The 72,089-nt window shown below is 44.8% G+C and overlaps 1 long non-coding RNA gene across 1 annotated transcript; it reads right to left on the reverse strand.

The window, feature by feature from the left end:
• Positions 1-37,984: 37,984 nt before the first annotated feature.
• LOC135016865 (uncharacterized) lies at positions 37,985-42,328 on the reverse strand. The gene is made up of 4 exons (XR_010215202.1): positions 41,852-42,328; positions 41,521-41,542; positions 39,600-40,229; positions 37,985-38,167 (listed from the first exon to the last, which is right to left on the reverse strand). It is a non-coding gene; the product is annotated as an uncharacterized LOC135016865 (long non-coding RNA).
• Between the last annotated feature and the right edge of the window lie 29,761 nt (positions 42,329-72,089).

The following is a 72,089-nucleotide window of genomic DNA, read 5'->3' on the forward strand; positions in this document are numbered from 1 at the left end:
CTTCCAGAATTCTGGCTTTTCTCCAGAGAGGTTTGGACTTAGGCCTTCAGGTTGCCTCTCTTAAGATACACATCTCTGCCTTGTCGGTATAGTTCCAACGCAAGATTGCCTCCATACCTGATGTACGCAAGTTCTCTCAGGGTGTGGTACGTATTCAGCCTCCCTATGTCCCTCCAGTGGCTCCATGGGACCTGTCTATTGTACTGAAAGCTCTTCAAGAGACTCTGTTCGAGCCCCTTGAAATCAGTAGACCTAAAATGGCTTACTACCAAGGTCATTTTCCTGCTGGCTATTGCCTCTGCATGGAGGGTTTGGACTTAAACGCATTGTCCTGTCATCCTCCCTTTTTAATTTTTCACTGTAACAGGGCAGTTCTCCGAACTAGGCCTGGTTACCTACCTAAGCTGGTTTCATCATTTCACCTTAATCTAGAGATTGTGGTTCTGGCCTTTATCCCTTCAGACTTGTCGGCTGAAGATCAGTCTTTGGATGTGGTTAGGGCCCTATTTATATACGTGGACCATACAACCCCCATTAGATGGTCTGATGCCCTCTTTGTGCTGTTTGGTTTCCACAAATGGGCCTGGCCTGCTAATAAGCAAACACTGGCCAGAGGGATTAGAATGGTGATTGCACATGCTAATACGCAAGCTGGTCTTCTAATTCCAGCTTCGATTAAGGCCCCATTCTACTCAGTCTGTTGGACCTTCTTGGGTGGCCTGCTGTGGCGTGTCTGCAGAACAATTGTGCAAGGCGGCTATGTGGTCATCAGTGAACATGTTTCTTAGGTTCTATGCCTTTGATACCTTCGCCTCCCAGGATGCTTCCTTTGGACACCGGATTCTCACATCTGCTCAGGCGCGTTCCCCTCCCTTGAGTACTGCATTAGGACATCTCTGATGTTTCCCTGTGGAAACCCTATGTACCCAACTGCAGAAATTAAGAGTTATGGTATACTTACCATGGTTAACGCTTTTTTCTGCACAGTACATAGGTTCCACAGGGCACCCACTCTGACGCTCCAAAGATTCTTTGGGTTTGTATGGCATTAGCCACTGGTACCTTCTCCTGTCAGTGAGAATGTGCTCTTATGTGACTAACATTTACCTTCTCTCTTGCCTGATTCCTGCATTGGACTGGTTAACAAAATTGAGCTCACAGTGCCTGGAGGTGGGGTTATAGAGGAGGGCACCAATGCATTCTGGGACAGTAAAGCTTTAACCTGTTGGTGCCTGGATCCAGATCCATCTCTACACCCTGATGTTTCCCTGTAGAACCTATGTACTTCGCAGAAAGAGAGTTAACCATGGTAAGTCTACCATAACTTATTTTTTGGCTTACATTCCGCGGTGAATCCATGGTGGGTTCCATCAGTTTGCAAGGCCCTGCAAAAACAATGTTTCATGAATTTACCCATAGAATTTAAGGGGGTCATTTAACAAAAGTTGAGATGTAAAAATTAGGGATGAGCTGGTTCGGTTTCCTGAGAACCGAACCCCCCCTCCCCCGAACTTCAGGTCCCGAGCCAGGTTTAGGACTCCCCGCTAGACTAAGAAACCAGAACGAGGCAGAACATCATCATCCCGCTGTCGGATTCTCGCAGGTTTTGGATTCAATATAAGTCGCCGCCATTTTCACTCCAGTCCTGGAGAGAGTAGCAATAGGACGTGTCTCCTTAGTGTCTATGCGGGAAAGTGGTGTGGCACGTAGGGTGGCGACCTGCTCTTATGTGTCATTCCAGTGCTGTCTTGTGCTGTATCAGTCCAGTGGTGGTGTCTTGTGCTGCATCAGTCCTATCACAGTGGTGGGGTCCTGTGCTGCCATAAGTCCAGTGCTGCTATATAAGTCCAGTGCAGTGGTGCTGTGTTGTGCTGCATCAGTCCAGTGGTGGTGTCCTGTGCTGCCATAAGTCCAGTGCTGCTGCTGTATAAGTCCAGTGCAGTGGTGCTGTGTTGTGCTGCCATAAGTCTAGTGGTGGTGTCCTGTACTGCCATAAGTCATGGGGTACTGCCATATAAGTCAAGGGGTACTGCCGTATAGGTCATGGGGTGCAGCCATGTAAGTCCAGGGTTACTGCCATATAAGTCCACCAATATTGTGCATGCACTACATCTGGGCATATTCCAGCATGTCCCATGTTTTGCACATAAAATTAATTTGGGGGTGCAGAATTTTTTGAAAAATGACAGGGGCATGCAGGAGATGCCCACTTTCGAAATTTAGCCACTGTGTGCCACTCCTAGATGGGCCAGGTGTTTGTGCCGCACACTTGTGTTGCTTAGCAAAGTCATCCAGCTACCTCGGTGCCACCTTTTGGCCTAAAAACAATATTGTGAGTTGTGAGGTATTCAGAATAGACTGGAAATGAATGTTATTGAGGTTAATAATACCGTAGGATCAAAATTACCCCCAAATTCTGTGATTTTAGCTGTTTTTGTGTCTTGTTTTTTTAATTATCCAGATCCAAAACCCGAAAGGGTGGTTTTGGCAAAACCAATCCAGATCCAAAACATGAGTGAAGATCCAGATCAGAGGTTCTCAAACTCGGTCCTCGGGAGCCCACACAGTGCATGTTTTGCAGGTAACCCAGCAGGTGCACAGGTGTGTTAATTACTCACTGACACATTTTAAAAGGTCCACAGGTGGAGCTAATTATTTCACTTGCGATTCTGTGAGGAGACCTGCAAAACATGCACTGTGTGGGGTCCTGAGGACCGAGTTTGAGAACCTCTGATCCATGTGAGAGAGATACTGTCCTTTTAAATGAAATATTACACATGCCCACTCTGTATGTGACTATCCCCTGTATGTTGCAGAAGAGGGGGAACAATATTATTCTATTGGGGTTTTTCTTTCTGTAGCCCTTGACTTCAGATTTTTTAATCATTTGTAACGTCTTATTGAGTGTACAATAAAGCAATTTGTATAAAGTTCATATGTTATTCAAACCAATCCATTGTTTTTGTTTTTTGTTTTAGCTCATATGTTAAAGGACCTCCTGTTGCAATTCATTTTATCTAAAGAACTATTAAATAACAAAACTACGTATATATACACCATGCTATATATCCCTGAATGGCAGCTCTTCATCAGAGCCGGCCATAGGCATAGGCAAACTAGGCAATTGCCTAGGGCATTTGATATGCCTAAGGGCATCAGCAGCTTCTGCTGATTAAAATGATATGCAGCATGCCTATATTCTGTGTGTAGCATTTCATATGCAGATACAGCCACAGTATCACACAGTATATAGGCATGCTGCATATCAGTTTAATCAGCAGAAGCTGCTTGTGCATCCTAGCCACATAGCAATGCAAATAAGATGCATTTTCATAGAAAAAAAGGTGCCCGACGTTAGCACTGAGGCAAGATTTATGAGGACACATCTGTATCCAAGCAGAGGTCACAGTGCTAGTGGCAGTGTGAGTGCTGTGTGCATGTGAGTGGGTTGGTTGTGCAGTAGTGTTCGGAATATGTGTAAGGAGCATTATGTGTGTCATGTAAAAATGCATTAATAATGTGCAGCAAATGTGTAAGGGGCACTATGTGTGTCATTATGTGTATAAGGGCATTAATTATGTGCGGCATATGTGTAACAGGGTACTACTGTATGTGTGTCATTATGTGTATAAGGGCAATAATAATGTGCAGCAAATGTGTAGGGGGCACTATGTGTGTCATGTGTATAAGGGCAATAATAATATGCGGCATATGTGTAAGGGACATTACGTGTAAAAGGGCATTAATAAAGGTTGTCATAATGTGTAAGGCGCATTATGGTTATAAGGACATTAATAATGTGTCTCATATGTGTAAGGGGCATTACTGTGTGGCATTATGTGTATAAGGTGCTCTACTATGTGGCGTTGCATATAGAAAGGGCACTACTGTGTTGTCTAATGTGAATAAAGAGCAATAGGGTGTGGTGTAATGTGAATAAGGAGCAATTCAGTGTGATGTAATGTGAATAAGAGGCTCTACTGTGAGGAGTAACGTTTATAAGGTAAAGTGATACTACTGTGGGCTGTAATATGAATTATGGAAACTATCGCATGATCAAATGTTAATAAGGTTGCAGTACTGTGTAGCGTAATTGGAATTGGGGTTACTATTGTGTGGCCATGCCCCTTACCAGCAAAAACACACCCCTTTTTGGGCTGTGAGCCAAATGTGCGAACTGTTCCTATTTAAAGTATAGGCGGTACAAACCCCAAAATAAGGACTGCTATGGATGAGGGGTGATGGTGCTGGGAAAGAGGTGCAAGGTCAGAGGCGGAACCAGCAGTGGTGCTAGGGGGCACCAGCCAAAATCTTGCCTAGGGCATCATATTGGCTAGGGCCGGCTCTGCTCTTCATACACTGGTTTACGGGAATCAATATCAAGTACTTATAATATTTTTAATGTCCTTGACAAAACTGCATCAACCTACACCTCTTCAATTTTCTCAAGTATCTTCCAACTTGCCCCCTCCTCTCTGTACAAGGTCTGTCTCTCTCATCTACACCTGCTCCCATTTGTTTTTTGGGTGGGCTGCAACCATTCTGTGGAATGCCCTCCCCACACAGCAGGACTTTCTTCCAGACTATAATGTTCCCTGACCACTAACCTCTTGCACACTCACATCTTGTTGGTACATTTACTGTATATCTGCTGTATTTACACAGATTCCATTATATTCCTAAATCTTATCCCTAATCCCACTTCCGTCTCTTCACTCAGCTCCCCTTCATGCTCACAGAGCTGGGTTTATCCAAAATGATCTGCTAGAGGGTCTAGACAGCTCTCAAAACAACCACAGCAGCTCTCCACATATAGGAAGAATTATATCCTAAGGAAGAATGGCCTTTGTGCATGTTCCCCAGAGAGGGGGAAAAGGATATCAGGGAATAACAAAGAAAACAGGAGGGGGAGATAGATAACAGCAGTTTGATGCAATGCCCAACTCACTTAACCCTAAACACGACCAACACACCTACAAAATGCGCATGTGCATCTACCTGCGCCACCAGGCTTCTATCCTGTGATTTTATTTCCAGTGTGGAAGTGGTCTCTATTGTGTGTTATATTAGGTCTCCTCTTATTTTCTCACTTACCCTGTATCTAATTCACACTTTTCTGTTCAACCAGTTACACTGGGGCAGATGGTTTAGTCCTGGAGAAGTGATACAGTGGAAGATAAGGCACCAGCCAGCCAGCTCCTAACTGTCATTTTTCAAACCCAGCCTGTAGCTTGACAGGTAGGAGCTGATTGGCTGGTGCATTATACTTCCACTTTATTACTTCTCCAGGCTTAATACATCTACCATGGACCCTCTTTGACTCTACCCCCCTCCCCCCCCCCCCTTTTAGCAAGTTAATTGTGGGGAATGTAATATTATGGTAAATATTTAAGTTTATTAAACAAGTGATTTCAGTATATTTCTGATTACTCTTATGTGACAATATGTAATAAAATGACAGTAGTGTAAAAATCATCAGACTAGCGCCTGTCAAAGTCAGAAAAATATCACGCTACACATTGCCATATTTGCACCTCATGCGTGTCCCCGCTGCGAGTGCATGGGCTCTCCCGTGCGTGCGCATACTTGCTGTTGCGTGCACCCGCAGGCGCACGGTATGCGCATTTACGGTAGAGTTTATGTGCGTCTAGCGGGCGACTCAACCGTTACATATTTTAACCATATAATGTATTTTGTAGATTATGGTCCCTTTGATAGAATCTGAAAGTTTAGTTAATGTAGCATGTTCATAGACAAAGAGATCCCTCTTTGTTTGATACGAAGGGTCAGACAGGGGTTACACAGTGGTGTTTAGTACCCATCGGAAGAGTATTTAATTAGCAATATTCCGGTGTTGGTTTGAAGCAGATTAATCGCTCGTGCGAATAGTTATGGACATAAGAAGTTTATGGACATTTGCTATTATTTGCACTTTATTATCCATGCGGCGGGAAACCTAGTTTCCCACCCACCTGAGCAGTTGGAAATAGTCACAGCCCACCTGTATGAATCAACCTATGACCTTTTGTTATAATGCGAAGACGAATTCCTGTGTCCAATGAACAATAAGAATATAGGGACCATTGTACTGTATTATGTGTAGTGTATAAAAGGACAAGCCGACCTGGGCCAGCTCTCTATTCTCTTCAACGGTTCTCACCACTGATAATCGGGAGCTGGATATCCAGAGGCGCATGCGATTGTTTCCCTTGAGCGTAAGTTTCTCCGCAACCATATTGCCTTTATTGTTATTGTGAGCCATATCTCTCTCTCTCTTTCTTCTCCTCTTTCTCTCTCTTTCTCTTAAGTGTTATTGTACTGCTATTGTATTTCATGTGTAGTTTTCTGGTTAGGTAGTCAATGTTATTTTGGTAGTGTATGACTTGTATTGTATTATTCTTTTGCAAATAGAACATTCATATAAGGTGTTAGAACCTAATACCGGCATCTGTGTATTTATTATATTTCTAAGTATTCTCAGAGCTTCGGAGACGCTCGTACAGCTTTCAAGTTAATAAGGTTACACTGTGTTACATTTACACCCTATCACTGCACCAAGGTTTATTGCATAAATACATTGTTTATGGTATAAGTATAAAGGTTTAACATTGTGAGCATCAGCGCCGCTTGTGATCTCCTCGTGGTCCCAAGCGTCCGCTACGCTAGTAGCATATCATTACGTTAGTCGGCAGCCTATAGCGTGCCTGCCTGTGATCTCTTGGCCGTGAGCGAACGTGATGCTCGAGCGTCTCGACTACGGCTAAGCGATTGTTACGCAACGTGCGTACCCTTACGGTATACCATATGCCAATAGCGTACTGTGTTCTTTCACCTTTTAGAGGGTTTTAAGTAAGATAAATATTAGGCTTTATCAATTGGCGGCTCGTCCGTCCTTCACATATCTGCACTAGGTAATTTCAGCAGACATTATCCATCAGCAAAGGGCGGGAGGTAATATTCCTCGTCGTGCTGACCGGATAAGCGCCTGCTTCGCTTAGTAAAGGGTGCTGAAGGAATCCGGAACCGGAGGTAAGAACAACACGCTAGTGTCTTTTAAAACTGTTTATTTCTGTCTTGCATACGCACGCACGCATATATCTGCATTTCTTTTCATTCGTATATTTTCACATATCACTCTCCTGTTTGCCATTTCACAATTGATAACGTGCTAAGAAAGATTTGTTGCTATTAGTAGTTAAAGAGTAAAAGTAATACATTAAGGGGTAATTTATAAAGCACGCACACAGCTTTGCATAAGATACAAGGAAAGACCTGGGTGGTGCTCGGTAGATGATTGAAGACCATCTACATTGATAAACGTGTTAATTGTATTTCTGTGGACATATCTGGCTGGCATACACGTGTTTCTAACAAAAGGGTTAGACTAGTGTACGCAACGTAAAGGCCGACGCACGCAGCGTATATTACGCAACGGAGCGTCTGGGTACGCCCACGTAACTCAAATCACACTATAGTATTATTTTAACAGGCGAAAAGGTGGCAACGCGATAAATAGCGCAAGTCAATTTTAGTGTCCGAAATTTAAACTAATAGATCCTTCTCTAAATTTGCGACTCATCTGGTCTAAAGGAAAGAAATTTCTGCGCAGAAATAGAAACAAAAGTAAAGTGTACATGTGGTGAGTGAGTGTTTGTATATATATGTTTTTACAATTTTTTTTTGGATTGAACCACAAGAAATCGAGTTCTCGTGAGGAACATACATGTAAGTGACGTGCATGGTGGCTGGGGAGGCATCCCTTGTTAAACATAAATTTGAGCATTAGAGTATAGCAGACCAGGAGGTCTACTGTAGCACAGACCAGGAGGTCCGGAACAGACCAGGAGGTCCAGGTACAGCAGACTAAGAAGTCCGCTATAGAGAAAGGAGCACAACCCAGGGGGTTGGTGCAGAACCCATATAGGCCATTAAAGCTCTGGCTGAAGGAATTCGCAGCCGCAATTTTCGATTCCACTGGTCGCTCCGCACATAAGATTAGTTGCTTATGTGCCGAACGATTGTACCGCACGTAATTGTGTGCATTAGTTAGTAATTTGACCCAGTACCATTTGCGTACGCTAGAGGGGTCATAAACGCTATTTGTACATTTTAACGTGATTTGTGAAATTTTTTTATTTTAAGGGAGGTTCGCTGGTCACTCGGGAACTATCCAACAACCGATACTTGCTGGGGACTGGTAGGTCCAACACGCCCCAGTAAGTAAAGGTTCATAGGGGCCCTAGGTTGGGTACAACAGCTCTGGATACAGTGATTGCAGTACTGGCCAACGTGGGCGAGGAGTGAGTGGAGTACTCGGTAAACTTCGCCGCCGGCCTGCCCCGGACATCTTGGTTTTTTGTAAGGGTTCGCTGAAAACCCTGATTTGAAGGTCAGAGGTAGTAAAAGCAACACCTGCAAGTTATGGGGGCCAGTTGTTCAGGTAGGGGGCGATCAACCTCGGTTCGGGTTGACTCAGTAAACCGACCAATCGGGTCGGCAAGGTATGTAATGTGTGAAAAATACGGTTCACACACAGAGGTTTTATGTGATGAATGGGAAAGAATGACTGTACATGACGGGGAGAAGTTCCCAAGAGTAGGCAGCTTTAGCCCAGATGTGTTACTAAATCTAAGGAGAAGGATATGTCTCATTAAATCAGCAAAGAGACGGATCAAACATTATGATTATTTACAGTTATGGCAACAGGAGGGTGAAATACAGAGAGGATTGGCTCAGGCGGCGGGATCTAACCCTATCAGGAAACTGATAGCTACGGCACCACCGCCACCTTACATAACGGGAGAGAAGTTGGTTGCGGAGAATGACGCACTAATGTGTAATAAACAGGCACTTAGTAACTGTATAAATGTTAAGGATAATATGAATAAGATGAGTAATGCAAGTATTAACCCGTGCAAGTTGTACCCTGTTTTAAACTTTCCCCAGGAGTGTGATCAAGAGGACGAATCGGCAACAATATCGGCGCTCTCTCTAGCAGCCACCATATCAGAAACAGCAGTAGGCACGTCCCAACCCCTGAGATTAGTATCAAAGGCCCCTAGCGGAGGGACAGGTGAGGTCGTATCAACGGGTAAGTACGGCACCATACACTATGCTGAAACCATATCACCACAGGCTGTAGAATCTACTCAGAATGATGTTATTAAACTTAATCCCGTTAGGGTAATAGCAGTGCCAAATGGGAAAACGGACACTTCAGGAGTCACTCCTGTCAGAAACATTGCCATGCACTGCCCATTTTCCCGAATGGAATTAAGAGCAATAGTGTCTGAATTCCCTGACCCTAGAAAAGATCTAGTTGCTAGACAGAAATACATTAGAGACCTAGGGAATACGGTAGAGCCCAATAACAAAGACTGGCAGATATTGCTGAGGGCATGTTTACCCTCCAATGTCGACTCAGCACAATTCTTAGCTGACTGTAAATTAGATGAGGATGTACCCCTTACGGATGTGTACAACCAAGACAATGTAAAGAGGATAAATTTACAGTTAAAAGAGTATTTTCCAGCTGTAGTTAAATGGAACAAAATTTTCTCCATTAAGCAAAAAGAGTCAGAAACAGCTGCTGAGTATTTTCATAGGGCACTACTGGAAATGGCTAAATACACAGGCATAGAAGACATTAAAACAAATGCCAATCATAGAGAGGTAGCAGTATCCGTGTTAATGGATGGTTTAAAGGAGGTATTGAAGACAAGGGTACAGACCACGCAACCATGTTGGCGAGGTCTGTCTGTGGCTACTTTGAGAGAGGCCGCTGTTGATCATGATCGCAATATCACCAGACACAGAGAGTCACAAAGTGATAAGTTAATGGCAGTAAGTATACAGGCCCTGACCACAAGGCAACCTTTGTATAAATCTCCAAACCCTGTGGGTAAGTCAAATGTGGTAACTTGTTATTCCTGTCATAGAGAGGGACATTTTGCACGAGACTGTAGTGAAAAACACACAAAAATCATATCAACCCCCTAGACAACGACATGACACACGAAATTGGGATCAGGGACCGCAGAGACGGAGTCATGAGCCACATGCAGGGGAAACAAAAAGGTATCCCCCAAAAAGAGACTGGCAAGTCTCTGGTAGTTCCCATTTACCCCCTTCTCAAGTAGTTGCTGCCAGCACGATTCAGGGAGGTCACCATACCCAATAGGGGTGTGGCCACACCTGTAATCTGCAGCCAGTAAAATTGATTGCAAGTCTTGGAAGTGAACCCGAGATTGCAATTGATGTAGCTGGTAAATCATTAAATTTCCTTGTAGATACGGGGGCGGCCAAATCAGTGATAAATTCGTCAGTGGGCATGAGAACCACTGGTAAGACAATTCCAGCCATGGGAGTAACGGGAGTAGTCCAGCACTACCCTGTTAGCAAACCAGCAGAGATTACAATAGGGCCTTTGCATACCAAGCATTCCTTTTTGCTGGCAGCATCGGCACCGACTAATCTCCTGGGAAGAGATTTATTGTGTAAAATGGGGTGCGTCATTTATTGTACTCCTGAAGGTGTATTCTTAGACATATCTGAGAATCACGCTCAGGAAGTGCGAGACATGTTAGACTCCCCATCAAAATTAATGTCCCACACTGTTATATTAAATAGGAATCCATCCCAGGTAGAAGAAATGACATCCCAAATACCAGAGTCACTGTGGACTAAAGATGGACAAGACACTGGATTAATGGCAAACGTAGCTCCAGTAGTTGTGCAAGTAAAAGATGGTAGGATAGCTCCAAAAATCCCACAATACCCTCTGAAGCCAGAGGTGGAATTAGGAGTATATCCCGTAATAGAGCGCTTGCTACAACAGGGCATTCTAGTAAGAACATCCAGCACTGCCAATAGTCCCATCTTCCCTGTGAAAAAGAGTGGGGGGAGGGGTTACAGGCTAGTGCAGGATCTAAGGGGGATTAACAAAATAGTTGAGAGTCAGTTCCCTGTAGTGCCAAATCCAGCTGTCATCCTTATGCAGATCCCTCCCACTGCGAAATTTTTCACTGTTATTGACCTCTGCTCCGCCTTCTTTTCGGTACCCCTGCATCCTGACAGCCAATATTTGTTTGCATTTACATACAGAGGAGTCCAATACACATGGACTCGATTACCGCAAGGTTTCATAGACAGTCCAAGTATATTTTCACAAGCTTTGCATGATTGTTTACAATCTTTCCAACCAGAGAGTGGATCAATATTGATACAGTATGTGGACGATTTACTACTGTGTTCAGATTCACTGGAAGCGTCCCTGAAGGATACGAAACAGCTCCTGTTTCATCTTTCAGACACAGGACACAAGGTTTCCAAAGACAAGTTGCAATTATGCCAGCCTAAAGTAAAATATCTGGGACACTGTCTAACACAAGGACTGAGACACCTGACCGCTGATAGAATTCAAGCAATTAGAGACATGACTCTGCCACAAACCCAGCAACAAATCAGAAAGTTTTTAGGAATGTGTGGGTATTGCCGTAACTGGATCCCAGGGTTTTCCATTCTAGCATTACCTTTGCAGGAGATGGTTTCATTAAACAAACCTGATCGGATTTCGCATACAGACGAATCCGAGATGGCATTTGAGAGACTCAAACAGTGCCTAACGCAGGCGCCAGCATTAGGTATGCCAGACTATGGGAAACCCTTTGAGCTGTACGGAACAGAAAGTGCTGGTTGCGCGGCAGGCGTCCTAACCCAAAAGCACGGTGATACCAGCAGGCCGGTAGCATACTACAGCGCTCAGCTAGATACGGTAGCGCGATCCCTCCCTACATGCTTGCGAAGTGTCGCTGCGATAGCATTGCTAGTCACAAAAAGCGAAGATGTAGTGTTAGGACACAACCTCACAATTCATACGCCACATGCAGTGTCAGCCTTGCTGAATTCTGCCCAAACCAGGCACGTCTCATCAGCGCGGTTTACAAGATGGGAATTGGCATTAATGGCCCCCGTAAACATCACCATAAGGAGATGCAGTGCATTAAATCCTGCAACATATCTCCCAGGTGTGCCTGGACAGGCACAAAGGGTGGAGGATGAGAGTGATGGGGAAGGAGGATTTAATACAAGGGATGACACACATGATTGTATGGAATATTTGACCCAAAATTTCACAGCAAGGCCTGACATCAGTGACAACCCACTGGAAGATGTAGATTTCACTTTCTACACTGACGGTAGTTGTCACAGACAGACGGACTCGGGAGACTTGTGTACTGGATACGCAGTCGTTGATGACCAAGGCACCATAGAAGCAGAACCGCTAGGCCCACCTCACTCAGCCCAGGTTGCTGAACTGGTTGCCCTAACCAGAGCATGTGAATTGGCTAAAGGAAAGTCAGCCAATATCTACACCGATTCTAGATACGCCTTCGGGGTAGTCCATGATTTCGGAGCCCTATGGCGCCTCAGAAATTTCATGACGGCAGCTGGTACACAGGTAGCGCATGCAGCCCACACCAAAAGACTTCTAACAGCGATACAGGAACCTGACAGAGTGGCTGTTATCAAGTGTAAAGCACATACATATAGCCAAGACCCAGTATCACTTGGTAACAGCCGAGCAGACGAAGCTGCTAAGTTAGCAGCTGGTACCCCCAGACAGACGGACACCACACAATTGATGATATTCAATACCATCAACACACAGAAGTTGTGTGAAATGCAAAATTTGTGTTCCACACAGGAAAAGGCAGTTTGGAGGTCAAAAGGATATGGCCAGGAGTCCTCAGGACTCTGGACAGATGGACAGGGTAAACCAGTGGCACCCAGAGCATACCTTCCATGTTTAGCTGAAGCAGCACATGGGCTGACTCATCTGGGCAAGGAGGGAATGTGCAAGTTGGTAAGAGCATATTGGTGCGCCCCAGGATTCTCATCCCATGCAGGTAAGAGAGCAATGTCATGCCTTACCTGCTTGAGGAAGAACATCGGAAAGGCAATACCAACAGAACCATCCCATATCCCACCTACAGGCGGCCCTTTTCAGGTAATACAGATTGATTTTATACAATTACCCCCTTGTCGAAATTTGAAATATGTACTTGTTTGTATAGATGTGTTTTCAAATTGGGTCGAAGCATTTCCGGCGGCCACAAATACCGCTATGTTTACTGCTAAGAAAATTGTGCAGGAATTTGTGTGTAGATATGGTATCCCTAGAATAATTGAAAGTGATAGGGGTACCCATTTTACAGGTGATGTCTTTCAAGGAATGTGTAAGTTGATGGGAATTGATAGTAAGCTGCACACTCCATATCGCCCCCAGGCGAGTGCGAAGGTGGAAAGAGTGAACAGCACTATTAAAAATAAATTGAGCAAAGTTATGGCAGAAACAGGATTAACATGGCCAGAAGCTTTACCCATTGTACTATACAGCATCAGAACCACTCCCAGGTCCCCTCTTAATCTGTCCCCCTTTGAAATTCTGTTTGGTCGACAACCGCATGTTATGATTAACCCTCAGGATGATTTGAAGTGTAACAATGAAGTGACTGTAAAATACCTGGTTAACATGAGTAAACAGCTAAGGAATCAAAATGACAATCTGAAGTTAGTGATTCCTGATTTGCCAGATAGTAATTGTCATGACATTGAACCTGGGGATTATGTAATGATACGGAATTTTCTACGCTCAGGTTGCCTTATTGACAGATGGGAAGGACCATACCAAGTCTTATTGATTAGCACGACAGCATTGAAGGTTGCCGAGAGAGAGACTTGGGTTCATTCGTCCCATTGTAAGAAGGTTGCTGATCCAGAGAGGTCCCGTGATAAAGAACAGACGGTGGAGGAAGTTGTATCACTGGAGTGTCTGTTTCAGGAGGACTGAGACGGCACCTGAGCATTGAGAATAATAAGATCGGAAGCAGTTGTCGATTCCCTGTTCCCTATTATTGTTTTTCTCCACTTCCCATCCCATCTTCCTCAATTATTTCTTTCCCCCTTCTCATTCTTCTCCATTTCCTCCTATAAGATGGACTTGCCCCAAGAGACTGTGATCCGGATTTTTCTGTTGACCATGATGTTGACCAGAACAGTCTGTTCCGGCGAGAGTACCATGGAGGTCGAGAGAGGTTCTGGAATGGGTTCTGATGACAGAGATGGAGGCGTAGATTTCCAAGAACAACATAATCACCAAGTAAAGGCGAGTATCAGAAAACGATCTGGTAGCATTGACAATAGAAGAAATTGTGAAGGATTGTTAGCTGAAGAGAACTGTATCTGTAGACTCTGTGACAGTGTAGTTGAGGATGGGTGTATCAAGAAATGCCAATCCAGTTTTAATATCCACATGGACCGGCATCCATTGAGTGACTATCACTCCTTAGTGGGTAAAGTGTTAAATCAGACAGATTGTTGGGTATGCTCTCAAGTACCTCAAGGCCATAGCAAATCAGGATTAGTGCCCTTCCCTTTAACTATAGGGGAGGTACTTGAGCTAAGTGGTGGGAGGCCGGTGGACAGGAGGTTTAATATCTCCAGTCCTCCTAGTTTGAAGCTCCACCAATATCATGTGGATAGATCCCTAGTATGTTTTAACATTTCCAATCCCCGAAAGCCGGGAAATTGGGAATTGTCATGGAATAACCAAACCATGACCTTTTCATACAGAGCCGATAGAATGCCAACAGATACAGAACTTATACGCCACATAGCCGGTAGTGGAAAATATTTCCGATATAGGTATACCCTAGGAAGTAGGACCATGAGAGTTGGAGAGGTATCACCAGGATACTGTGCACACATCGTACAAACCGATACGTGTACTAAACAGATGGGAGAATTAGGGTTAGGAAATTTCATATGGAAAATGTGTAATATGGTTATGTCCTACTCCGTCCCATATGTTCTCCCCGATGATGCATATTTCATATGCGGGAGGAAGGCGTATAAGTGGCTTGCCCCAAACTCAGAAGGGTTATGTTATATTGGAAAAGTACTGCCTGAGGTAATGACCGTATCCCACACTAAAATGAAGGATATTCACCGCAGTGCCCAAGCTCCTTATACTCATACTCATTACGAGCACATCGTTAAACGTCATCTAATAGAGAGAACAGAGCATCCGGCCTCTGACCTGATCAGTGAATCCACCGGGATTCAATTCCTAATCGCGTTAGATATCACTCGTACCGCCAGAGGAGTGATAAATTATAAATATATATCTGCGCTTGCAAATTTATTAGACAATATCACTGAAATGTATGATGACACATTCAGGTATACTGGAAGGGAGCTCCAAGCTTATAAAACAGAACTGGTTCAGCATAGGATGATTCTCAATTATCTCACAGCTGTGACGGGTGGGTATTGTGTCACCCTAGCAACTCAGTATGGAATAAAGTGCTGCACGTATATCACAAACAGCACCGAGGACCCGGTCGAGGTCATAGACAAAAAGATGGACGACATTCTCCAATTAAAATGGGAGTTCCGAAGGAAACACAATCTCACCCTTGCCGCTGTGGGTAATGAGCTGACCAGTTGGGTGTCATGGTTGAACCCGCGAAATTGGTTCTCTGGTTTAGGAGAATGGACCCAAGGTATTATCATGAATGTAGGAAAATTCCTTTTGTGTGTTCTGGGTGTCGTCATATTGGTCGGTCTGATATTTAGATGCGTTCGGGTTTGAACAAAGTGTAAACATAGCGCCCGAGTGATGAGTTTAAGGAGTGAAGATACTGTAATAACAACGACTAATGTGATTTATGACCCAACGATAGAGACAATGTTGTGATGAAAATGTGATTCCACGGTCCGTTTCTTTCACCCGTTTCTCCTTTGTTTTTCTCCAAGGTAAAAAGACCCGCTTGGAAGAGGAATTTGACGACCTTGTATGCAGACAACAGATGGACTAAAGAAGAAGTTTGACAACCTCTTACACAGACAACTGATGGACTATGCCATAGACCCCCCATGTCCCTAGTACTTTTAATTTTACGCTAGCCCACCACTTTTTGTAAGTCTATGGACATTGATAAAGCTTTGCTTGCGTTTATTGGCAAAAGCACAAAGAGACTACAGTCAACATGTACATCAAGACAAGACAAGACCTCAATCGGCAAATGTATATTAAACTCACATAGTTTATCAATGCATTTACCATAAGTGTTCTTTATCTTCATCTCTACAACCTTCAGGTAATGACACACATAGTCGATAGGGAATACAGGCACAGATATCAGCACTCACATATTCCCCCCCATTCATGTATCATCAACTAAAATGTGCTCCCCCATTTTGTTGCAACTAAAAGCCGAAAAGAGCTCGGTAAAGTTTGACAGCCCATCCACAGACCCGTACCACGGGATAAGAAGGAATTCAAATGTATACTTCGCAATACCTCGAAGCTTGATTTAAGACACGTACGGCACGATGATACATGACCCCCCAAACATGGATTAATACACACATGCTTCTGCTATCTCACTAGGTCATACCCGTTTCCTACCTTCTCCTCTCCTCCCCTACCCAATCATAGAAATGTATTTACACATGACATATATTTTTCTCTTTTTGAAATGTTTTAGAAAGTGGCAGTTATTGGTGACTGCCAAAGGGTGGACTGTCAAAGTCAGAAAAATATCACGCTACACATTGCCATATTTGCACCTCATGCGTGTCCCCGCTGCGAGTGCATGGGCTCTCCCGTGCGTGCGCATACTCGCTGTTGCGTGCACCCGCAGGCGCACGGTATGCGCATTTACGGTAGAGTTTATGTGCGTCTAGCGGGCGACTCAACCGTTACATATTTTAACCATATAATGTATTTTGTAGATTATGGTCCCTTTGATAGAATCTGAAAGTTTAGTTAATGTAGCATGTTCATAGACAAAGAGATCCCTCTTTGTTTGATACGAAGGGTCAGACAGGGGTTACACAGTGGTGTTTAGTACCCATCGGAAGAGTATTTAATTAGCAATATTCCGGTGTTGGTTTGAAGCAGATTAATCGCTCGTGCGAATAGTTATGGACATAAGAAGTTTATGGACATTTGCTATTATTTGCACTTTATTATCCATGCGGCGGGAAACCTAGTTTCCCACCCACCTGAGCAGTTGGAAATAGTCACAGCCCACCTGTATGAATCAACCTATGACCTTTTGTTATAATGCGAAGACGAATTCCTGTGTCCAATGAACAATAAGAATATAGGGACCATTGTACTGTATTATGTGTAGTGTATAAAAGGACAAGCCGACCTGGGCCAGCTCTCTATTCTCTTCAACGGTTCTCACCACTGATAATCGGGAGCTGGATATCCAGAGGCGCATGCGATTGTTTCCCTTGAGCGTAAGTTTCTCCGCAACCATATTGCCTTTATTGTTATTGTGAGCCATATCTCTCTCTCTCTTTCTTCTCCTCTTTCTCTTAAGTGTCATTGTACTGCTATTGTATTTCATGTGTAGTTTTCTGGTTAGGTAGTCAATGTTATTTTGGTAGTGTATGACTTGTATTGTATTATTCTTTTGCAAATAGAACGTTCATATAAGGTGTTAGAACCTAATACCGGCATCTGTGTATTTATTATATTTCTAAGTATTCTCAGAGCTTCGGAGACGCTCGTACAGCTTTCAAGTTAATAAGGTTACACTGTTACATTTACACCCTATCACTGCACCAAGGTTTATTGCATAAATACATTGTTTATGGTATAATTATAAAGGTTTAACATTGTGAGCATCAGCGCCGCTTGTGATCTCCTCGTGGTCCCAAGCGTCCGCTACGCTAGTAGCATATCATTACGTTAGTCGGCAGCCTATAGCGTGCCTGCCTGTGATCTCTTGGCCGTGAGCGAACGTGACGCTCGAGCGTCTCGACTACGGCTAAGCGATTGTTACGCAACGTGCGTACCCTTACGGTATACCATATGCCAATAGCGTACTGTGTTCTTTCACCTTTTAGAGGGTTTTAAGTAAGATAAATATTAGGCTTTATCACGCCTCAATCCATCTCCCCGTGACACTATTCACCCTCCTGATTCACCCTCCATGTATAACAAAACATATATAGTAGATTGCAAGTTTACAACTCACGAGAACCGAACAACAGACTAGCCTGAAGGCCAGCGAGATAGTTGAACGCTACCATATGAGCCGTATTAGCATACATGTGGCATATTGCAATACAAATTAATACTGTATTACAAATATATATTGCAATATGTAGTTGTAGAAACATGAGGTATTTACATGCAATATTATTTTTAATTAATAAATCTATACATAATAATACTGTAAGGGTTGTGTCTGTACATAGCAATTTTTGTAGAAAAATCGACTTCTAGGGACTGTTTACTAACTATGGAGAAGAAGTTCCAGAATCACGCAAAAACTACTAGATGAACTTGGATCATGTTTTCACTATTGTATAGCTAAGTGACCTAGAAAGAAACTGAGGTATGCAATAAAGTGAAAACCAGACGCTTGACATTCGGCGCACTGAAAGTTGAAGTTTTTATCATGCTTCTGCAGGCCTTGACCACCCAAGTTATGCAACAGAACCCAACTTAGCGACTGCTCTGCAGGGCAACCTTACTGAGGCAGAGATTCTAACGGGATGTGGTGCAGGAGGGACTATGTTTATACCACATAGAATTCAAGCGCCTGCAGTTTCCCGTAAGTATCTGCTTCACTATGATAATCAACCAGTAGCGGGGGCAAATGCTCATGAGTTAGTAGCCCCAAGCAGGCTCGGACTGGCACACAGGGGAACAGGGGAAACCACCGGTAGGCCCCATTGCCTGTGGGCCCACCTCCTCTTGGGATTAGGTTCCAAACTCTATCCTAGTGTACTTTAATTATACATTATACATATGTTACATTATACTGCACAGGACTATGGTGTATTTTCTACAGTGCATTACTGTTATTAATCTGGTACATTGTCATAAAGGTTAGCCAAGCCTCTGTGGTGGTTGGCCACACCTCAACTGTTGCCTGGCCGCACCCTTAAGCATAGGCCCCTACCACTGCATTTCCCCGGTGGGCCCTTTATGCCCCAGTCTGACAATGACCCAAAGCATCTTTTTGTGTTAATCCCTGAAGGAAAAACTGCAAATATTACAATTAAATTTTGTGATCAATGTGGACAATATAAATATACATCACAGTCTTAGATGGCACTACTATCTTTGTAAAATTAGTTCCGCTGAGCAATAACAGACACCACGCAAGTGGAACCACAGGCAAATGTTAGTGTTAGAATATCACTGTGCGCAGGGCTTAAAGTGGTCATGGAGAGGTGGTGGAGCTCATCAACACGCCACTCCCCCCCCCCCCCCCCCCCGCCTCACTTTAAGCTTAGCTAGGGCCAGTGCTAGTGTTCTTGGCACCACCCTGCAAACTATAAATGAGTGCCCCACTTCCCATACTTTTGAAAGGGACATTGATCTCACAAAGCAGCATGGTCATACAATAATACCAATTCAAATTATAACACACAGTAGCACAATCTTATTCACATTACACCGCCTGTAGTGCCCCTTATTCATATTACACCACATAGTAATGCCCCTTATTATGGTTTTGTCACTTAGTAGTGTCCTTTATTCACATTGCTCTACACAGTGGTACTTTTTATATTCATTATGCCACACAGTAGTGCCCCTTATACACAATTCCCACAGTTGTAGTGCCCCTTAAACATAATGCCCACAGTAGTGCCGCTTATACACATAATGCCCACAGTAGTGCCCCTATACACATCTCTTCCTTCAAGATGCACAGAGCCAGATCCTCTTCATGGCTCTTCTTCACATCAGCAGCGGTGACAGCATGATATCCCATACGCTGTGCTGGTAAAAGAAGCCACTGGGACCTGATGAGGGGGATGAATGCTGTCCAACAGACACTGTGTGTGTGTGAGTATCAGGAGGGGTGGGCTGTAGATGGAGGAGGACCATGGAGCCACCAGGACCTGAAGAAAGGGGAGGTGGCTGCAGCCCATCAGTAACATTAGCACCCCCTGCATCATCGATTGATGTAGATGATGGGGCGGGCTTTTCTGTTGGAATTACTGTGCAGGGCAATGGAGTAGTTCCCCGTACCATTACAGGTGGTGGAACTCTGTTCCACCTCGTTCCCCCCACTTTAACCCCTGCATATTGGGCATTTGTCTGAAAGGTACCGACCTGGGATGACCGCCCCCGCTCTGTGCCATTCTAATTGACCAGGGTTTTTCAGAAGACTTGTGACCTGGGTCAAAGACCTGGCTCATATCTGAATGGTGTGACCAGGGTTTTCTATACCTGGGCGGCACCAAAAATCAGCAGATTGGCTGTTAGGGGCTGCCCGAGGTGGATTCTGATGACCTCATCAGTGGAAAACGGGAGCGGACAGACACCAGAACAAAATTCTCAAAAGATTTTTTAACTTAATGCTAAGTTAGAGCAGCTTGAGTGTTCTCATAAATCAACTCACTCATCTTCCATATACTCTCTGATCCAGGGAGTTAGAGGGTAGCTCCAGTACTTCCTGGTAGGGTTGCCACCTCATGTATCATCGATTCCTGGAGATCCACCCCACCAATTCAAACCCCACCAACACCAAGCAATGTTCATGTAAATAAATTATGTGATTCCTGTGATAAATGAATGGCTCCCACTGAAAATCAGATATTGGATTTTAACCTCAATAAACCATCCGCAGAGCTGTACATCATGCCCACCTGAGACACTTCAGGTGACCTGTCATAGGCGTGCGCAGACGCCGACATACGGGTGCCGCTCCGGACTTCTCCCCCTCCGCAGCATTATAGTCTACTCTCACCTCCCCTGTCCTGGATATAGACTGCTTACCTGGGCGGCCCAGGTGATCAGTCTTATGTCCCAGTGGAAGGGGTGGAGGACGTAGTCAGTTACCTGAGGAGGGGGGGAAGTCCGGAGCGGCACCCATATGTCTGCGCACGCCTATGTGACCTGTACCTGATATGGTACTGGAAACATACAATGCCATGCATCATGCCACAAATAACCGTAATATGGCTATAGATACAGCTCAATGCCCTAGAAAAGCCCTATGCAACCACTGACATACACTGATAACTGCAATAAAAAGAACTAGATATAATGCATTGAAGTTTTACTGGGCAATAGACTTTGTCTCTCCAACAGCTTATTGATGCAGACCAGGTACGCTCTAGATAATACTCAGTGTACGGTTAATTTGGTATCCGATATTAATAGACTTTTTTTAAAAAAACTATAGTATTGTAATTGTTGAATGCAGAGAAAAAACTTCAGTTGGCCATCCTGGCCCTTTATGTTTCAGACGTTACAGGTGTATGGATTTTGTGGTGTGGTGTCTTTTTTTTTTTGCAGGCAGCCCAAGCGTTGTATTTTATCCTGAATGTGACTGTATTAACTAATGGGCTTTCATCACTGACATTTAAAATAAGTAATGGAAACCAGCAGGGCTGTCCCCTTTACTCCTTATTCTATGCCTTAAGCCAGAGGTTCTCAAACACGGTTCTCAAGGCTCCCCAATGGTCTAGATTTAGATACTATATATCTGTAACACCACACGGGTTGGCAGGGTATGTCTAAGTGGTTGAGATTAGTATCACAGGTGTTGGGTGGCTATGTGATGGACCTATCCCCCAAAATGTTCCCCGTACCTTGTCCCAATGTACCATGTTCAGAGAGGTAGGATAGATTGATACGAATAAGAAGTGAGTCAGCAATTCCAACAGTAGGTCTTTTTATTGAGCAGCAATGAACTCTGGATTGAAGATGATTGGTTGATTAAATGACACTTCACACCACAAAGGATCATTCAGTATACAAAAGACAATTGGTTTGAATCACAGATGTAGAAGAACATTATTGGAATCACAAATCAACATAAAACAATTGGAATCACAAATCATAGTATCAGACCTTAGCATTCCCTTCTATAATGTGGTGATGAGAAGAATAATGGAAAACATGCTCATTAATCATAAACAATAACTTTCTAGCTTTCCCTAGCCAAGGTACAAATATCTACACAGGCAAATATCGTTGGAGATCTGGTTTACGTCTGCTGTCCCACAATGTGTCAATGGGGCATTGGGCACGCAGATGTATAGGGGGAATCTCCTGGGTTGGGATAATGTCACTTGACAATGGCAACTCACTTAACAATGAGGCGCTTTGTATAGAACAGACTCTGACAGTTGCAGGACTTTATTATATTTTCATAAATCACTCAGTCCTTGTAGAAATAATTGTCCTTCTTGCCCTGCATGGAACTCAGTCTTTCAAAACAAATGCCTCCCTTATTCTTGTAATAAACTCTTTCCAGGACAAATATTTGTTTGGTACTTGCATCAAACTTAGGTTTTGTTGATACCCTTCAATGGGTTTAGCTTGTAAACTATGGAGCTGCTGGCTGCGTCATTTTAACAATTCGCAGCCAATTACAAGGGTTGCGGAGTTTAGAGGGTACACTTGCCTGTGGCTTGGGCTGTCAATTTCTCAAAGTACTCACTCAGACCCTTGGAGTGGAGGTATATATTTGCTGGTCCTGCTTTAGTTGGTTCCTCGCTGACACAAGATGGACTCGGGTTCCGCGCCTCTCACCAGGCCTGCCGGTGTCTGGCTGTGGCATCTCAACACCCACTCTCTGGAACTTGGCTCCCTGGCTGCACCCCACTGCTCACACATCTGCAGCACTGATCTCACCGCCCAGTGTCCTGTGGCTGGCCTTATCCTCAGCTCCTGCTCTGCTACGCGTTGCCTGCATCTCCAGCATCTCCTTTCTCTACACTCTGCTCCTCCTTCTTCTTCCCCCAGCTCTTTCTGCTAAGCTGCCTCTGTCCAATCAGCTCTCCTCTTTCGACCCATATGACCGAACCATGGGCTCAGCTTAACTCCTGCTGTGCCAGTGCCTTCCCCTGCTGTTGCTGCAGAACGCTAAGTGCTCTTAAAGGGGCATGCACACCAATTTTCCGGGGTACCACATATCCATGGCTCAGCACAAATGGTAAACTCAAATTGACTGAGGTGCTAGTTATTAATTGACCGTGTTTGAGAACCTCTGCCTTAAGCATTAAACCCCTGCTGGACAAGAAAGATGGAGCAAAAGACAGTGAAAGATACAGACTGGAGATGTGGGGTAGGCAGTGTGGATAGCAGTAGAGCACAGGTTCTCAAACTCAGTCCTCAGGACCCCACACGGTGCATGTTTTGCAGGTCTCCTCACAAAATCACAAGTGAAATAATTAGCTCCAACTGTGGACCTTTTAAAATGTGTCAGTGAGTAATTAATACACCTGTGCACTTGCTGGGTTACATGCAAAACATGCACTGTGTGGGGCCCTGAGGACTGAGTTTGAGAACCACTGGAGTAGAGGATCGAGCCATCGAGGGGAGGATAAGAGAGTAAGGAGAGATGGAGCAACAATGAAGCTGGAAGTGTGGGAAGAAGCGGAGGTGGGGGGGGGGGGGAGGCAGGCCATTGTGGGGAGGATGAGAGAGCAAGGAGAGATGGAGCAACAATAGGGAGTGATAGAGAAATACAGACCGGAGCTGTAATAGCAGTAAAGCATGCAGGGTGGGAAGGAGAAGGAGGGGACGAGAACCCAGAGAAAGAGCAGGGATCTTAAAGAGGGTCCCCAGGAGGGAGGAAGGTGAAAGGGAATATGAGGAGGAAGCAGCGGTGAAAGGATGTGACTCAAACAGTATAGTGGATAGATATGGGTACGACCGGAGAGTAGCTGCTGCACCAGGAACGCCTGCCGCATTTTGTGCCCTATGCTGACAGAACTGCTCCTTAGAGAAGGGCACTGTGGCACAGTACAAGATCAGAATCCGTTTATTGCCAAGTATATCAGTACATAATACACAGGGAATTTGTTTCCGATAATCACAGCTCCCAGACAGTATATGACATACGACAGGGAACATAAAGGAAGGAAGAACACATGATGGATAGCTTGAGTACATGAGTTGAGAGATGACTGCAGAGAGACTGCGGCCAGTTCCACCGCACCACCCTAGTTACGGCCCTGCTTTTGTGCATCTTTGCACTTATAACCCCGGTCATAAGGGAGTTATTTCTATCCTATACTCCGTATTGGTAGGGTCCCCCACTGAGTTCAAAGAGCTATCATTGGAAACAGACCTGGGGAGGAATCCAAATGATGAAGAGTGGTCAGATATTCATTAGCATGGGCAGAGATGTGTGCTGAGCGATCTATAACAGACCGCTCAGCACACATCTCTTCCCCGCTCAGCACAGCATGTTGTGTGCTGAGTGAGGGGGCGGACGGGGGGTCGCTCATTTCACCAAGCAGGTAAAATGAGCAATGTGCTAGATTGTGCCTGCATGCAGGCCAGTCTAGCACTGGCGATAGTGACGCGCAGGACCGAGCATCGCTATCACTGTGAGGCATACACACAAAGAGATCCGTGCTTAACTTCTAAGCAATCTAGTCAGATTGCTGAGATTTTAAGCACGGACCTCTCCGTGTGTACCCCCCTTAAGACATTCATTAATACCAATCTTAAGCAAAACTCTTTCAAACTATATACTAGATGGTATATGGTCTCTGGGGGTCATTCCGAGTTGCTCGCTCTGTATTTTTTTCTCGCAACGGAGCGATTAGTCGCTAATGCGCATGCGCAATGCCCGCAGTGCGACTGCGCCAAGTAAATTTGCTATGCAGTTAGGTATTTTACTCACGGCATTACGAGGTTTTTTCTTCGTTCTGGTGATCGTAATGTGATTGACAGGAAGTGGGTGTTTCTGGGCGGAAACTGGCCGTTTTATGGGTGTGTGCGGAAAAACGCTACCGTTTCTGGGAAAAACGCGGGAGTGGCTGGAGAAACGGAGGAGTGTCTGGCCGAACGCTGGGTGTGTTTGTGACGTCAAACCAGGAACGCAACTGACTGAACTGATCGCAGTTGCCGAGTAAGTGTGGAGCTACTCAGAAACTGCTAAGAAGTGTCTATTCGCAATTCTGCTAATCTTTCGTTCGCAATTTTGATAAGCTAAGATTCACTCCCAGTAGGCGGCGGCTTAGCGTGTGCAGCGAACAACTCGGAGCTTGCGAGCGACTCAGCTTGCGAGCGAACAACTCGGAATGACCCCCTCTGTGACGACACAGCCTGCACGTCTTGTCGCACAGTGGTAGAAGACATGCAATTACTTTCCTAGCCCTAGTCCTACCCATGGACTCCACTAGTTGCCGATATGTTATTAGTTATATGTTAGGCAATATTGTATTGTATTGTGTTATTATTACATTGTACAGTTATATTGTATCTGTTATATTTGGAATATGTTGTTTATTTGGTTCTACTGTGTTCAGTGTGTGTAATTGTTAGCAGCAGTGGCCGAAGTGGGGCGGTATACGGTGGTATGGTATACCGACACTTCTTACACTGTCCCGGAAGTTTGTTTAAATGAAAAAGTGAAGTGGCCATCCTGCTGCACATAGTGCTCCCCGTCCCTGCTTGGTGGCTGTGTAGAGCGCTGGAGATGCTCATAGCCGCTCACCACCACCAGCCGCCCGCCGCTCACCGCCGCCAGCCGCTCACAGCTCCTGCAACAAATGGAGGTCAGAGGCCAAAGGCCTCCCTATCACCGCCGCTGCCCATGGGTGCCTCCGCAGACGACAGTCAGGTAATGTTCCCCTGCTGTCACCCTCTCTCCCTGTCTTTACTGTCCCTGTCCCTACTGTCACTCTCTCTCTCCCTGCTGTCACTCTCTCTCTCCCTGCTGTCACTGTCGTCACTCTCTCTCCCTGCTGTCACTCTCTCTCCCTGCTGTCACTCTCTCTCCCTGTCATTACTCTCTCTCCCTGCTGTCACTTTCTCTCCCTGTCGTTACTCTATCTCCCTGTCGTTACTCTCCCTGTCCCTGCTGTCACTCTGGCTGTCACTCTGTCTGTCCCTGTTCCTGAATTGTGGATCATACCATGTGCTATAATGTGAATTTCAGCTCATTCAGTGTGCTACAATGTGAATTTCGGCTCATTCAGTGTGCTACAATGTGAATTTCGGCTCATTCAGTGTGCTACAATGTGAATTTCGGCTCATTCAGTGTGCTATAATGTGAATTTCGGCTCATTCAGTGTGCTACAATTGAATTTCGGCTCATTCAGTGTGCTATAATGTGAATTTCGGCTCATTCAGTTTGCTATAATGTGAATTTCGGCTCATTCAGTGTGCTATAATGTGAATTTCGGCTCATTCAGTGTGCTATAATGTGAATCTCGGCTCATTCAGTGTGCTGTAATGTGAATTTTGGCTCATTCAGTGTGCTACAATGTGAATTTCAGATCATTCAGTGTGCTACAATGTGAATTTCGGCTCATTCAGTGTGCTACAATGTGAATTTCGGCTCATTCAGTGTGCTACAATGTGAATTTTGGCTCATTCAGTGTGCTACAATGTGAATTTCGGCTCATTCAGTGTGCTACAATTGAATTTCGGCTCATTCAGTGTGCTATGTGAATTTCGGCTCATTCAGTTTGCTATAATGTGAATTTCGGCTCATTCAGTGTGCTATAATGTGAATTTCGGCTCATTCAGTGTGCTATAATGTGAATCTCGGCTCATTCAGTGTGCTACAATGTGAATTTCGGCTCATTCAGTGTGCTATAATGTGAATTTCGGCTCATTCAGTGTGCTATAATGTGACTTTCGGCTCATTCAGTGTGCTATAATGTGAATCTCGGCTCATTCAGTGTGCTATAATGTGAATTTTGGCTCATTCAGTGTGCTACAATGTGAATTTCAGATCATTCAGTGTGCTACAATGTGAATTTCGGCTCATTCAGTGTGCTACAATGTGAATTTTGGCTCATTCAGTGTGCTACAATGTGAATTTCGGCTCATTCAGTGTGCTACAATTGAATTTCGGCTCATTCAGTGTGCTATGTGAATTTCGGCTCATTCAGTGTGCTATGTGAATTTCGGCTCATTCAGTTTGCTATAATGTGAATTTCGGCTCATTCAGTGTGCTATAATGTGAATTTCGGCTCATTCAGTGTGCTATAATGTGAATCTCGGCTCATTCAGTGTGCTACAATGTGAATTTCGGCTCATTCAGTGTGCTATAATGTGAATTTTGGCTCATTCAGTGTGCTATAATGTGAATTTCTCCTTCGTCCTAGAGGATGCTGGGGACTCCAAAAGGACCATGGGGTACAGACGGGATCCGCAGGAGACATGGGCACTTTAAGACTTTAATGGGCGTGAACTGGCTCCTCCCTCTATGCCCCTCCTCCAGACCTCAGTTAGATTCTGTGCCCAGAGGAGACTGGTTGCATACTAGGGGAGCTCTACAGAGTTTCTCTAGAAAATACTTTTGTTAGGTTTCTTATTTTCAGGGAGTACTGCTGGCAACAGGCTCCCTGCTTCGTGGGACTGAGGGGAGAGAAGCAGACCTACTTCTGTGAGTTCAAAGGCTCTGCTTCTTAGGCTACTGGACACCATTAGCTCCAGAGGGTCTGATCACTTGGTGCGCCTAGCTGTTCGTTCCCGGAGCCGCACCGCCGTCCCCCTCACAGAGCCTGAAGAGAGAAGCCGGGTGAGTAAAGAAGCAAGAAGACTTCAGATCTTCCGGAGGTACCGCGCAGCGGTCGCGCTGCGCGCCATTGCTCCCTCACACAAGCAGCACTACATGGGTGCAGGGCGCAGGGGCAGCAATAAAACCTCATATTTAACCTGGCTATATGTATATACATTGCCTAGGCAATGTATAGGGACCCCTGCCAGTATAAAAAAACGCGGGACCGAAGCGCGCCATATAGGGGGCGGGGCTTCCTCCTCAGCTCAAACCAGCACCATTTTCTCCACAGCACAGCTGCAGAGACGCTGGTCCTGGCCCTTCACTGCTACGACAAGTAACAGTGTGCACAAAACGAGGGGGGGCACGGCAATTTGGTGTTGATTACTATTATATAGAAAGCGCTTACAGGTCTGGGACATTGGTTAATTCCTTCAGACCGGTGGGGCGCTGGGTGTGAGCTGGCAAACTCCCTTTCTGTCTCTCTGAAGGACCTTACTGTGGGTCTGTCCCCTATAGCCCAGTGTGTTTGGGGGTGTCAGTACGTGTGCGTCGACATGTCTGAAATTGAATGCTTTTCCCAGGAGGAGGCTGGTGAGGGAGCAGAACAGAATGTGGGAGTGACTCCGTCGACACCACCGACTGCTGATTGGGTAGATATGTGGAAAGTTTTAAATGCAAGTGTGGCTTTATTGCATAAGAGGCTAGACAATTCTGAGTCTCAGAACCAAGCATGGAGACAATCCATGGGTGAGGTTTTATCACAGTCTCAGGCCCCCTCAGGGTCTCAGAAACGTCCATTTACCCAGGTAGCAGACACAGATACTGACACGGATTCCGACTCCAATGTCGACTACAATGATGCCAAGTTACATCCTAAAGTGGCTAAGAGTATTCAGTACATGATTGTGGCTATTAAAGATGTGTTACATATCACGGAAGACCCCACTGTCCCTGACACAAGGGTCTGTATGTTTAAGGGAAAGAAGCCTGAGGTAATGTTTCCTCCCTCTCATGAATTGAACGCTCTTTTTGAAAAGGCTTGGGAGTCTCCTGACAAGAGACTGCAGATTCCCAGGAGAATTGCTATGGCGTATACTTTCCCCTCGCCGGATAGATTATGGTGGGAATCATCACCCGCAGTGGACAAAGCCCTGGCGCATTTGTCCAAGAAGGTGGCACTACCGTCCCCTGACACGGCAGCCCTTAAGGATCCTGCGGATCGTAAACAGGAAACTACCTTAAAATCTATTTATGTTACTATCGGTACGCTACTCAGGCCGGCCGTGGCATCGGCATGGGTGAGTAGCGCTATTGAAAAGTGGGCAGATAGCTTGTTATCTAACATGGACACCCTGGATAGGGACAGCGTAGTTTTGACCCTGGGTCACATCAGGGACGCAGCGGTTTATTTAAGGGACGCTGTGAGGGATATTGGCATCTTGGGATCAAGGGCCAATGCCATGGCAATCTCGGCTAGGAGGGCGTTGTGGACTCATCAATGGAATGGTGATGCTGACTCTAAGAATGCTATGGAGGCTCTGCCCTACAAAGGTGAAGTTTTGTTTGGTGAGGGCCTCGCGGACCTGGTTTCCACAGCTACCGCGGGTAAGTCTTCCTTTTTGCCTTTTGTCCCTCCACAGCAAAAGTAAACACCTCAGTACCAGATGCAGTCCTTTCGGTCGCAAAAGTTCAGAAAAGGACGTGGTTCTTCCTTCCTCGCGGCCAGAAGTAAGGGAAGAGGTAAAAAAATCCCCGGCTGGGGCAAGCTCCCAGGAACAGAAGTCCTCCCCGGCTTCAACCAAGTCCACCGCATGACGCTGGGGCTCCGCTGCAGGAGTCCGCACCGGTGGGGGCACGTCTTCAACTCTTCAGTCAGGTCTGGGTTCGCTCGGACCTAGATCCTTGGGTGCTGGATATTGTGACCAAAGGATACAAGCTGGAATTCCAAGACGTGCCTCTGCACCGATTTTTCAAATCGGCCTTACCAGTTTCTCTTCCGGAGAGAGAGGTAGTATGTGCTGCAATACAAAAGCTGCGTCAACAGCAAGTCATTGTCACGGTACCCCCATCACAACGGGGAGATGGGTTTTATTCAACCCTGTTTGTGGTCCCGAAGCCGGATGGCTTGGTCAGGCCGATTCTGAACTTAAAATCCCTCAACCTTTATTTAAAAAAATTCAAATTCAAGATGGAGTCTCTCCGAGCAGTGATCTCCAGTCTGGAAGGGGGGGGATTTTATGGTGTCGGTCGACATAAAGGATGCGTACCTACATGTCCCCATATATCCTCCTCATCAGGCGTACCTGAGGTTCGCTGCTCAGGATTGTCACTACCAATTTCAGACGTTGCCGTTTGGTTTTTCCACGGCCCCGAGGATTTTCACCAAGGTAATGGCAGAAATGATGGTGCTCCTGCGCAAGCAAGGGGTCACAGTTATCCCGTACTTGGACGATCTCCTGATAAAGGCGAGATCATAGGAGCAGTTACTGAAAAGCGTTGCGCTCTCCCTGCAGATCCTGCAACAGCATGGCTGGCTCCTAAGTTTACAAAAGACGCAGTTGATTCTGACAACTCGGCTATCGTTTTTGGGCATGATTCTGGACACCGACCTGCAGAGGATCTTTCTCCCGTTGGAAAAAGCTCAGGAAATCCAGAACATAGTCAAGGAACTTCTGAAACCGCCAAGAGTGTCGATTCATCACTGCACTCGAGTGCTGGGGAAAATGGTGGCTGCCTACGAGGCCATTCCGTTTGGCAGGTTCCATGCAAGAACGTTTCAGTGGGACCTGCTGGACAAGTGGTCCGGGTCCCATCTGCAGATGCACCGGAAGATAAGCCTGTCCCCCAGGACCAGGGTTTCTCTCCTGTGGTGGCTCCAGAGTTCTCACCTTCTAGAGCAGGCTTTTTCAACCAGTGTGCCGTGGCACACTAGTGTGCCGCGACCAGTTGCAAGGTGTGCCGCGGAGCCAGAGCAGCTTCCTGCATCTTCAGAGTGAACTGTTGGCCTGGGCTCTTCTTAGAGGATCAGTCATGCTCCGGCCGTGACCTATGCCTTGATGATGCGGCAGTGTGATATCATAGGTCACGGCTGCAGCGTCTCACCACCCAGTCAGCCCACCCGCCTGTATACACATCTTTCAGCTCCCACCTGCATCCACAGCTTTCCTTGCCCACCCACATCCATACCTGCCCCCCGCCCGCTGCTCAGTATTCGCAGCACTCCACTATGAACAACCCCCTCCACTGAGGGACAGGGAGGAGGACAGCTAACCAGTAGGGGCTAATATTTGTTATATTATTTCTCCTGTGGGGAGCAATTGGATTTATGGGGGGAACAATGTGAATAATTCATGTGGGGAGCAATAGGATTTATGTGGGAAGAAATGTGATTGATTTATGTGTGAGCGTCATGATTTATGTGGGGAACAATGTGATTGATTTATGTGGGGAGCAATGGGATTTATGTAGGGAGCAACATGATTTATGTGGGGAGCAATGTGATCGTTTTCCTGTGTAGGCCAATGTATGTATGGATTCTTGTTTTTACTGTGAGGGCCAATGTGTGTTTTTTGTTTTTTTCTGTGGGGAACTGATGGTGTGCCTTGGCAATTTCAAAATATTGTTTGGTGTGCCGCGAGTAAAAAAAGGTTGAAAATCACTGTTCTAGAGGGTCGCAGGTTCGGAATCCACAATTGGATTCTGGTGACCACGGACGCGAGTCTCCGAGGTTGGGGAGCGGTCACACAGGGACAAAATTTCCAGGGGAAATGGTCAAGCCAGGAAGCTTGTCTGCACATAAATGTGCTGGAGTTAAGGTCCATCTACAACGGCCTGCGGCAGGCGGAACATCTTCTTCGCGGCCGGCCCATCCTGATTCAGACGGACAACATCACAGCCGTGGCGCACGTAACCGCCAGGGCGGAATGAAGAGCAGAGCGGCGATGGCGGAGGCCACCAAGATTCTTCGCTGGGCGGAAAAACATGCAAGCGCTCTGTCAGCGGTCTTCATTCCAGGAGTGGACAACTGGGAAGCAGACTTCCTCAGCAGACACGATCTCCATCCAGGAAAGTGGGGTCTTCATCAAGAGGTCTTTGCAGAAGTGGCAAGTCGTTGGAACTTCCTCAAATAGACATGATGGCGTCTCGCCTCAACAAGAAGCTTCAGACATATTGTTCCAGGTCGAGGGACCCTCAAGCAATAGCAGTGGACGCACTAGTGACACCGTGGGTGTTTCAGTCGGTCTATGTGTTCCCTACACTTCCACTCATCCCAAAGGTATTAAGGATCATAAGAACAAGAGTTCAGACGATACTCGTTGTTCCAGATTGGCCACGGAGGGCCTGGTATCCGGATCTTCAGGAATTACTCACAGGAGATCCCTGGCCTCTTCCTCTCAGAGAGGATCTGTTACACCAAGGGCCGTGTGTGTTCCAGGACTTACCGCGGTTGCGTTTGACAGCATGGCGGTTGAACGCCAAATCCTAGCTAGGAAGGGTATTCCCGGGGAAGTCATACCCACTCTACTCAAAGCTAGAAAGGAGGTAACGGCGAAGCATTATCTCCGTATTTGGAGAAAATATGTGTCTTGGAGTGAATCCAAGAGGGTTCCTACGGAGGAATTTCAGCTGGGTCGTTTTCTCCATTTTTTGCAAGCAGGTCTGGATGCGGGCCTAAAATTAGGCTCCATTAAAGTGCAGATTTCGGCCTTGTCGATTTTCTTTCAAAAAGAATTAGCCTCACTTCCAGAAGTGCAGACCTTTGTGAAGGGCGTGCTACACATCCAACCTCCGTTTGTGCCCTTTGGGACCTTAATGTAGTGTTACAGTTCCTTACGTCACATTGGTTTGAACCTTTACAAACGGTAGAGTTGAAATTTCTCACTTGGAAGGGGGTCATGCTATTGGCCTTGGCGTCCGCAAGGCGGGTGTCTGAATTGGCGGCTTTGTCTCACAAAAGCCCCTATCTGGTTTTCCATGAGGATAGAGCAGAGTTGAGAACTCGTCAACAATTTCTGCCAAAGGTGGTTTCTTCGTTTCACATGAACCAACCTATTGTGGTGCCTGAGGCTACTGAAGCCTTGGCTGATTCCAAGTCTCTTGATGTGGTCAGAGCTTTGAAAATTTATGTAGCCAGAACGGCTCGTGTTAGGAAAACAGAGGCGCTGTTTGTCCTGTATGCGGCCAACAAGGTTGGCGCTCCTGCTTCTAAGCAGACTATTGCACGCTGGATCTGTAATACGATTCAGCAGGCTCATTCTACGGCTGGATTGCCGGTACCGAAATCGGTGAAAGGCCATTCCACTAGGATGGAGGGCTCATCTTGGGCGGCTGCCCGAGGCGTCTCGGCATTACAGCTTTGCCGAGCAGCTACTTGGTCGGGTTCAAACACTTTTGCAAAATTCTACAAGTTTGATACCCTGGCTGATGAGGACCTCATGTTTGTTCAATCGGTGCTGCAGAGTCATCCGCACTCTCCCGACCGGTCTGAAGCTTTGGTATAAACCCCATGGTCCTTTTGGAGTCCCCAGCATCCTCTAGGACAAAGGAGAAAATAGGATTTTAATAACTACCGGTAAATCCTTTTCTCTTAGTCCGTAGAGGATGCTGTGCGCCCGTCCCAGTGCGGATTCTATCTGCAGTAATTGTAAATAGTTATTGCTTATGTTGCACAAAGGTTGTGCTTTGGTAAAGGTCAGCCTGTTGCTGATCTCTTTGGTTCACGCTGTCAACTGGTTTTAGTTGTGTACCATGTTGTACGGTGTTGTGGTGTGAGCTGGTATGTATCTCACCCTTAGTTTAACAAAATCCTTTTCCTCGAAATGTCTGTCTCCTCTGGGCACGGTTCCTATAACTGAGGTCTGGAGGAGGGGCATAGAGGGAGGAGCCAGTTCACGCCCATTAAAGTCTTAAAGTGCCCATGTCTCCTGCGGATCCCGTCTATAGCCCATGGTCCTTTTGGAGTCCACAGCATCCTCTAGGGACTATAAGAAAAGGATTTACCGGTAGGTATTAAAATCCTATTTTCGGCTTATTCATTGTGCTATAATGTGAATTTCGTCTCAAACCGTGTGCTATAATGTGAATTTCGGCTTGTACCGTGTGCTATAAGGTGAAAGGGGCACCAGTACTAGATAGTATAAGGGGTTCTACTACACTGACCACGCCCCCTTTTCTGGAGCATAATTGCATCCTTGACTTTTCCATACCCCCACTTCAAAATTTCCACTTCGAACAACTGGCTAGCAGGAATAAATCTAGGCCAGATTGTTATTTAACAAAGTTAAAATAATTCATTGTAATCTAAATCCTCTAGCTGTACAATCAGATGTGATTAGGATGAGTAGGTTAAGTAGCAAACAGTTTATGTATGGAGCTGCAGGTCATCTGTTCCTATACACCCCATTGTTTACAGGAACCCGGACACCTCATCTCCACTCCTCTGTGACCTCCTGACTGACCTGCTTTTGTTATGAATAGACAGGGTAGGGTATAAAAAGGGGTGGTATTCATGTGACCGCCGGTCAGCTGACCGACAGTCACATGACCTCCTCCACCAGCCCGACGGGTCACTGTCCCGATGGTCGACATGCCGACCAACAGGGACTATTTCCACTCGTGGGTGTCCACGACGGGTCTGGGACTGAGGGTCGACAGCACAAAGGTCGACACACCTTAGGTCGACGCCAATTGGTCGACACACCGTAGGTCGACATGGCCAAAAAGGTCGACATGGTCGAAAGGAACAAGGTCGACATGAGTTTTTTATGTTTTTTTTTTTGTGTTGTTTTCTTCATAAAGTGACCGGGAACCCCAATTAGTGCACCGCGTCCCCTCGCATGGCTCGCTTCGCTCGCCATGCTTCGGGCATGGTGCCTTCGCTCCGCTACCGCTTCGCTCGGCACACTTTACCGTTCCAATCGTAGTCCACGTGGATCGTTAAGTATGAAAAGGTTCAAAAAAAGAAAAAAAACGTGAAAAACTCATGTCGACCTTTTCCATGTCGACTTTGTTCCTGTCGACCTTTTGTCCATGTCGACCTTTTGTCCATGTCGACCTAAGGTGTGTCGACCAATTGGCGTCAACCTAAGGTGTGTCGACCTTTGTGCTGTCGACCTGGAGTCCGGATACCGACCACGACACCCATAGAGTGGGAATAGAACCCGTGGCGACCTCAGGTCGCCACCGAGCCCGCAAGGGGCTTGCTGCACTCGCCCCTCCCCGCCGGGATCCCGGCGTCGGTATGCTGCCGGTATCCCGGCGTCGGTAAGCTGACCGGCGGTCAGCCGTACTACATCCTAAAAAAAGAGCAGTGAGCTCTACTGGGGTTGAGGGGGGGGGGGGGGGGGTTGTTGTTTGAGATCTACACAGAAGGTTCAGAGAGAGTAGATGTACAGTACTTCTGAAGTGCAGGACCTTACAAGGCATTGCAATGTCGTCAGTGGCGAGAATTTGTGGCGAATGACGCTGTGTGAGCTGGTATCCCAGGCCAGGAGACACAGGAATACTGCTGGCATGTAACAGCAGGAGTAAGCAGGCATCTGGCATCCTAGACTACTGTGGGGATCTAGTAGGTGAGATAACATCTAGGCTTGTAATTGTCAATATTATGTTGTACTGTGTGTATATTTACAATAAAGGGCATTTGCCATTTTAGTAAACTGTTTACCTGAGTGATCAGAGAATCCATGGCCCTCATTCCGAGTTGATCGGTCGCAAGGCGAATTTAGCAGAGTTACACACGCTAAGCCGCCGCCTACTGGGAGTGAATCTTAGCTTCTTAAAATTGCGACCGATGTATTCGCAATATTGCGATTACTAACTACTTAGCAGTTTCAGAGTAGCTCCAGACTTACTCTGCCTGTGCGATCAGTTCAGTGCTTGTCGTTCCTGGTTGACGTCACAAACACACCCAGCGTTCGCCCAGGCACTCCCACCGTTTCCCCGGCCACTCCTGCGTTTTTTCCGGAAACGGTAGCGTTTTCAGCCACACGCCCCTGAAACGCCGTGTTTCCGCCCAGTAACACCCATTTCCTGTCAATCACATTACGATCGCCGGAGCGAAGAAAAAGCCGTGAGTAAAAATACTATCTTCATAGTAAAGTTACTTGGCGCAGTCGCAGTGCGAACATTGCGCATGCGTACTAAGCGGATTTTCACTGCGATGCGATGAAAAATACCGAGCGAACAACTCGGAATGAGGGCCCATATCCTCACAGTCTCTGAAAAACTTTGCTCAATGAGACCATCAGTGTGGACAAAAGGTCTCCTTTCACATATGACGGGAATGTCCACTGATTTCTACATATTGGGATGAAGTTTTGTCATTAATAGGCAGAAACTTTAGTTTTGTACCTAAAAAAGATCCATTACATGTCTTGTTATGTAAACCATTTCCCAAAACGTCTAAACCATATAACAAACTATGTGGTCTAGAGATGAGCAGGCTCGATTCTCAGAGACCTGAACCCACCCGAACTTCCAGGATCCAAGGAAATCTGAGCTATGGCTCAGGTTTTTCCTCCTTGCTCGGATTTAAGGCAAAAAGATCATCATTCCAGTGTCGAATCTTGCGGGTTTTGGATTCGATAAAAGTCCCTGAAGCAGTGATTCGGGCACCATTTCACACAGGTCCATAGGTGGATTCAGGGTTTGGGGAGGGGGGGGGGGGGGCACCAAGGCACGTGTCCCCCCCCCCCCCCCCCCCCCCCTCTGTCATTAGATTTTTATTTTTATTATTCACATAGTGCACTAGCTGCCTCTGGCTCCCCCCCCCCCCCCCGCACTCTCTCTCTGCTGCTCCACTACAATATCTGTCCCCTCAGGCTCCTTAGTGTTGTTAATATTGGGCAAGCTAGATTACAGTACAGGCAGTTAGCAAGTGGTTGTTTAATATTTTTATAGTGCAGGAACTTACTATCATCAATTGTTTATGTGTGTCACAGTGGCGTAAGTTCGTCCCAGTTGCCCGGAGGCAAGATAAATATTGGTGCCCCCCTATTTCCTATATTAAGATAAATGTGTGTGTGTGTGTGTGTGTGTGTGTGTGTGTGTGTGTGTGTGTGTGTGTGTAGTGTTCTGAAAAAAATGTATATACAGTATTTATACATTTAATTGTCTTTTATTTTAAATCACACATTTCTTAGCAGTCATAAACCCAGGATTAGAACCCATGACCTGTTACACTAACAGCAGACACTTTACTGATGGAGCTATTTGCTCCTGTAGAGGAAGTATGAGAATTCTAACTTTATGAAGTTACGTGTAATTGTCAGAGAAGTATCTTCATATAGTTAAAATTCTCATATTTCCTATACAGGAGCAAGCAGCTTCATCAGTGAGGTGTCTGTTTCCAGTGTAATAGGTTGCACTAGCGCATGCAGGGGGGGTATCTGAGTACCTAGAAACCCCCCCTGGCCGCCGATTTATCGCCGCACATAACCGATTTTGTATTTATTTATTTATTTATTGAGACGGAGGAGTGACGCGAGTCACGCGACAACTCCCTCCTTGAATCTAGAGAGAGATGGCTGGCAGTGCCTGCTGGCTGAAGCTAGGGGGAGCTGCAACGCGCAGATCCTCCCAGGCATTTCCTATGGGGCTGTGAGAGCTGACCGGGTGAAGCTTGGCATTCTCTTCCTCAGTCCGCGCACGGTGAGTGGGGAGGGGAAGGGAGGGGAGGGGAAGGGAAGGGAGGGGCGGGGTAGGGAGGGAGGGGGGGGGAGGAGAGGAGAGGGGGCTAACAGAGGACAGTGGCCCTCATTCCGAGTTGTTCGCTAAGTTTTTCGTTCGCACAGCCTATTAGTAAAGTTGCGTTAATGTAGTAAATTTGCGAACATCCGCCCCCAACGTATTTTAGCACATTCGCACGCATTATTACACAAAGTGGGCGTACGGCAAATGACATCGCAACAATGCGAAATCCTCGCAGCAATGCGAACCCATCGCATAAACACATACTTCTTCGTACAAATACTAAGTTGTAGTATATTTACACATTTTTCAGTTAAAGTGATCACTTTTGCTGAAAAACGCACCACAATTTGTTTTTATACTATTAAGTGGACTAACACCTTCCAAATCAAAGTCCACAAGCCCTCCTCAATAACAAATCCAATTAGTGAATTAATTGAAATGGTCATGATCAATTAAGTATTTGTTGAAATCCCAGAAAAACACTTTGTAGCCATAAAATAACCTCCTTTTATTTACATGTTTAATATAAATATAGATGTTTGCAATGTGCTTGGTCTAATGTGTTTTTAGAATTTATTAAAGTAGAGTTTTTGTATGTGAATGAAGGTGTATGCATGTTTAAAAAGCCAATAACATGTTTTAGTTGTTGATTTAAAATAACTTACGTTAGATGTTTGAAATGTTTAAGGTAAGAAATGTTTGTTCTGCAATCTGCTGTTCCTTTATTGCATGACTAAATAATAAAGAGCCGCTGAAGTTTTTAAATTTATTAGTTTATTTTTTTTTAAAAGTGGAATACTGATATTATCATTTTTTATAATATTTTTAATTATAATCATAAAATTAACAAAATTTTTGCATGGCGTCCAAAAGCCCCACCAAGGCCTGGAGATGGCGCCTCATACTGCAAACTATATCCTGCAAGGATGTTGGATCTCCAACGGCAACATCTGTAATTAAGAGATAACAAACATTACTAACTTACTCACATTGCTTATTAGCCTAGCAAGGCACAAAGCACACTTTAATGCATGCAGGTCCAAACTGCATTCCTCCTGCTTGTGTGAAACTACATATACCAGCAGTCGTTGACTCAGTTTTGGTGCCAGGGAATGAAAAACCTGTGTAAGGGCATGCTGGGATGTGTAGTTTTTCTACAGTTGCAGTTGCGCAGTTTGGACAGGCCTGCTTAATGGCAAAGTTGATACATCATGACTGTTTTAGGGTTCAATCATTAGCCTTAAAAAAAGCCAGCATGCTCAGTTTTTTTGTGTGACTTATTCCAATTGTAAAGAGCATGGCCTACATTTGCTCCTATGTGATTTCATTGTAAGATGTAGCGTTGGCCATAGCAAACAAGGCTAAATAAATTTAATAACTTGTAGAAGTTGTTCCCCAATAGTCAAGATTAATTGTATTGTTTGTTCTGGGCAACATCCCATGTTAAAGTTATGGTGGTAATTCCAAGTTGATTGCAGCTTTAAAAATTTAAGTAGTTGCTCCAAACCATTTGCACTGCAGGGGAGGCAGATATAACATGTGCAGAGAGAGTTAGATTTGGGTGGGATGTGTTCAATCTTCTATCTAATTAGCACATTAAAAATAAAGTAGCCAGTATTTACCCTGCACAGAATCAAAATTACCCAATCACATCTAACTCTCTCTGCACATGTTATATCTGCCTCCCCTGCAGTGCACATGGTTTGGCCCAACTGCTAAAATTTGTCCGGCATGCAAACATCTTGGATTTTAACCCCTATGTTCCATCTTCAACACTGTTACACCATGTTGCCATTCATTCACATCCTTTATTTGTGGCATTATTTAAAAGGGGTTTGGTCCTGCCTCCTCACACTGCATATCAATATCTTCCGAAGGCCACCATATCATAGCATTCCCACACTCCCTGAAAGCTGCCCTTACTAAATAAGTGCAAACAGGGTTTATTTGAATGTTTTTTCATTTTGTGAATGTAACTTTCCCACCACAAATCAGTGTGTCATTAGTCTACATAACAAAGTGAAGCATGTGTTTTGTAAGTTAAAATTTTCTGACTACACAGGCCCAAGTGTAAATCGACAACAACATACTAAACTCCACTCAGGTCTAACTGTTGGCCTTCAAAACTAACACATATAAACCCTGTTGTCCTGCCAACCCTGGCTACCTAATGAGTGTCAACCTAGAGTGGACACACAAAATATTGCACACATACACACTGTACATATAATGACACTCACAAATATGTAAAGGCAACATGTACACCATGATGAAAATATCCAAATTTTGTCCTGGGGACAAGAATTCAAACAGTACAACCCTGCATGTTTTGGCATTGTAAGTGTAAGTGGGTAATCATTTCGACACCAAAACAAAACTTACTTTCCACGGCAACATCCTGACTCCCGGAATGTTCGTCAGGGGCTTCCTGTGCCCATTCACTGGGTGGTGAGCTTGGCATGATCGGTGAAGCCGGCTGAGGGATGGTGAAAGGAGGAGGGATTGGGGAAGGAGGAGGGATTGGGGAAGGAGGATGGATTGGGGAAGGAGGAGGGATTGGGGAAGGAGGAGGGATTGGGGAAGGAGGCTGGATTGGAGCAACAATTTCAGAGGGGGGGTCTGATTGCGAGGGCGAGGGGGGTGGAGAGAAATGTAAGGCAATAGAGGGTGAGGGGGGTTCAGATGGGGATGACGAAGATGAAGGAGAAGGGGTATGGGAAGGAGGAGAAGGGGTCCCAGAAAGAGATGGAGAGGTGTGGTGAGAAGGGGAATGGAAAGTGGAGTGGGCCAGGGAAGATGAGGGGGCCTTGGAAGATGAGGTGGACTGGGAAGATGATGGGGACTGGGAAGCTGAGGGGGACTGTGAAGGGGAGGGGGAGTGAGAAGGGGAGGGGGACTGTGAAGGGGAGGGGGAGTGAGAAGGGGAGGGGGAATGAGAAGGGGAGGGGGAGTGAGAAGGGGAGGGTGAGTGGGAAGGGGAAGGGGGTGGGGAGTTGTGCCGTTGTTGTTGTCCTAGAATGTAAATATTGTAAACATTGTTAAATTATGCAAAATTACATAGTATTCATTTGTTCATATCAATGTTCTGTTACATATTTTTTTTTTAATATATTTTATTTTGAAACTCAAACATGTTAAGATCCTCTTCATGTTGGCCACGGCAAATAAAATGTTTCCAAACGTGAACTTTGAAGCTCATTCCTTAATCTAGTCCATTGAGTCATAGTGATTGGTCTAGGCACCATCACCAGATTAGTATTCAAGGCACTTTATTATATAGCCAGCACTGATCCAGTATTTTGGACCAGTTTCCAGGCTGCTTCTTATTTCTTGAAAACATGCACTTGTTTCGTGTCACTTTACTACAGTCAGTACTGTTTTCCCTAACCACACACACTGTCCTAATTTCCAAAAAAATACACTGAAGGATGCAATTAGCCTACCACTTACTGTAAAATCTTGGTAATTCCAAGGGGATTACAGCAGGAATTTATTTAGCATTTGGCCAAAAGCATGTGCTCTGCAGGGGTTGCATATATAACATGTGCAGAGAGAGTTAGATTTGGGTGTGTTTAGAAATTATGGGCATGGAAAATCCAGCCTGTTTTATTTTAACACTGCAAATTTAAAAAATGCTTTAACACACACCACCACAATCTTACACACTCTGCACATGTTACATATGCTTCCCCTGCAGTGCACATGGTTTTGCACAATGGTTTTCAACAATGCGTCGGAAACAAAGAAAAACAAGCAAACATTAGCACATTTTAAGCTAAAAATCGTATGTAATGTAACTTACTTCGTGTATGGAGAGCACGGATTTGCTGGCGGATCTCCGCCAACAGATCTGGAGTCCGCCTGCGGAGATCACTCCAGCGCCTCTCCAGCTGGATGATTGTCCGCCTGCTGCGGACGCGAGTCCGCAGCAGGCGGCGGACCTCCGCGTAGGCCTCGCGCTTCACCCGATTGGGGATGAAGCGCCCAACGCGGCCTACGCGGCGGTCCATCACCGCCACCAGCACGCGGAGCTCCCGCCTGGAGAACGGTGCTGCACGCATCATGGCAATGGCGTTTTCCTTATTTGGGCATATATTTATAGTGTCTGGTAGCATGTGATTGGCCAAAAATATGTCATTTCTAATAACTTTATTGATCTTTGCAATGCTGTGAAGAGCAGAGTGTTATTTTGCACGAGCGGAAATTCGCATTAGCAGAAGCGAAAATGTTTGTTAGAAACAATTAGATAAAACACACAGAGACAGACTTTACTGAAAATCACTAAACATATCTGTGTACTCACCACAGGTCGTGTGATCATTCAGCTGGACAGTCACAAAGTGTCAAACATTGAGTATCATTTGTTTGTGTGTTTGTTTACATAATCAGGATTTGAGGATATAAAATAAATAAGGACACTATTTATTAACATTACAGTATTTAAATTATTACATAAACATTGTCAGCTTAACGTGTTTTTGTTTTTTATGTTTAAAAAGAAAAAACCATTCAAACACAACAACAGCATTCCCCAATCACTTTACAAGAACATACTAAATGCAATCATGTTTAAAAATACATAAGCATACTGGGTTGTATTATTTGTGCAAATATAAATGGGAAAAACACTATACCTGAAATGTTCTGCTACGATTCTTGCCCTCACTTGGCTCCCCCTCCGTGTCACACTCCCCCCACCGAAGCGTGGCACAACCCCTGGCTCCTCATCAGGCAATTCCTCTGCCTGAGGAAGCTCAACACTACTCCTTACCGCGATATTATGGAGTATTGCGCACAGGACCACTATTTTACTTGCCATCTCCGGCGAATACATGATGTCGCCACCCGTGCGGTGGAGCACACGAAAGCGCCCTTTCAGGACACCAATTGTGCGCTCCACCAGCTGCCTAGTGGCAGTAAGCGCGGAGTTAAATGCCATCTGTGGTCCTGGCCTGGGATTACGGTAAGGAGTCATGAGCCAGGGGGTGCAAGGATATCCACGGTCTCCTGTTGGAATAAGAGCCACATTTTAGATCTCAAATTTCATATATTGTTGTTACTTTTTAACTAAAAAATTTGAGCAACAACTCACCCAATAACCACATGTCTGGTCGTTGACTTGATCTTAATCTCTGCCATATCCCTGATTGTCTAATGACATACGCATCATGGGAACTTCCTGTAAACTTTGCGTTCAGGGAAAGGATCTGGAGGGATGGCCCACAAACAACCATTACATTCAGAGAATGAAACAGTTTCCTGTTTCTATAAATTTCTTCATTATGTCTTGGTGGCTGAATAGCAACATGTGTGCCATCCACAACCCCAATAACATGTGGGAAGCGACTACCACCTTCCGCAAATTGCCGCTTCACCACATCTAGGGCACCAACATCCAAAGGCATAGCAATAAATTGCTTAACACGCTTGATGAAAGCCTGGCAGACACGTCGCAGGACCTTACTGAACTGGCCCTGCGACATGCCAACCAGGTCTCCAACAACATGCTGGAATGATCCTGTGGCCAAAAAATGTAACACTGCAAGGAATTGTGTCAATGGTGGTATTGCTGTAGGATACCGAATTTCAGACTCCAGATCACTCTCTATTATGGAGAGAGTGTCTAGGATTAGATGTGGTGGCAGCCGGTATCTACGCACCACCACATCATCTGGCATCCCAAAAAGTATGACACGGGTTCTGAAAATTGGTGGCCTAGCACGCCTCCGTTGCCTTGGTTGATGAGGAGCCGGCTGTGGTTGTGGGGCTGGCGGTTGGGGTGGGAGTGCTGGCGTGGGTTGGGGAGGTAGGGCTTCTGCCGCAATATGTATTGACATCACACACTTTTTGGAGAGAATGTTAAGAAATGTCAATTAAAAAAAAAACAAAGTTTTCCAAAATTTTACACAATAACTGTTTTTACAATTGTGGTGTCAACTTACTGCAGGAGCGTACATTTTTTCTGTGTTGAATTCATGTCAAAAATGCAAAAATAAAAAGCAAATAAAACTAAATTTAATATTTGGATATAAAAAACATATATTAATGCAAAAAATCTTTTGAAAAAAAAAATAAAAAAAAAAATAAGAAATTTAGTACCTAGTCCAGGAAAGACCAAAACTACTTTGCAGATCAATCCTGGAAACCCCAAACACTTTGTTTAGCAAACTTTACACAAAAAATTATTAAAAAAAAAAAAAAAAAACAAGCACCAACACAGGCCAACGACACTTACCTGCTCCTAAAGAAATAAAGTCTTGTTTTTGTGGACCACACCCAAAAATAAAGACAAAATTGGTTTTTCTCACCAAAAAAACAAAACCTACAAGAGAACACAAATGACAGTCAAAAACAGCATACAGACACTTCCAACAAACAAACTCCAACACAGGCCAACGACACTTACCTGCTCCTAAAGAAATAAAGTCTTGTTTTTGTGGACCACACCCAAAAATAAAGTCAAAATTGGTTTTTCTCACCAAAAAAACAAAACCTACAAGAGAACACAAATGACAGTCAAAAACAGCATACAGACACTTCCAACAAACAAACTCCAACACAGGCCAACGACACTTACCTGCTCCTAAAGAAATAAAGTCTTGTTTTTGTGGACCACACCCAAAAATAAAGACAAAATTGGTTTTTCTCACCAAAAAAACAAAACCTACAAGAGAACACAAATGACAGTCAAAAACAGCATACAGACACTTCCAACAAACAAACTCCAACACAGGCCAACGACACTTACCTGCTCCTAAAGAAATAAAGTCTTGTTTTTGTGGACCACACCCAAAAATAAAGACAAAATTGGTTTTTCTCACCAAAAAGTAGATTCCTAGAAGAGAACACTAATGACAGTCAAAACAAAGAAGCACGGGAATATTTTCACAAATGGACTTGCAAAATATATATGTGTTATAAAAATTAAAACATTAAAATGTATTACAAAAACTTGCAAACACAAAAAATTTTTACAAAAAACAGAATACTCACAAACGAAAATACACACAAAAAATGACTGCCTATATTCAAAACGCAAAGAAAAGGACAAAGGTATGCTTGACAATTACTCACTCTGCCAATTCCACTATCACCTTCCCGCACAAGCCAACAACTCAAACGCCAAACTACCAACACTTACAGCATGCACAGTAGGCCCTTAAATAAGCAGTGCAATCATTCAACAGAATAACAGTGTACACCTGTGTGAATTAACGAGTCGCACGTAGGTATATAAGCGCACACACCTCGGCGTACACACGTCATCACAAACATGGCTTCTCGTGAGCAAATCGCAGCAGAGATAGACCGCATTGCAGAGCAGCAGATGGCATTGCAGAAACAACGGATAGAGTGTCAAAGGCGCTTGTTAGAATACGCCTCTGCGGAGGTTAATGCAGGACCTAGTACTCTGCAAATTTCTGCTTCTGAACCTCAAGAATTGAGTGTGGATACCCTGCCACACACACATAGTGAGCAAACTGAGGGAGAATTGACTTTAGCCACACAAACACAGCAGACAGAAGCTGCTAGTGAGGAGGAAGATGGAGATGACCAACCTGAAGAAACCTCACAGGCTACCTCCAGACGGAAAAAAAGACAGCCTGCATTCACTAAGAGGGAGTTGCGTGTCTTGGTCACGCAGGCCATGTCCAAAATACATAGGGGCCCCAAAAACATGGGGGCTGCTTCCAAAGAACGCATCTGGAGAGACATCACAAAATCTGTGAATGAAGTTGGCTCTGTCGTCAGAACATCACAGGAAGTGAGACGACGGTAAGTGCATCTTGACAATCCTTTTTCTGTGCTAAGTTGCCTAAAAAATGTAGTTACATGTCATGTTATGTCTAGCAAACACAAGCAGAACATGTGTGCTAGATATTTACTTTGAACAATAAGAAGACTCAACTTTTTCCCTCTTTCACAATATTTATGTAGGTGGGCCGACTTCAAATCCCGCCTGAAGGCAAAGAGGGCTGCGGAGTGGAATGCCTCAAGGGCAACAGGGGGGGGACCACCTGTCGCTGTGGAGTATACTGACTTGGAGGAGATGGCGATGGCCTGTGTGAGTTATGAGGAGGGCCAAGGGGTGTCTCATATGGACACGGACCTGCCTGAGATTGTGACGGGACATGACTTGGAAGGTAAGTTTACACATGTATTTGTCTGAAATTTGAACTGTATTAATAATCTTAAACTAATTTTGACTCCAACTTTTCCCCCACACATTCTTCTATTTGCTTGCCACAAAACACAGCACAGGGGGGTGAACAGTTTGAGTCACAGGCCGGTTATGTGGTTGAGGCTGAGGTGGAGGGACCTAGTGGGTCTGCCAGTGTGGGCCAACAAAACCCACCTATGCAGGTTCCTACTGGCCCCCCCACCCAACCCTCTGCTATCCCGGAGATCCTGCTTGAAATTGCTAGGTATGGTGAGAGCCTAAACACATTTCAAGACGGGGTCATCCGGGAGGTAAGCCAGATAACTGTCCGGCTCACTGAGATCCGAACCTGTGTTGAGCAAGGTGTTGCTCAACTCTGCCAAAGTCTGGCAGAGATCAGGCAGGCCCAAGAACAACTGGCCTCCTCAAACCAAAGCCTTGCAACTAACATCTTGCAAGGGCTCCAGGCCATCGCTGTCTCCCTTGCCCACAGTGGCAGAGAGCCAACCACATCGGCTCCCTCCCCTGCCCCTGCCCAGGAAGAACAGGACACTGGGCAGGCCCAACGAAGGTCACTCCGCAGACCAAGCAAAGAAGATCAGCCTCAGGCGGGGCCAAAAAGAAGAAAGTGATGTCTCTCCAGATGGGCAGCACCCATGTTTTTGTAGTTGCCTCTATGTTATTTTGGACTTGGCTTGTGTGGCCAGAATGGATCACTCCCTCTTAGTGAAATGTCTTTTTTTCTGTTTGGAGGAATTGTAGCCTGTGAGTTTCTTTTAAAAAACAACAGAGCCATCTTCCTCTCACTAGTGTGCTGTGTATTGTTGTGTTTGTGTGGTGGATACTAATTATTTCTCAGTTTGTGTCACATTTTTGTGTGGCAGGGTGTGAAATATGTTGAATTTATGATTTTATAAGATACTTTTGTCAGAAGCAGAAATTTGCAGAGTACTGAGTTCTGCAATATAATTTGTCAGTGCCATCTGCTTGGTGCTTGGTCTATCTCTGCCTGTGAGACTCATGTGGAGCCATGTTTAAATGTTGGATCATATTATTTCTGAAATAAAAAATATAATTTCAAAATGTGTGCAATTTCTTGAAGGTAATGCATTAGCAAAATCTTACTTACTAAAATATTATGTCAACATATAGACACTTGGTGACCAATCTGCTAATTCTCCTTCAAATTTTTTTTTAATAAAAAAAAAAGGTATGTTTTGCACCACACTTTAATGTCCATATTAATAAAACAGACACGACAACTTGATAAAATATCTTTGGACAACATGACATCATTGAAAACATTGACAGATGTTAAAAACCTATATTATTGTGACTTTGAAAAATAAATCATAGTGTATGCGGCATTATGTGGGTGTTGGTTAATTGATCAGAATGTTGCAGAATTATCTAACTTTAAATAAAAATGTAACTTGTTTGTATTTAGTAGTCTAACACACATTCAAACATTTCTGCACAATGCTTACACACCAAGTTAAACACAAATAACAACCTTATTTAACAGTGTGTGAGATTAATATGTGAGTAGAATAAACATGTAATGTGTGTTCAGTCAATTGCTGGTTGGTAACTTTCATGGGCTCAGTAATTAACAAGTAATTGAACATCAGATGAATGTGCTCTCCAATTAACTGCTAATTACTGCATACAACACTTGTACCAGTACTTCGCAAATGTAGAGTAACTGCAGACCTACTCTGCTGCTGCGTGAATGTTGCTACGGTTTCCTATGTTAGTTTTAACAGCGACAAAGTTTATGTGCGAAAAACACGCCCATTGCAAGTTGCATACTCCCACACAGTACGCCCACTTTCACGCCCATGTCGGAGCATTGCGAAGTCTCGCCTCCGCCACGCCCACGCCACTCCTTGTTTTCGTTTGGCAGTTACGGCTTTTTTTGTCCAAAGTAATTTTGCACAGTTGTCGTACGTATGTCTTCGCGCATGCGTAATCACGCATTTGCGCATGCGCAGATACTTACATTTCGGACATTTGCGATGCGATGACTCTTAGCGATCAACTCGGAATGAGGGCCAGTGTTTTTTTCATTGCAAGAGGTGATGTGATTAATGTGTTATACAGTATAACACATTAAAAGTATAACTTTTACTGCTGGCGACCGCTATTGATTAATGAAAAAAAAATATCAACACACAAACTTGTTTAACTTTTACAATAAAAAAAGAATGGGGAAAAAAAATCAAAATGACAGGTTTTTTTTGTTCAATATAGATACATATATCTTTACACTTGGGTAAGTTTACAGTATCAGATACCCATGTTATATAAGTGTTCACTCTTTTATTCTTTAAGACTGTTTCCTGTAATTTACAAGAATGCCCACATATTTATTCTTATTTAAGGTTTGGTATGCTTTTGTACTGATTGCAGCAGTATTCAGGCTGTCTGTGGACCTACAGCTGTACTGGGACCATACTGTAAATTTTAGATATATACATATATATACAGTATATACGCATACACTTCTGTACTGTATATTACATTACTTTTAGAAGGCACCACAGTAGGTTTCAGAGTGCAAAATATGGGAGTGCCGGACAAAAACATGTGTGTGTGTGTGTGTGTGTGTGTGTGTGTGTGTGTGTGTGTGTGTGTGTGTGTGTGTGTGTATAACACACACTAAGATTTTATATATATATATATATATATATATATATACAATAGGAAAAAACAGGTGGCACTCACAGTCTTGTAAATGGTGAAAAACGATCTCCACGCCGTGGAGACTTTATTGAAACAAACAGGTGACGTTTCGGGGACGTATCCCCTTCCTCAGACAACAACACAGTGCATAAATGGTGTTTAAATAGAAGCATAAATCCCACTTACCCCCATGATCATGACTCTCAGCTGCGTGAACCACGGAGTGTCCGGCGTCTCATGTCCCGCACTTCCGGTTTCGGCAGCACGGCCCGGCCGGAAGTGACGCGATCACGTCAGCCGGTCCCCGTGGCAACGCGCCGGGAGCCCTATAAACAATAACAAAAACACAGATGTGACAAACTAATGTGAAAGAACTGCTCACATATCCAAAACGCGCTCAACTGAGCTAGAGTGAGCATGTAAACATAAATACAGTGAATACAGCAATCTGTCATATAAAAACAATTTTAAAAAAATTATTTAAAAAAAACAATTTACAAAAATCCTGTGTGCAATTGGTATTGATCCTGCTAGGATACCTATTTAACTCAATGTGGCTTAAATTTTATTATAGACCTGTGGTATCGATGTTGTGCAAAACATCGATGAATCTTTTTTATTAATGTCTAAAACTTTATTTTAAAAACAGATTTTTTTCTTATGTCTCTTTATTTATTGGCCTTTTTAGACTTTTTGAAACTTGTTAAATCTGAGAGGTGGGCCAATCTAAGGGTGAACAGGTGATGTGGCTATTATCCTTAGCCTGGTGGTGATGATCACTCTAAAAGGGTGATTTGAGAGACAGACGGCTGGTGAGACAAGGTACCGACTGTCACTCAAAACAAGGGGAAGGATTTAGGGAGTGGAAGACTCTATGGGAATAAGAAACATTTGGGCCGTACCTGTAAAAGAATACATGTAAACAGAGTACCTAAACAAATGTATGTGCCCAAAGAGGGGCCTGAACCATGGGGGTGGTAATAGGTTTTTAGGGGGTTAATTCACAGGAAATTAATAAGGCCCAGGGACTCATTCAGCCCCTTGGGCGCCAAGCAGTCCAGGCGAAAAATCCACTTGGATTCGAGTTGGAGAAGCTTTCTCCCCCTATCTCCCCCCCGGATGGATGCTGGTACGTGGTCAATTGCTCGGTATCTCAAGCTAGCAAGACTATGTTTGAATCTAGCAAAATGCCTTGCCACCGGCTGCTCACTTGTCCCCGTGGCAATGGCTGCCCGAATGGCCGACCTGTGTTGTGTTAACCGTATTTTTAGTTGACATTCGGTTTTGCCTACGTAGTAGAGCCCGCATGGGCACACCACTACATAGACCACAAACCGGGATGTGCAGGTTAATGGCCACCTGATTTTTAGCCGTTGGCCCGTATGTGGATGGGGGAATGTCTCCCCTACGATGAAAAAAGAACAGGTCGTGCATCCAAGGCATTTGAAACACCCATTTTTCTTACTCAAAAAATGTCTAGATGTCTCCTTGGTGTCAAAGCCAGTGATGTCAGTTTTGACCACTAGATCTTTCAAATTTCTGCCCCTAGAGAAACTGGGCATCAATTTACTGTTTTGAAAACACTTGAGGTCAGGGTCAGAAGTGACCATATGCCACATCCCCTTGACCTGCTTTACCAGTGTCGGGCTGCTAGAGTTATATTCAGTCACCCAGGGAATGGTCTCTTTAAGTAGCCTTTTAGAGTGGCGTTTCGGTGGTTTCTGAAAATTGCACAGCGCTCTTACTCTTGCTTTTTTCAGTTCTGGAAGAGAATATCCTCTCTCGGAGAACTTCTGTATCATCTCATCCAGTTGTAACCCCCGTATGTCCGGGTCCGTGTTGTTCCTACATACCCTGAGTAACTGGGAATAGGGTAGGCTGCGGATCATGGCTTTAGGGTGTGAGCTATCCGCTCGGAGTAGGGTATTCCTGTCTGTGGGTTTTTTATATAGGGTTGTCCCCACCTGCCCCTCCTTTAGTTGTATACAGACATCTAGATAAAAAATCTCGGAGCTGCTATGATTCCAAGTTAATTTAATAGGGCTGGCTGAGCTGTTATGTCTATTGATGATCTCAGTCAGGATCTGGATATCGCCACTCCAGAAGATGAGGAGATCATCAATGTAACGAAAGTATAGCTTAATATGCCCTGCAATGTCTGCATCCTCAAAGAACAGTCCCCTCTCCGTTTCCCACATGAAACTATTGGCAAAAGACGGTGCCACTGGGGACCCCATCGAGCACCCCGTCAGTTGTTTATAAAACCTGCCATTGAAAAAGAAAAAGTTATGTGACAAAGTGTACGCCAAAAGCTCAATGAACAGATCCACATCTGGACCTGTGTATAACCGGTTCGCTGTAATTAGCCGTCTAACAGCCTCCAACCCAGCATCGTGTGGAATACACGTATATAGGCTGGTGACGTCTAGAGTCACCATGATGGTATCATTGGGTAGTGGCCCCAACGTGGCCAATCTATCCAACAACATCTTAGTATCTCTCAGGTACGTGAAGGTATCCTGGATGCATGGCTGTAAGTATGCATCCAGGAATATCGCGATTGGCTCGCACAGAGACCCCCGGGCAGAGATGATTGGTCTGCCCGGGGGTCTCCGCGCGTCCTTGTGGATCTTAGGGAGAGTGTAGAACAAAGGAACCCTAGGCCACTTTGTAGATAATTTATCACTGATTACCTGGGATAATAACCCCTCACTCACGGCACTTTTTAGCAAAAGATCAAGCTCCTGTTTAAACCCAGGAGTAGGGTCTTTGTCCAATTGGCAGTAGGTGTTTCCATCACTTAACAACCTGTCACATTCTGCCGCGTATGTAGAAGTGTCCTGGATAACAATAGAGCCGCCCTTATCCGCGGCTCTCAGGACGATGTCGGTCCTGTGTTGTAAGTTCTTTAGCGCTTGTCGTTCATCGCTTGGCAGGTTATGTCTAACCTCTGGGGTTCTGTGTCCGCTCGAGCTGTCCATAAGCCTATGAAAAGTCTTAAGGGTGGCATTGTTTGACTGCGGGTCGAATCTGGAACGGTTACCCAATTTGGAAATACGGCCAGGTAGAGTGGGTTCCGTATTCACCGTGGGGTGTTTGTAAAAGTGTTCTTTAATTTTTAATGATCGGGCTAATTTGAATGATTCTACCTTCCACTTAAAGGGATCCACAAAGTTGGTAGGTATATACGAGAGTCCCTTGCTGAGTAGTCGTTGCTCGGATTCCTGGAGCTCATGCGAAGACAGGTTGAAAATTAGGTGGCTCTGTGCTTGGGCGGCCTTCCCACTGTTCTGCCTCCTCGTTTGACCAAGCACAGAGCCACCTAATTTTCAACCTGTCTTCGCATGAGCTCCAGGAATCCGAGCAACGACTACTCAGCAAGGGACTCTCGTATATACCTACCAACTTTGTGGATCCCTTTAAGTGGAAGGTAGAATCATTCAAATTAGCCCGATCATTAAAAATTAAAGAACACTTTTACAAACACCCCACGGTGAATACGGAACCCACTCTACCTGGCCGTATTTCCAAATTGGGTAACCGTTCCAGATTCGACCCGCAGTCAAACAATGCCACCCTTAAGACTTTTCATAGGCTTATGGACAGCTCGAGCGGACACAGAACCCCAGAGGTTAGACATAACCTGCCAAGCGATGAACGACAAGCGCTAAAGAACTTACAACACAGGACCGACATCGTCCTGAGAGCCGCGGATAAGGGCGGCTCTATTGTTATCCAGGACACTTCTACATACGCGGCAGAATGTGACAGGTTGTTAAGTGATGGAAACACCTACTGCCAATTGGACAAAGACCCTACTCCTGGGTTTAAACAGGAGCTTGATCTTTTGCTAAAAAGTGCCGTGAGTGAGGGGTTATTATCCCAGGTAATCAGTGATAAATTATCTACAAAGTGGCCTAGGGTTCCTTTGTTCTACACTCTCCCTAAGATCCACAAGGACGCGCGGAGACCCCCGGGCAGACCAATCATCTCTGCCCGGGGGTCTCTGTGCGAGCCAATCGCGATATTCCTGGATGCATACTTACAGCCATGCATCCAGGATACCTTCACGTACCTGAGAGATACTAAGATGTTGTTGGATAGATTGGCCACGTTGGGGCCACTACCCAATGATACCATCATGGTGACTCTAGACGTCACCAGCCTATATACGTGTATTCCACACGATGCTGGGTTGGAGGCTGTTAGACGGCTAATTACAGCGAACCGGTTATACACAGGACCAGATGTGGATCTGTTCATTGAGCTTTTGGCGTACACTTTGTCACATAACTTTTTCTTTTTCAATGGCAGGTTTTATAAACAACTGACGGGGTGCTCGATGGGGTCCCCAGTGGCACCGTCTTTTGCCAATAGTTTCATGTGGGAAACGGAGAGGGGACTGTTCTTTGAGGATGCAGACATTGCAGGGCATATTAAGCTATACTTTCGTTACATTGATGATCTCCTCATCTTCTGGAGTGGCGATATCCAGATCCTGACTGAGATCATCAATAGACATAACAGCTCAGCCAGCCCTATTAAATTAACTTGGAATCATAGCAGCTCCGAGATTTTTTATCTAGATGTCTGTATACAACTAAAGGAGGGGCAGGTGGGGACAACCCTATATAAAAAACCCACAGACAGGAATACCCTACTCCGAGCGGATAGCTCACACCCTAAAGCCATGATCCGCAGCCTACCCTATTCCCAGTTACTCAGGGTATGTAGGAACAACACGGACCCGGACATACGGGGGTTACAACTGGATGAGATGATACAGAAGTTCTTCTCTTCCAGAACTGAAAAAAGCAAGAGTAAGAGCGCTGTGCAATTTTCAGAAACCACCGAAACGCCACTCTAAAAGGCTACTTAAAGAGACCATTCCCTGGGTGACTGAATATAACTCTAGCAGCCCGACACTGGTAAAGCAGGTCAAGGGGATGTGGCATATGGTCACTTCTGACCCTGACCTCAAGTGTTTTCAAAACAGTAAATTGATGCCCAGTTTCTCTAGGGGCAGAAATTTGAAAGATCTAGTGGTCAAAACTGACATCACTGGCTTTGACACCAAGGAGACATCTAGACATTTTTTGAGTAAGAAAAATGGGTGTTTCAAATGCCTTGGATGCACGACCTGTTCTTTTTTCATCGTAGGGGAGACATCCCCCCATCCACATACGGGCCAACGGCTAAAAATCAGGTGGCCATTAACCTGCACATCCCGGTTTGTGGTCTATGTAGTGGTGTGCCCATGCGGGCTCTACTACGTAGGCAAAACCGAATGTCAACTAAAAATACGGTTAACACAACACAGGTCGGCCATTCGGGCAGCCATTGCCACGGGGACAAGTGAGCAGCCGGTGGCAAGGCATTTTGCTAGATTCAAACATAGTCTTGCTAGCTTGAGATACCGAGCAATTGACCACGTACCAGCATCCATCCGGGGGGGAGATAGGGGGAGAAAGCTTCTCCAACTCGAATCCAAGTGGATTTTTCGCCTGGACTGCTTGGCGCCCAAGGGGCTGAATGAGTCCCTGGGCCTTATTAATTTCCTGTGAATTAGCCCCCTAAAAACCTATTACCACCCCCATGGTTCAGGCCCCTCTTTGGGCACATACATTTGTTTAGGTACTCTGTTTACATGTATTCTTTTACAGGTACGGCCCAAATGTTTCTTGTTCCCATAGAGTCTTCCACTCCCTAAATCCTTCCCCTTGTTTTGAGTGACAGTCGGTACCTTGTCTCACCAGCCGTCTGTCTCTCAAATCACCCTTTTAGAGTGATCATCACCACCAGGCTAAGGATAATAGCCACATCACCTGTTCACCCTTAGATTGGCCCACCTCTCAGATTTAACAAGTTTCAAAAAGTCTAAAAAGGCCAATAAATAAAGAGACATAAGAAAAAAATCCGTTTTTAAAATAAAGTTTTAGACATTAATAAAAAAGATTCATCGATGTTTTGCACAACATCGATACCACAGGTCTATAATAAAATTTAAGCCACATTGAGTTAAATAGGTATCCTAGCAGGTTCAATACCAATTGCACACAGGATTTTTGTAAATTGTTTTTTTTTAAATAATTTTTTTAAAATTGTTTTTATATGACAGATTGCTGTATTCACTGTATTTATGTTTACATGCTCACTCTAGCTCAGTTGAGCGCGTTTTGGATATGTGAGCAGTTCTTTCACATTAGTTTGTCACATCTGTGTTTTTGTTATTGTTTATAGGGCTCCCGGCGCGTTGCCACGGGGACCGGCTGACGTGATCGCGTCACTTCCGGCCGGGCCGTGCTGCCGAAACCGGAAGTGCGGGACATGAGACGCCGGACACTCCGTGGTTCACGCAGCTGAGAGTCATGATCATGGGGGTAAGTGGGATTTATGCTTCTATTTAAACACCATTTATGCACTGTGTTGTTGTCTGAGGAAGGGGATACGTCCCCGAAACGTCACCTGTTTGTTTCAATAAAGTCTCCACGGCGTGGAGATCGTTTTTCACCATTTACAAGACTGTGAGTGCCACCTGTTTTTTCCGATTGCATGTGGGTGGACCAGCATGTCCACAAGGAAGGGCACCTCAGCAAGGTAATAGGAGGAGTGCCGGGGCAAAACTTTGGATGCATAGAGATACACGCACCGCTGCGGTGGGTAAGAAACGTGATATCAGCCCAACGCACCTTCACAGTGGACCACCTCCCTCTGTTTTAACTTTTTTAAGCACTGCACTTCGGTGATATGCACTTGACACTTTAGTGACACTCAAGTTACATGCATCCTGTGTGTCTCTGCACCATAAGGACTACGGTGATATAGAGGATGGCCACCTCCGAGGGTGAAGGTGATTTTGCATCATTTTTACTTGAATGTGACAACTATGAAACGCTCAGTTTCTCTGATGTGGATGCTGAGAAAATTCTACACAAAGATGTAGCACTATGTGATGAGTATGTGGATTCCACTGAGGATGTATACCGTGAATTGTTCAAACTAAAAAAGCGAGAGTTGGACTTCCTATACCATAGCCGCACCTTGTCTGACTACCATCGAGCGAAGCAAATACCCCGTGGGTTCAGGGTGCTCAATACACCCACAATTGGCAGGTATAATTCTGCTTTTTGTAAACGCTGGATCTCAATACTTAACAAGTGCTCCATGGACCTCATCTTGTTAGTCATCGAGGAGTCCACAAGGGAGCTGAAGTTAACATCACAAAAGATCAGTGAATTCGAAAAGGAACACCTTGCGACAATGACTTCTGACAAAACCACAGACTGGCTATCTAAATTACAAAGCCAACTGGAGGAATATAAGAACAACCTCCTGAAATATAAAAAAGAGAAATATAAGAAAGTGGTTACAGATTATGCCCAACATAGGGTATACACCTGGTTAAATCCAACAAACCAGTTCCGAGGACGCGGCCGTGGTACAGGCAATATGAGAAGACCACAACGGGTTCGCTTCTCAAGTACCTCAGCAAGTGATAACGATGACACTGGGGGAGCCGGCATGGAGGCTAGACACTCGGCGACCCCTTTTGTGGTAAACACCCGGGCAGGGGCCTCCACCCGGGGAAGAGCAAAACGAGAAGGGGAGGTCAAACGAGGAGGCAGAACAGTGGGAAGGCCGCCCAAGCACAGAGCCACCTAATTTTCAACCTGTCTTCGCATGAGCTCCAGGAATCCGAGCAACGACTACTCAGCAAGGGACTCTCGTATATACCTACCAACTTTGTGGATCCCTTTAAGTGGAAGGTAGAATCATTCAAATTAGCCCGATCATTAAAAATTAAAGAACACTTTTACAAACACCCCACGGTGAATACGGAACCCACTCTACCTGGCCGTATTTCCAAATTGGGTAACCGTTCCAGATTCGACCCGCAGTCAAACAATGCCACCCTTAAGACTTTTCATAGGCTTATGGACAGCTCGAGCGGACACAGAACCCCAGAGGTTAGACATAACCTGCCAAGCGATGAACGACAAGCGCTAAAGAACTTACAACACAGGACCGACATCGTCCTGAGAGCCGCGGATAAGGGCGGCTCTATTGTTATCCAGGACACTTCTACATACGCGGCAGAATGTGACAGGTTGTTAAGTGATGGAAACACCTACTGCCAATTGGACAAAGACCCTACTCCTGGGTTTAAACAGGAGCTTGATCTTTTGCTAAAAAGTGCCGTGAGTGAGGGGTTATTATCCCAGGTAATCAGTGATAAATTATCTACAAAGTGGCCTAGGGTTCCTTTGTTCTACACTCTCCCTAAGATCCACAAGGACGCGCGGAGACCCCCGGGCAGACCAATCATCTCTGCCCGGGGGTCTCTGTGCGAGCCAATCGCGATATTCCTGGATGCATACTTACAGCCATGCATCCAGGATACCTTCACGTACCTGAGAGATACTAAGATGTTGTTGGATAGATTGGCCACGTTGGGGCCACTACCCAATGATACCATCATGGTGACTCTAGACGTCACCAGCCTATATACGTGTATTCCACACGATGCTGGGTTGGAGGCTGTTAGACGGCTAATTACAGCGAACCGGTTATACACAGGTCCAGATGTGGATCTGTTCATTGAGCTTTTGGCGTACACTTTGTCACATAACTTTTTCTTTTTCAATGGCAGGTTTTATAAACAACTGACGGGGTGCTCGATGGGGTCCCCAGTGGCACCGTCTTTTGCCAATAGTTTCATGTGGGAAACGGAGAGGGGACTGTTCTTTGAGGATGCAGACATTGCAGGGCATATTAAGCTATACTTTCGTTACATTGATGATCTCCTCATCTTCTGGAGTGGCGATATCCAGATCCTGACTGAGATCATCAATAGACATAACAGCTCAGCCAGCCCTATTAAATTAACTTGGAATCATAGCAGCTCCGAGATTTTTTATCTAGATGTCTGTATACAACTAAAGGAGGGGCAGGTGGGGACAACCCTATATAAAAAACCCACAGACAGGAATACCCTACTCCGAGCGGATAGCTCACACCCTAAAGCCATGATCCGCAGCCTACCCTATTCCCAGTTACTCAGGGTATGTAGGAACAACACGGACCCGGACATACGGGGGTTACAACTGGATGAGATGATACAGAAGTTCTCAGAGAGAGGATATTCTCTTCCAGAACTGAAAAAAGCAAGAGTAAGAGCGCTGTGCAATTTTCAGAAACCACCGAAACGCCACTCTAAAAGGCTACTTAAAGAGACCATTCCCTGGGTGACTGAATATAACTCTAGCAGCCCGACACTGGTAAAGCAGGTCAAGGGGATGTGGCATATGGTCACTTCTGACCCTGACCTCAAGTGTTTTCAAAACAGTAAATTGATGCCCAGTTTCTCTAGGGGCAGAAATTTGAAAGATCTAGTGGTCAAAACTGACATCACTGGCTTTGACACCAAGGAGACATCTAGACATTTTTTGAGTAAGAAAAATGGGTGTTTCAAATGCCTTGGATGCACGACCTGTTCTTTTTTCATCGTAGGGGAGACATCCCCCCATCCACATACGGGCCAACGGCTAAAAATCAGGTGGCCATTAACCTGCACATCCCGGTTTGTGGTCTATGTAGTGGTGTGCCCATGCGGGCTCTACTACGTAGGCAAAACCGAATGTCAACTAAAAATACGGTTAACACAACACAGGTCGGCCATTCGGGCAGCCATTGCCACGGGGACAAGTGAGCAGCCGGTGGCAAGGCATTTTGCTAGATTCAAACATAGTCTTGCTAGCTTGAGATACCGAGCAATTGACCACGTACCAGCATCCATCCGGGGGGGAGATAGGGGGAGAAAGCTTCTCCAACTCGAATCCAAGTGGATTTTTCGCCTGGACTGCTTGGCGCCCAAGGGGCTGAATGAGTCCCTGGGCCTTATTAATTTCCTGTGAATTAGCCCCCTAAAAACCTATTACCACCCCCATGGTTCAGGCCCCTCTTTGGGCACATACATTTGTTTAGGTACTCTGTTTACATGTATTCTTTTACAGGTACGGCCCAAATGTTTCTTGTTCCCATAGAGTCTTCCACTCCCTAAATCCTTCCCCTTGTTTTGAGTGACAGTCGGTACCTTGTCTCACCAGCCGTCTGTCTCTCAAATCACCCTTTTAGAGTGATCATCACCACCAGGCTAAGGATAATAGCCACATCACCTGTTCACCCTTAGATTGGCCCACCTCTCAGATTTAACAAGTTTCAAAAAGTCTAAAAAGGCCAATAAATAAAGAGACATAAGAAAAAAATCCGTTTTTAAAATAAAGTTTTAGACATTAATAAAAAAGATTCATCGATGTTTTGCACAACATCGATACCACAGGTCTATAATAAAATTTAAGCCACATTGAGTTAAATAGGTATCCTAGCAGGTTCAATACCAATTGCACACAGGATTTTTGTAAATTGTTTTTTTAAAATAATTTTTTTTAAATTGTTTTTATATGACAGATTGCTGTATTCACTGTATTTATGTTTACATGCTCACTCTAGCTCAGTTGAGCGCGTTTTGGATATGTGAGCAGTTCTTTCACATTAGTTTGTCACATCTGTGTTTTTGTTATTGTTTATAGGGCTCCCGGCGCGTTGCCACGGGGACCGGCTGACGTGATCGCGTCACTTCCGGCCGGGCCGTGCTGCCGAAACCGGAAGTGCGGGACATGAGACGCCGGACACTCCGTGGTTCACGCAGCTGAGAGTCATGATCATGGGGGTAAGTGGGATTTATGCTTCTATTTAAACACCATTTATGCACTGTGTTGTTGTCTGAGGAAGGGGATACGTCCCCGAAACGTCACCTGTTTGTTTCAATAAAGTCTCCACGGCGTGGAGATCGTTTTTCACCATTTACAAGACTGTGAGTGCCACCTGTTTTTTCCTATTGCATGTGGGTGGACCAGCATGTCCACAAGGAAGGGCACCTCAGCAAGGTAATAGGAGGAGTGCCGGGGCAAAACTTTGGATATATATATTGACAATGCTAAATTCCTTTGTCGTATAAACAACCCTTTATGAAGTCTAAGAACACTGTACGCTGTTTGCTTAAGAAGTACCGTAAGGGTACGCTATCTGCGTAACGATCGCTCAGCCGTAGGCGAGACGCTCAAGCGTCACGTTCGCTCGCGGCCCAGTGATCACAGGACACGTTATTGGTTATGACTAGAGTAATGATTCGCTATGGCGTAGCGGACGCTCGAGACCACGAAGAGATCACCAGCGGCGCAGACGCTCACAACGCTATACCTTTATGTCTAAACCTTATACCAATGAAATGCACAGAATACCTTAATGTGAGTACAGGGTGTAAGTGCAACCTTGTGTAACCTGACTAACTACAAAGCTGCTTGAGCGTCACCGACGCTCAAGTGAACACTTAACACTATAGGAAATACACAGATACTGGTTTAGGGTCCAAAGCCTATTAACTGTATTATATCTAATATACTTGTAAAAGAGAATCACAGTACAAATGATACACTACAATATAACAGAGACTTCCTAACCAAAATACAATACTATCTAATACAATACAATACTAGTCTATGGGAGATACGAGAGAAAGAGAAGGGAAAGAGAGAGAGAGACGGAGAGAGATGAGAGAAATTGGCTCACAGAAAGACAATGATTACGGAGAGAAACTTACGCACAGGGTAAACGATCGCATGCGCCTGGACATCCAGCACCCGATTTTCAGCAATGAGAACCGTTGAAGAGTGAGAGCTGGATGTGGTCGGCCTGCCTATTTATGCCCCACACACAATGCAATCTCATAGTCCCTACAATCCCATTGTCCATTGGATGAAGGAATTCGACCCTGTATCACAACAAAAGGTCATAGGTTGATTCATACAGGTGGGCTGTGACGATTTCCAACAGCTCAGGTGGGTGGGAAACTAGGTTTCCCGCCGCATACCTGAGTATGAGTAAATAATAGAAATGGACATAAACTTCTTATGTCCATAACTATTCGCACGAGCGATTAATACGCTCCAAACCAACACCGGAATATTGCTAATTAAATACTCTTCCGATGGGTACCAAACACTGCTGTATGATTCCTGTTAGACCCTTCGTACAATACAAAGAGGGATTACTTTAAACAGGGACCTTCTATATTAACCAAACTTTCAGAAACTATCAAAGGGATCATGATCTATAAACTACATTAATTGTGAAAATATGTAACGAATGAGTCGCACGCTACGACTACATAAACTCTACCGTAAATACGCATACCGCGCCTGCGAGTGCACGCTATTGCGGGTATGCGCCTTCACGGGAGAGCGTACGCATGCGCAGCACGGACCAGTGTGCGGTGCAAATATGGCAGTGTGTATGGGGATATTTTTCTGACTTTGACAGTCCACCCTTTGGCAGTCAATAATAACTGCCACTTCCTGAAAACATTTCAAAAGGAGAAAAATATATGTCAGTGGTTAATTCATTTCCATGGTTGGGTGAGGGAGGAGAGAGGAGTAGGTGTGAAGAGGGTATGACCTAGTGAGAAAGCAGAAGCATGTGTGTATGAGTCCATGTTTGGAGGGTCATGTATCATCGTGCCGTACGTGTGGTAAATCAAGCTTCGAGGTATTGCGAAGTATACATTTGAATTCCTTCTTATCCTGTGGTACAGGTCTGTGGATGGGCTGTCAAACTTTACCGAGCTCTTTTCGTATTTTGAACAAAATGGGGAGCACATTTTAGTTGATGATACATGAATAGGGGGATATGTGATTGCTGATATCTGTGCCTGTATTCCCTATACTATGTGTGTTATTACCTGAGGGTTGTAGAGATGAAGGTGAAGAACACTTATGGAAAATGCAATGATATTCTATGTCAGGGAAATGTACATCTGTCGTTGAAGTTGTGTTCGGTATCTGTTGAGAGTCGTCTTCTTTGCGCTGTATTGCTCCTTGGGCATGAGCAAATAGCTTTGTCAGAGCCATCGGATTTACAAAAAAAATGTTGGGCTAGCGTGAGTTTAAAAGTACTAGGGAAACTGGGGATCCATGGCAAAGTTCATCAAGTGTCCATTTCTCAAGTGGTCAAAATCCTTCTTTGGTGCTTGTCTGTTGTCTGTATAGCGTCTCGTCAACTTCCTCGTCCAAGGGGGTCTTTGTATCTTGGAGAAAAGCAGAAAAACAGGTGAAAGAAACGGACCGTATAATCGCATTTTCATCACATTCTGGTTTCTATCATTGGGTCATAAGTCAAATCCAGGTTAATTACAGTTTCCTCACTCCTCAAGCTCATCACTTTTGTACTTTGTTTGCACCTCATTAAAGCCTGCCCGCATCTAAATATCAATCCAATAAATATAACAACACCTAAGATACATAGTAGAAACTTTCCAACATCCATTATGACTCCTTGAGCCCAGTCTCCCAAACCGGAGAACCAATTTCGCGGGTTCAACCATGACACCCAACCAGTCAGCTCATTACCTACAGCAGTAAGGGTGAGATTGTGTTTTCGACGAAATTCCCACTTCAATTGGAGAATATCGTCCATCTTTTGGTCTATGACCTCTACCGGATCCTCGGTGCTATTTGTGATATACGTGCAACACTTTATGCCGTACTGTGTTGCCAATGTAACACAATATCCGCCTGTTACTGCTGTAAGATAATTAAGAACCATCCTATGCTGAACTAGTTCTGTTTTGTAAGCTTGAAGTTCTCTTCCAGTGTATCTAAACGTGTCATCATACATTTCAGTGATATTATCTAACAAATTGGCGAGTGCGGAAATGTATCTATAATTCATCACTCCTCGAGCGGTGCGAGTGAAATCTAACGCTACCAGGACCTGAATCCCGGTGGATTCATGGATAAGATCAGAGGCCGGATGCTCTAACCTTTCTGACAGTTGTCTTTTAACTCGGTGCTCGTAATGAGTGTGAGTATAAGGAGCTTGGGCACCACGGTGTATGTCCTTCATTTTGTCATGTGTAACAGTCATCACTTCAGGCAATACTTTTCCAATATAACACAATCCTTCAGAGTTTGGGGCAAGCCACTTGTACGCCTTTCTCCCGCATATGAAATATGCGTCATCGGGGAGAACATAAGGGACGGAGAAGGACATGACCATGTTACAAACCTTCCAGGTGAAATCTCCTGACCCTAATTCTTCCATCTGCTTAATGCACGTATCAGTTTGTACGATATGTGCACAGTATCCTGGTGATACCTCTCCAACTCTAGTAATCCTATTTCCTAAGGTGTATCTATACCGGAAAGATTTTCCTCTACTGGCTATGTGGCGTACAAGCTCTGTATCTGTAGGCATTCTATCTGCTCTGTGTGAAAAGGTCATGGTAAGGTTGCTCCATGACACTTCCCAATTTCCCGGCTTACGGGGATTGGAGATATTAAAACATAAGAGGGACCTATCCACATGGTATTGGTGGAGCTTCAAACTAGGAGGGCTGGAGATGTTAAACCTCCGGTCCACCGGTCTCCCACCCTTTAGCTCAAGTACCTCCCCTACCGTTAAAGGAAATGGTACTAGCCCTGATTTGCTATGCCCTTGAGGTACTTGAGAACATACCCAACAATCTGTTTGGTTTAATACGTTACCCACTAAGGAGTGATAGTCACTTAATGGATGCCGGTCCCTATGGTTATTAAAACTGGATTGGCATTATTGTTACCGAGCCTACTGATACAGTTTTCTTTTTGAGCTAACAATCCTTCAAAGAAAATGTTTACAGATAACATGGTTGTTAGATCGTGCCCGGTACTCGCCTTTGCTTGGTGATTGGGTTGCTATTGGAAATTTACACCTCCGTCTCAGTCATTAGAACCTTTCTGGATCCTTTCTCGACCTCACTGGTACTCTCACCGAAACAGACTGCTCTGGTCAACATCCTGGTTAACGGGAAAATCCATATTGCAGTCTCTTGGGGCAAGTCCATCTTACAGGAGGAGAAAAGAAGAAATTTGTAAAGGGGGTATAAGAAAACAGTTTGAGGGGGGGGGAGAGAACTTGTTACGATAATAAGTTCTCTCGTCTTGTTGTTCTTCTTGTTCTGCTGTCTTCTCAAAGGTGCTGTCTCTCAGTCTTCCAAACGAACATTCTGGTGATGCAATGTTCATTCCCAACCGACGATCTTTCTGTAAGGAGCAAAAATCTGGCATTACCATTGGTCCAACTGAGGGGTGACATACCATCTTTAAACCATGGAAACATGAGTGGGAAGAGAGAGATAACAAAAAAAAAACAAAAGAGGTAGAGAACAATTCATGTGCATATATACATTACATAACTCGACAATAACCATTAATAAGAAAAGAGAAACAAAGCATTTTTAAACATTGTCAACATTAAGAAAACATTGTTAGCATTCGAAAATCATTGTCAGACTTATTAGGCTGTCATATCTATGTGTCTAATGGTCTCCTTGAGCAGTCCCTTCCCACCAGCACCTGCATTACTCCACTGTCTGTATCTGGCCAGAAATACATTGTGGCGGAGGTCATGCTGGGGTTTGGTAGACTTCTGCAAGGACCAAGTGGATATGCAATGTGTGAATTCTTACCAATACTAGTCAGAGATGGGGATAGAGAGAGAGAGAAAAAAAAAACATTTTTCACAAATACATTTACAACTTTTCACCTGGTCATTCCTGTGTCTTCAGTGAATGACCTCCCACTTCATTAACCGTTACCTCAGGCTTGCCTCCATTCCTAATAATCACCTTTCCTGCCTATGTGATCCCTGATTATAATGGTGTGTATTGTAATTTTGCTCATTTCTTGGTCTAGGGGGTCTAACTTTATGTGGGTTATTACAGTTGCTAGCATAATGCCCTTCTCTCCTACAATGATAACAAATCCTGGGCTTCCTCCACGTGTCAATGACCTGAGGTTTTGGTTGATTTGATGCCTCCTCAAACGCTCGGATGCTCATCATCATCAATCGTTTCCCCTGTACTTCCCTGATTCCTTGGATTTTATGATTATGGTGTTGTCTTTCTCTTGATCTACAATCTCTTGCAAAGTGTCCCTTTTTATGACAATTGTAACAGACTTCCATATCTGGATTTCTCACAGGGGTGTGGGGCTTTTGTTGGGGTGGTCTTGTGTTTTGGGCCTGTATATTTGCTGCCATTAACTCATCTCTTTGTGACTCTCTGTATCTGGTGATATTCTGATCATGATTGATGACGGCCTCTCTTAGTGCGGTCACCGAGATATCTCTCCAGTTTGGGTTGGTGGTCTGTACCCTTGTTTTTAATTCATCTTTTAAACCATTCATTAATACCTTAACCGCTATTCCTTTATGTTGTGCATTTGTCTTGATGTCTGCGATCCCAGTGTTTCTAGCCATTATTTGCGGTGCTCGATTGAAATAATTAGAAACATTTTCCCTTTCGTTTTGCCTTATGGAGAGAATGTCGTTCCACTTGACAGCAGCTGGGAAATATATTCCTAACTGTCGGTTAATCTGCCTAATACATTCCTGATTGTGTTCTTCCATACAAGGTACCTCCGTGTTTAATTTACAATCAGCAATGAATTTTTCAGGGTCAACACTGGAGGGCAAACATGCCCTCAGCACTGTCCGCCATTCTTTGTTGGTGGGTTCTGTGGCGTTTCCTAGTTCTTTAATAAACTTTTGACATTTGACTAGATTTTTCCTAGGATCAGGAAATTCAGACACAATTGATCTCAATTCGGTCCGGGACCAGAGACAGCGCATTGCACTGTCCTTGACGGGAATGATTCCCTGATCGTCAGTCTTCCCATTGGGGACTGAGATCACCCTGGCCAGATCGAGCTCAGTTACATCATTTTGTGTTGGTCTTATATTTTGGGGTATATCTGTTTGTGCGTGATATGAAACATTGTACGTACCTGTGGACACGACCTCACCTGACCCTCCGTTAGGGGGTTCGATTATTGCCTTTACCAATTTGGTCGCGTCCACCTGGGTGGCTTTTGTGATGGTTGCTGGAAGAGGTGCTGACATCGTTCTGGGCTCACTTTCTTGTTTGTATTCCTGAGGGAAGTTTGACATGGGGTGCAACTTGCATAGGTTAATAGTTGTACATTCAACAGTATTACAATAATCATTGTTACAGTTATTACACTTATTCTTATAATCTATACTACAGTTGCTAAGAGCGTTTTTATTGTTCAACCTTGTGCTTTTCTCCGCAACCATAATCCTCCCCGATGCCATGTCTCTCCTCTCAAGATAAGATTCAGAAAAGTCAATTGAATCTCTTTGTAATTCACCTTCCTGTTGCCCTAACTGCACATAATCATAATGTTTACTTCGTCTCTTTGTTGGTTCAATGAGACATATCCTCCTCCTTAAATTTTGTAACACTTCTGGACTGAAGCTACCTATTCTTGGGACTTTGTCCCTGTCTTGTACAGTCATTCTCTCCCATTCATCACATAAAGATTCTGTGTGACTTCCGTATTTTTCACACATGATGTACCTTGCCGACCCAACGGGTCGGTTCTCTGAATCAACCCGAACCGAGGTTGATCGCCCCCTACCTGAACAACTGGCCCCCATAATCTGCAGGTGTTGCTTATTCCTCCTTGGATCTTTATATCAAGGTTTTCAGCGAACCCTTACAAACAAACCAAGATGTCCTGGGCAGGCCGGCGGTGGCGGTTTACCAAATACCCCACTTACTTCTCGCCCACGTTGGCCAGTACTGCAATCACTGTAACCAGAGCTGCTGTACCCAACCCAGGGCCCCTGTGAACCTTCTGTTTACTGGAACATATGAGGGTTACCCGAAGGACACTTACTCTTTCCAGTAAAGTTGGGGTTGTTAGATAGTTCCTGAGTGACCAGCGAACTTCCCTTTAAAAATAAAAAATTACACAAATCACGTCAGAATGTACAAATAGCGTTTGTGACCACTTTACTCTAATGGTATTAGGTCAGATTACTAACTACTGTACACAATTACGTGCGGTCCAATCGTTCAGTACATAAGCACTACTTGTCATGTACTGAAAGATCAATGGAATCGATGTTTCCGGCCGCGATTCCTTCAGCAAGAGCTTATGGCCTATATGGGTTCTGCACCAACACCCCAGGCGTTGTGCCTCTTGTACCTTTATAGCGGACCTCTTCGTCTATTTTACCTGTTACCTTATGACCTCCTGGTCTGTTACCGTCTGTTAATGACCTCCTGGTCTGTTACCTTATGACCTCCTGGTCTGTTACCTTATGGTCCGCTATACTCTAATGCTCAAATATTATTTAACCAAGGATGCCTCCCTAGCCACCGTATATGTCACTTACACGTGTGTCCCTTGACGAGTACCCGACTTTCCTTTTGGTTCAACCTCTTAAGTTATATAAACTTATGTAATAAAAACACACTCACTCAACACATGTACACTTTGTTTCTATATCTATTTCTGCGCAGAAATTGTCTTCAGTCCAACAGTGTTACCAATTAGGAGCAGGATCTGTTAAACTAAATTTCAGTTTTTTTTTTTTTTTTTTTTTTAAAATAGATTTGCGTTATTTACCGCTGTGCGTTATTTACCGCTGTGCGTTACTTATCGCCTTTGCGCTAATTATCGCTTTGCGCTAATTCAACTTTTCGTGACTTGAGCTACGTGGGCGTAACCAGACGCTACGTTGCGTAATGTACGCTGCGTGCGTCTGCCGTTTGGATTGCGTACGCAAGTCTTTTGTTAGGGACACGTGTACGCAAAACAAAGATCCACCGTAACACAATTTCTACCTTTATCAATGTAGATGATCCCTGATCATCTACCGCACACCACACTGACTGCCTTGTCTCCCAGACAAGCCGTGTGTTGGTCTATACTTTAACTATTACCTCTACTATGAAATAACAGCAAATCTCTTTTAGCACTTTCTATCAACTATAAAACTTGGCAAACAGGAATAGTGATATACGAAATTTGAAAAAGAAATGCAGATAAATGTATGCGTGCGTGTATACGCAAGACAGAAGAGAAATAAAACAGTTTTAAAAGACACAAGCGTTTTGTTCTTACTTCCGGTTCCCGGATTCCTTCAGCACTCTTTATCTAAGCGAAGCAGACGCTTATCCCGTCAGCACTGCGAGACAACCTCCCACCCTTTGCTGGGGGGATAATGTCTGCTGATCTACCTAGTGCAGATATGAGAAGGATAGGACGAGTCCCCAATTGACAATGCTAAATTCCTTTGTCGTATAAACAACCCTTTATGAAGTCTAAGAACACTGTACGCTGTTTGCTTAAGAAGTACCGTAAGGGTACGCTATCTGCGTAACGATCGCTCAGCCGTAGGCGAGACGCTCAAGCGTCACGTTCGCTCGCGGCCCAGTGATCACAGGACACGTTATTGGTTATGACTAGAGTAATGATTCGCTATGGCGTAGCGGACGCTCGAGACCACGAAGAGATCACCAGCGGCGCAGACGCTCACAACGCTATACCTTTATGTCTAAACCTTATACCAATGAAATGCACAGAATACCTTAATGTGAGTACAGGGTGTAAGTGCAACCTTGTGTAACCTGACTAACTACAAAGCTGCTTGAGCGTCACCGACGCTCAAGTGAACACTTAACACTATAGGAAATACACAGATACTGGTTTAGGGTCCAAAGCCTATTAACTGTATTATATCTAATATACTTGTAAAAGAGAATCACAGTACAAATGATACACTACAATATAACAGAGACTTCCTAACCAAAATACAATACTATCTAATACAATACAATACTAGTCTATGGGAGATACGAGAGAAAGAGAAGGGAAAGAGAGAGAGAGACGGAGAGAGATGAGAGAAATTGGCTCACAGAAAGACAATGATTACGGAGAGAAACTTACGCACAGGGTAAACGATCGCATGCGCCTGGACATCCAGCACCCGATTTTCAGCAATGAGAACCGTTGAAGAGTGAGAGCTGGATGTGGTCGGCCTGCCTATTTATGCCCCACACACAATGCAATCTCATAGTCCCTACAATCCCATTGTCCATTGGATGAAGGAATTCGACCCTGTATCACAACAAAAGGTCATAGGTTGATTCATACAGGTGGGCTGTGACGATTTCCAACAGCTCAGGTGGGTGGGAAACTAGGTTTCCCGCCGCATACCTGAGTATGAGTAAATAATAGAAATGGACATAAACTTCTTATGTCCATAACTATTCGCACGAGCGATTAATACGCTCCAAACCAACACCGGAATATTGCTAATTAAATACTCTTCCGATGGGTACCAAACACTGCTGTATGATTCCTGTTAGACCCTTCGTACAATACAAAGAGGGATTACTTTAAACAGGGACCTTCTATATTAACCAAACTTTCAGAAACTATCAAAGGGATCATGATCTATAAACTACATTAATTGTGAAAATATGTAACGAATGAGTCGCACGCTACGACTACATAAACTCTACCGTAAATACGCATACCGCGCCTGCGAGTGCACGCTATTGCGGGTATGCGCCTTCACGGGAGAGCGTACGCATGCGCAGCACGGACCAGTGTGCGGTGCAAATATGGCAGTGTGTATGGGGATATTTTTCTGACTTTGACAGTATATATATATATATATATATATAGCGTCAAGGGTCCGGCACTCCTCACTTAAAACAGGTGCTTTCCTGGTGCCCTCACAGATAATAGCAATATCTCCATGGAAGGTGCGGCACTCAAGTTATTAATAATGCAAATGTAAACAAGTTTCTGTCAACATTTCAATATACTTATTTCATATTGTCATCAGGTGTTTTATTTATATATATATATATATATATATATATATGAAAATAGAAATCAGTTGGTGCGCTACTTTCCTTCTCAGTTTTTAAATTCAAAGAAGAGAGAGTTCTGAGTTGATTGACTTGCACTTTAGTTCCCTAGGGTTTTCCTATGGGTGGCAGCTCAGTCCTTCCTATGTCTATAACTTTTCTCTGTTGTTAGCTACTTTATACTTTTACAAATCACTCCTTTGTTGCCCCTGACGAGGTATAAAAACCGGAAGTGATTTGCATAATTGGGCGCCTCCCACTTATCTCACAAAGGGATAAAAACAGTCAAAACATGGTTAGTCCCTATAGACACTCCTGAGGAAGCCTTTTATAGGTGAAACGCGTTGAGGACCTGTTCTGAACCCCCTTGACTCAGACTTACACGGTGGATATACCCCGGACCACGGAAAAAATCCTGGACTATCCAGATAAGCTTTATGAACTCTTTCTTTGAGAATATATATTTTTTATGTTTCCTTTTTATGAATTAAAACCTACATATTTTTTAGCCTGTGATATATTTATCTACACACGGCAATACATGAAGTCCGCCACTCTCTAAACATACGAAGGAAAGCCGCTCTTGACAAAAAGTTCATATTTAAAAGCTGTTTGGTGTTCATATTCTGGTACGCTTAATACCTATCGTCTTCTATGAATTCCAATATATTTACTAAGTGATTTCTGCACTATGAGAGGTGCCTCTCGCTCTGATTATTTACAGACCGGTGCATTTGCAAACTGATGATTGAGAGAACATCCACATTGACGTCCAATCTGGGGACCAATTGCGGTGAAAAATACTAAAAACATTTGATGTGCCCACTATAGATCATACTTCTGGTACGCATATTACCTATAGATAAGACACTATACACAACCTAATTCAGTGTGAAGATACTGCACTATTAGGCGCTTGTCCCTCCCCCTTGTTTTTTTCATATATATATATATATATATATATATAGTCACCTCAGACTCTGCCCCCTTCATGTGCTTGCCTCCACACCCTCTTTGAAAACCCCCCTTCACAAATCCTACGTTTGCCCCTAGGTTGTGGTTTCTAATCCTGGGTGTGACACTTGTAAAATGAGTATATTCAGTATAATAAAGAGGGTGTGATTTGTAAGGTGCAGGGTCCAGTGAGGAAGCCGGACAATGAAAAGACAGCGGCAGCTATCAAATCAATTAACTTAATTCAATGGTGTCACATAATGGGAGGAGAGGTGCCCCCTTCAGAACAGGAGCCGGGCCGCAGATGACTCCGTTGCCTCCCGGAGTTCTGCCTCTGGTGTGTCACACCCCACTGTGTTCACATAAATAAAATGAGCACTGGAAAAAAGTTTTAAAAAGTATTTTTTGTGCAACTTGTGTGTGCTGTATCTTACTGTGACTTTGGACCTTGGGGGTCATTCTGACCCGATCACATGCTGCAGTTTATCGCAGCGGTGCGAACGGGTCAGTACTGCGCATGTGCTGGTGCCGCAGTGCGCCGGCGCATGGATGACAGCTGAAGGACGTTGTTGCCTAGCGATCGCCTCTGCCTGATTGACAGGCAGAGGCGGTCGATAGGCGGGAGGGAGCTGGATGGCGGAATTAAGCCGCCGTTTAGGGGGCGCAGTCCGGCCAACGCAGGCATGGCCGGACCGTTGGGGGGGTGGGCAGCGGCAGCTATGTGACGTCACACGCAGCCGCTGCAACTCGGGCAGCGAAGAGGTTCTCCCGGCCAGCCGCAGGAGCTGCGCTGGCTGGGAGGTACTCCTGAAATGCAAAAGCATCGCCTCCGTGCGATGCTTTAGCACTTCTGCGGGGGGGGGGTGGGGGGGGGGGGGGGCGTCCCCCCGCATGTCTTAGTGCCTGATCGTAGCTGTGCTAAATTTAGCACAGCTACGATCAACTCAGAATGACCCCCCTTATTCAGTAAGGATTGCAATTTCTGCTAAAAAGCAGTTGCTGTGATCAGATAGTTGCCGCCCAAAAATAGAGAAAAAACGCCTTTTGCAGAAATTGCGAATGCATCGCAATATGCGGGCTGATCGTAAAAACCATACACAATTACCGGAACATCGAAAAAATTTCCTATCTGCCCATGGCAAGGTCATTCACAATTCTTGTGACACAAGAGGCTGGAAGTGGTCATCGCTGACATCAAAGGCCCTCCTTAAAAACACCTGGGCACACCTACCTTTTTTCAGAAACACCCAGAAAACGTCAGGTTTCCACCCAGAAACGCTGGCTTCCTGTTAGTCAAACAGCGGCTGCATTGCAATTACGATCTGTGCGAAATTTCTGCTGCTATTTTCCTTCACGCCTGAGCAATGTGAACGCTACGTATGTGGAGTCGTTCGATAATCAGCCGGTTTGCGAATCGCAAATTTTGCAATCCTTACTGAATAAGGGGGGTAATTCCAAGTTGATCGCAGCAGGAAATTTTTTAGCAGTTGGGCTAAACCATGTGCACTGCAGGGGGGTGGGGGGGGGGGGCAGATATAACATTTGCAGAGAGAGTTAGATTTGGGTGGGTTATATTGTTTCTGTGCAGGGTAAATACTGGCTGCCTTATTTTTACACTGCAAATTAGATTGCAGATTGAACACACCCCACCCAAATCTAACTCTCTCTGCACATGTTATATCTGCCTCCCCTGCAGTGCACATGGGGGGTAATTCCAAGTTGATCGCAGCAGGATTTTTGATAGCAATTGGGCAAAACCATGTGCACTGCAGGGGAGGCAGATATAACATGTGTAGAGAGAGTAAGATTTGGGTGGGTTATTTTGTTTCTGTGCAGGGTAAATACTGGCTGCTTTATTTTTACACTGCAAATTAGATTGCAGATTGAACTCACCCCACCCAAATCTAACTCTTTCTGCACATGTTATATCTGCCTCCCCTGCAGTGCACATGGTTTTGCCCAATTGCTAACAAAAATCCTGCTGCGATCAACTTGGAATTACCCCGCATGTGCACTGCAGGGGTGGCAGATATAACATGTGCAGAGAGAGTTAGATTTGGGTGTGGTGAGTTCAATCTGCAATCTAAATTGCAGTGTAAAAATAAAGCAGCCAGTATTTACCCTGCACAGAAACAAAATATCCCACCCAAATCTAAAGGTGCATACATACAGAGAGATTTTGACCATGGGGGTAATTCCAAGTTGATCGCAGCAGGAAATTTTTTAGCAGTTGGGCAAAACCATGTGCACTGCAGGGGGGGGGCAGATACAACATTTGCAAAGAGAG

This window comes from Pseudophryne corroboree, chromosome 1 (assembly GCF_028390025.1).
Source record: "Pseudophryne corroboree isolate aPseCor3 chromosome 1, aPseCor3.hap2, whole genome shotgun sequence".
Lineage (NCBI taxonomy): Eukaryota > Metazoa > Chordata > Amphibia > Anura > Myobatrachidae > Pseudophryne > Pseudophryne corroboree.